Genomic DNA, 72,089 nt, shown 5'->3' on the forward strand with positions numbered 1-72,089 from the left:
ATATACACATTTATAAAGATATATGGATATATAGATATCTTATTGGTTCTATTCCTCTGGATAACCTTGACTAATACAGACATTAAGTATTAAGCATCTTTTCTCTCCTAGAGTAGCCTGTGCTTTTAACCAAAAAGGTTCCCCAGCAGCTAGTATTAAACACTCAGCTTCTGACAATTCAGTAAAAATATAATACATTGAAATTGCAATTGAAAATACTGCCATTAGGCAAGGCATGGTGGCTCATGCCTATAATCCCAGCACTTTGGGAGGCCAAGGTGGGAGGATTACTTGGGACCAGGAGTTTGGGACCCGCCTGGACAACAAAGCAAGACCCTACCTCTATTAAAAAAAATTTTTTTATATTTTTTAATTAGCCAGGCATGGTGGCACGCACTTCTGGTCCCACCTGCTCGGTAGGCTGAGGTGGGTGGATCATTTGAGCCCAGAAGCCCGAAACTATAGTGAGCTGTGATCATACCACTGCACTCTAGCCTAAAAAAAGAAATACTGCCATTTATAATAGCAACAAAAAGTGTAAAATACATGAGGATAATCTGTCCACATGTGTGCAAGGCCTATACATTGAACACCACAAAACATTGCTGAGAGAAGTTAAAGAAGACCTAAATAAATGGAGAGAAATGCCATCATCATGAGTCAGAACACTCAGTATTGGTAAGATATCTACTCTCCTCAAACTGATGTATAGATTCTATGCAACTCCAATAGAAATGTTAGCATATATTTTTAAGAAGAAATCAATAAACTTATTCCAGAAATCATGTGGAAATGCAAATGACCCTAAACTATGAAAAACAACATTGTAAAAGAACGAAGTTGGAGGAAAAATACTACCTAATTTAAGCTTCATTATAAACTTACATTAACCAAAACAGTGCATTATTGCCTTCAAGGAAGAAATGTATATCACAAGAACAAACTATAGAGTCCAGAAATAGACCCACAAATATAAAGACAACTGATTTTTGACAACAATGCAAAGACAATTCAGTGCAGAAAGATCATCCTTTCAACAACTTGTGCTGGAACAGGTAGATAACAAAAATAAGCTTTTATCTATATATCACATCATAAAAAAACTCAAAGTGGATCTTAAAAGATTTAAATTTAAAAGCTAGAACTATAAATTTTCAAGAAGAAAACACAAGAGAAAATTGTTGCGGTCTTGGCTTCAGAGAAGATTTCTTAGATATGACACAAAGAGCAACATCCAAAGCATAAATGAACAAATTTGGAACTATTCATATATATAACAATATGGAAAAATCTAAAAATAATTAGGTCAAATATGTAAAGTAACATGAAATCTCAGGATTCCCAAATTCATCACACCAAGGGAAAAGTTAAGCCTGGGAAATGAATTGTGCAACATTACCAACCTTTGTCCCCACATAACTGTAATTTCACAACCCTGTGTCATAGCATAATACATAATCCAGATTCCCACAACAGTAAAAGGCGTTATACCTTCCCAGATGAACATCCTCAAATATTGCTCACAAGGAAATTCCTTGCTAGCCCCTAAATCTTTCAGGATACATATCCCCCAATAAAACCAACACATGCCAATTGTAACCTTAAGTCTGCAACCTAAGTTTGACTCCTAAAACTGAGTTCTTCTGTTAAATCTTACACTGACAGTGTCAGTTACAAGCTTATCTTTCCAGAACACAGACAAGATCAATCACTCTTCCACCTACCCTGAAACGAATACATAATTGACTCTTTCCTCTCTTTTCAAATCTTATCTTATGTAAAATTCAGATTTACTGAGTGCTAATTAGAGCCTTACAAGAATGTAACCATTTGCCTCACTGCCTACCCTCTCTCCTTTTTCCCTCTTGCTTGCTCTCTGCCCTTAAATACTGAGTTCCCAAAGCCCTCTTTGTAAAGCACAAGTCAGAGATGCTCCTGTGACTTGCAATTTCCCCAGGCATGTCCTCAAACTTTGGCTCAATAAACCTCTAGTGATTGAGACACTTGCTTCAGTCACTTTTTTGGGGGTTAACAAATGAATTAGGTCAGACAAAAGAGAATAAGCATCCTATGATTCCATTTACTTAAAAGGGCAAGAAACAAAAACTAATCTATGGTAAGAGGAGACCAGTGATTGTCCGGGAATGGGACAGGTTGGCATGGAGAGGGAAGCTAGAGACAGATGGAGAGGATTACAAAGGGGCATAAGGAAGCTTTCTGAGGTGATGAATATGTTCATTATCTTGACTATAATACTGGATTCACCAGAGTATACATAGGTTAAAACTTATTAAACTATATATTTTAAACATGTACAGTATATAGTATGTCAACATGGCTCAAAGAAAGTATTTGAAATACATTTGTATAATAATAAGTTTTTGATGCAATTAAGTCATCCAAAAGATTCCAACTACTACACTCTTGTTATATTACCAGATCCTTACTATGTCTGATCAAATTATTCTACACTACATATAACCATAATAATCACTTGCAGTGTTTAAACATTTTTGGAAAAGTGGATGCTCATTTCTTTTTGAAGTACAAAAATAAAAATATTACATTCTAAGAAAATGATGATGATACTTAAGACTAACTGTTTAGGGAACATGGCTTAGTATCATTATAATAGAGCGAATTCTAGGGTAATTCTTATTTCTGAAACTATTAAGGTATAGTAACTGACATTTTAACTAACACTTGCAAAATTTCTGGCTTAAAAAATCCTTATAGGATGGAAAAATACCATGGTCACCAGGAGATAATTTATATAATTTATATTACAATCTCAAAATGCTAGAAAGACCTAACGACTGCATATTTCCACATCCATTTGAGAGATACATAGGAATCACTGATGATTATTTACATAGGCAGAAAAATATATGTAAATGTATTGCAAATGCATGTTAAACATCCAGTTGCTTCCCCAAATGAACTATTCATTGCTTTGTGATAATGAAAGGCATCTTTAACATGGGCCTCAAAAGCTACCACAAAGCACATAGCTGCTGATGGAAGGAAATTCTACCTGCTAAACCTCTTCTCCAGTGATGAGATCAAAGGAATTTCTCTGCTTGTAGGCTATTTTATAAACCTCACAGAGCTATTCCACAACATGCTTCTGTCCAGATCTATGAGCTCACTTGAGCCAGGTGTCATATCCCACCAGGGATGGAAGTGTTGGGGGGTCTCCTTAGTACTGCTGCCCTTCAAATCTGGAGTAGAAGCTTCAGCAGCCATCATGACCCTGATCCTCAAAACCTACCTTCTTCAGATACCTGATATGAGCTCAATCACCTGATGAAGAGCTGCACAGGGACAGAGAGAATCCAGCAATCACTGTGCTTTCTTGCAGTAACTATGTGCCAGGCATTAAGCTAGGCACTGAGTCAGTGACCAGTGACAATGATACAATTGGGTAGTGATCATAACAACCAGAGATACAATGGGTTTCTCACCAGGGCCTTTTTCTTCTCCTTTTCCCATCTGTCTCCCAACAACAAATTTGAAAAGGAATAAGAGGCCTGAATTCATACAGACATTCACCATCCTGCAATAATCACAGGGCTACCTACCAGCTTGCACCTGTATCACTGAAGGTTCCAGCAATCCTATGAGTGAGCATTTTTATCCCCATTTCACAGAGGAAGACGCTAGGCTCAGAGAGAGTGTTTACCTGTCTCATTTTTTGGCACCTTGCCTTTACTTGGAAAGTAGCTCCGGGACACCCCTGGAGCAGGACACCACATTCATTGGGGCCAAGAGAGTCCTACTTCTCCCTGCCTCATCAGACTGCGAGGGCAACTTGTCCCAAAGCGGGAACAAGGCAACTTGGATATGGGATCTCTTCCTCTCTCTACATCACAGAGTACCCGCAGCCACACTTAAGTCTAAACACCTGAAGACGAAACCCTGCTCTCTTCACCAGGCCAAGTCGGTCTCCATTAAAAAGTCATCATGGTTGTCACAGTCGCCAAAATGACATCAGGTTACTATGATAACTACGATGCGCAGGCTTGTCCTCCACACCGAAAATGCTTCTGCACGACCCTCCCCTTCAAGCCTTCGCCTTTCCCTGGAAGCGAAACACCTTCACTCTTCAGGCCACCACCTGAGAAAACTTAATAGTAATAATTAGAGGAACTAGGCTGGGACCCAGGCAATTGGAAGAATTTTGCAGGTTGTGGAAACAAAGCATGTCTCTGTTGTCAGGAATTTTATTTGCTTAAAAGTGACAGTAGAGGAGTATCATCAGTACACAGAGCCCAGGGAGCTATCCTAAGGCTCTTGGTGATGAGATAGCCCTCTGAGGGGGAACATGTACAACTCACAGATCATGCTAAGCAGACATCTGTGGCAGAAAACTAAGAGACTGCCTATAATCATGTGACTGAATGACCTAGAGACACCAAAATATGTCATTTAAGAAATCTCAGAGTTATTTCAAGGAATCAGGACAAGAATATTATACTTACTTAGTAGGCAGAAACTTATTCAATTGAATCATATACAGATGCTCTTCAACTTAGGATGGGGCTATATCCTGACAATCCTTTCTTTAGGTTGAAAATATTGTAACTCAAAAATGCATTTAATACATCACTAAACCTATTATAAAGTGGAAAAATCGTAAGTTGAACCATCATAAGTCAGGGACCATTGCTATTGAGTTATCCTGGGGGATTCTTATCCTCCATTTCTGATATTTTCATCCATGTGGTGGGGCATCCATGACAAAAACAATTCCATCCTCTCTGCACACTCACTCCCTCTCTATCACAGGAATCAGTTACCTGATTAGCAAGTTGAGAAGGAGAACCATGGGTTTCACAGCCAAGGCCCTTTCCCTTTAAAACTCTTGGTAAGAAAGAAATAAGTTCTAATGTTCTATAGCAGAGAAGGGTGACTATAGTTAACAACAATGTATTATATATTTCGAAATAGCTAGAAGAAAGGACTTGAAATGTTCCCAACATATAGAAATGATAAATACTCGAGGTGATGGATACCCTAAATACCCTGACTTGATCATTACATATTCTATGCATGTAACAAAATATCACATGTACCCCATAAACATGTACAATATTATGTATTAACTTTTTGAAAATGTGTTCTGCTCTGCCCTCAGGAGTTTGTCTTCCAATAGGCTCAAAGCTCTCCTTCCATTTTCTGGACTTCACTGGCTTCCCAACTGTTTCTATGATCTTGCTCCAAAATGCTTGGGTCTTTAAGCGGCCTCCAAAATAACTCCCACTCCAAGTTTGAGCTCTAAACCAACTAAGAGTTATGGCAAAAGCATAAGGAGAATAGTACATCAACTTTATTCCCTGTAAAGGTGAGATTGGAGAATGTGTCTTAGATGTGCTGGCATGTGGGCTTCATATTAATGAGCTACAGAATTGGACAGACTTATCCACCTAGCAGGGCTACGCTGAGACAGCCACAAACGTCAAGAACTAAAATGCATATTCCATCTGCTATCTGCTGAAGGAGTCCTGCCTTTGTGTGCCCAAGGAAAGTGACTTCCTTGCTAAAGGCTATCTCTATAGGAGGAGAAAATATTCCAGGACACCTTCTTTGAGGAATATTTCTCAAAGTGAATAAACACCTCTTTGGTCTGATTGTATACTCAGCAAGCAAACTTCTGAGGATATGGTTTTCCATGTGGCCTGCAGAGCTATTTATGACAACACTTTCTTACTCCCTTAACAAGCATGATTATAGTGGAGGCTCACCTTATGGAAAAGGATTAGAATTGATTTCTAAATTCCAAGAGTAGAATGAAAATCATACATCAGAAAAATTTATCTTGGAAATCCCTTCAAGAAGGAATTGATGGAATGTTCAGAAGTTTATACTCACACATTAACCCACAGACAGACTATATCTAAAATTATAACAAAGTCCTACCAAGGCTTCTAGAATAAGGGAATACCTGTATTATCCAATGATAGAAAGAGTACACTCAAATGGCATGTTTTGAATATCCATTTCTGCTTAACCAAACACCCCAAAACAATAGCTACTTATTATCTCTCAGGATCCTGTGTGTTGACTGAGCTCTGCTGGTTGTTTTTTGCTCCATGTGGTGTCTGTCACCTGGGCTGTGGCCATGGAGGCTACACTTGGCTGGGATATCTGAGAGTGCTGACTCACATGAATGACAACTGGCGCAGGTGTGTGCTGGGAGCTCAGTGGGGACTGTTGACTGGAGCCCTTTGGTTCTACTTCAGAGTCCTCCATGTGTACAGTTGCCAGATTGAATTTATTATAAGCCAGTTAAATTTGAATTTCAGATAAACAACAAATAATTTTTAGTCTGATGCAATATTGTTTTGTTTATCTGAAATTCAAATACAACTGGGTGTCCTGGATGTATGCTTATTTGTTAAATCTGGCAGCCCTAGGGGAGGAGAATGTTAATCTATAAGCTTAACGACCCTCTGGGATGACTCATGCAATGGGGCAGATCTGGAAAAAATGAGCAGATTACATTGGCAATAAAGAAAATACCTGGTGCTGATGGTATGAAGGGGAAACAATCACATACAGTGTTGGTATCAAATGGGCATATCAGTTTTCTGAGGCCCATATTATTATGGATTAATAACTTGAATGCCTTTTGATACAGAAGTCCTGTTTCCACCAACAAGTGACATTCAACTGAGGGTTTAGAAAAGGATACCATTGGGATTCTGACCTACGATCTAGTTAAGGAGTCCTGGCTGAGGGGGCAGTTCAGGAGCCACATGAGTTCCCTGTTCCAGGGAGGAAAGACAGATACTTATGGAGAAGAGTGTTTAGAGGATCCAGCTTTAGGTTCTTCATGTTAGTGTCTGGATTTAATCTCATGACAGCCCTGCTAGTGAGGTGTCAGTATCCTCTCTTCATGGATGTCTGTGACTCCAAAGCATATGCTCCTAACCACAGAGCTAGATGGCAAAGAGGTTTCTCATCAGGCCTCTGCCAGAGCCAGAGATAGAACCTGGCAGCCTGAACCCCTTTATTGGCTAATTGCATAGCTTTAGCAAATATATCAGGACACGTATTGTTGAGGTGGTTAATCTCTATTCTCCCTGTGTGTATCCTCCTTGCATCAGGGAGTGCCCCTTCCCCTTGCCTCAAGAGAAGTTTATGGCAGAGATGGAAGCAGAAGCTATTTGAAATCAGTGTTTCTTCCATCCTTTATGAAAACTTAAATTTATAGAAATGATTGGGCTGTTTTTACCTGGTAGGGAAGAGAGAACCTCTGAAGACACAGTGAGGGCAAGGAAGGGAAATTTCTTCCAGACAGGGATGAGGTTAGAGGTCTACAGTCTCCTCCAGGAGAAGGGACCTGAGCACTGCTCCATATCAACACTTGAGGTAGCTCTGTGGATGGTCTATTGAGGCTGAGCATCTGGTCATGATATATTTTCTAGTATGGACCAAGAGATGGATGGAGGAGGAATAGGTTCCAAATTTTGTCCTAATCACAATATACCATGCATTCTCAATATATGTGGCATTATGCCCAAGGGGCCAAAAATTAGATTTTGAGGGTAGGATTTTCATAGATATTACAATAATCTTTGACCCTCCAAAGGACCACAGTACATAAACATATATACACTACATCTGTGGTACTAAAAATCTCACCTTCTGCAGTTGAGAGGGGGTGATTAGAAAAAAAAATGTTTGAAAAGTCTCCTGGAGTTAGGGGGAAGTAAGAATGAAAGAACATTGCCAAACACTTCACATACATAGCAACCTCTTATGTAGATGATGGGCTACAGGAACTTAGGGACTGATTATTTTATACTTCCTCATGGAAACACACTCAGCAACCTCTTTTGGGGGTTGATGGTGGTGGTCGTGATGATGATGATGATGACAATATAAATGAAATCCTGCCCCTGGAGCTAAGAGAACTGGATATGGTGACTATTTGAATTGACTGGTTTTTAAGGCGGTAGACAGAAAGTGCTCAGTCACAAAAACTGATATTTCCTCTGAGAAAAATGATCTTGATAGTAGAAAATTAATGTTTACAAAAGTAATGTAAATAAGTGGTACTCTAAATTTTATAAATTATAAAATTTATATATATTCTTTAATCTTAACACTTATTCAAGTTACCTATTTAATTCTATAATTCAGATCAGGGTATAGAAAGTTAGGGCAGGTTAAGTACTTCAGGGAAACTGCTTTAAATGCCTGCTCAGTCGTGGAACCTTGAATTATTCTAAAGCTTTTCCCATTGTGTCCTGAAATTGCCAGGGCTCTGAATACTCTAATCTTTCTGGGCACTGGCATTTGGTGCTGCCCAGGATACTGCTTAAATTTCTATTAATGACTTATATTGCTTTTAAATTATAATATTATTGACAATTTTTAAACACTGAATGGCAAATTTCTCATTCTTGCTAATTTCTGCCCCAATTTGGGACTCTAAGGAATTCTAAGGAGGAAGTAAATATGAAGATATAGCTGAGTAGGTTTCCAAAAGCATGAGAAATGTTGGAAAACCATAGCAAAATATAATATTGACTGATGGGGTTCTAAATAATTTATATATAATAGATATTTATGTATGTTTCAACATAGATATAATATATAAGGAAACTATAGCATGAAGCAGGGAGCGTAAGGGGACTTTTCAAGGTGAGGTTTCTACATATTGAAGTGGTAAAACAATAATTCTAAATAGGCTGTAAAAAGTTAAGTAGGTAGATTGTAATTTATAGAGTAACCACAAAAATGTTATGCAAAGAGATATATTCAAAATCACAATAGAAAAATTAAAATTGGGTACTAAAAAGTGTCCAAATAAACCAAAGGAATGCAAGAAAGAGGAAACAAGGTAATGAAAATCAGACGGCGTATAAAGTAGTAGACCAAAATGGAAACATATCAATAATTACATTAAATGTTAATGGTAAAACACATATTAGATGAGGTTATCAGAATGGATTTTTTAAAAACAACAAAAATAAAAACAGCCCAACTATACACTGTCTACAAGAAACTCACTTCAAATATAAATGATATAGATAGTTTAAAAGTAATAGAATGATTGAAGAAATACCATGCAAACATTGATCAAAAAGAAGCTGGTGCATCTATATTCTCAAACAAAGTAGACTTGAAAATAAACAAAATTACTAGGAATAAAAAAGGCCAATTAAGCAAGAAGATATAACAATTCTAAGTGCATATATATAGATATCATCAGAGCCTCAAAATACATGAAGCAAGAGCTGACAGAACTGAAAGATAAATAGATAAATTATAATGGGGGGTCTTCAACACTCTTCTCTCAGTAATAGATAGAATTAGTAAACCAAAAATCAGTAAAGTTATAGATGAACTGAACAACACCATCAACCAACTGCATCTAATTAACATTTACTGGACACTCTACCCCAAAACAGCAGAACACACACTCTTTCCAAGTGCACACGAAACACTCAGCAAGACAAACTACATCCTAGATCATAAAACCAACTTTTAACAAATTGAAACTGAATAGAATGTGTTATCTCACAATAGCGAATAAAACTAGAAATCAACAACAAAAGACAACAGAAAAGTCTCCAAGAACTTGGAAATTAAACACATATCTAGTTAATTCATGAGTCAATGAGGAAGCCTCAAGGGAAATAAAAAATACATAGAACAGAATTAAAATGAAAATGCAAAATGAAAACCTACAGCTATCAAAATTGGAGGGTCAGAAAACAAATAGTTCATTGCCAGGGTTGGGGTGTGGAGAACAGGCTGATTGCAAAGGGGCACAGGATGCCCCTTTTTGGAGTGATGCAACTGTTGTATAGCTTGATTTTGGTAATACTTGCACAACTGTATGCACTTTTCAAGACTTGAAGAACTGTACATTAAAGAGAGTGAATTTTACTTTATCTAAATAATAGCTTAATGAAAATGATTTTTTAAAATGTGCACCTTGTTATGTGAAGAACACAACTAGCACATCAGTGTTATTCTGTGATTGCAATTTGGTATCTTAAAAATAAATAAGTTAGTGTAGCAGTGGTTACCTTTAGAGAGTAAGATGGGGGAACGTTGGTCAGGAAACAGAATTTCACTTTGTCTAGCTGTGGGGACATTTTAAGCCACATGTAAATTATTTATAATCTATTACAAACCAGTATCTATGGAAGATATTCTGATAAGCAGTAAGGGTACAGAGGAGAATAAAAGTGATTTTCAATATACACTTAAAACACCCTTGTCTCTTTGTTCCATTAAAATTAATTTAGGAATGATAAGTAGTTCCATATGATTTATGATGTAAAAACGTAAAAATAAATTATGTTCAGTAGGATACAGCTAAAAGTTTAAATAAATGTGATCTATGCTCCTTCTGAATTATAATTCATTAAGGGAAATGGTTATGCTCTGGTGAATAATAATATCTTTTAAACAATATCAGAATGATCAAGAATTATGGCTGGAAATGATTATAATAGGGAAAATGTAATGGAAGAATATGGGCCCTTTTGTCACAAACAGAAGAATTTCTAAAATCCTATATGAGGGGCCAGGTGTGGTGGCTTCAAGCCTGTAATCCCAGCACTTGGGGAGGCCGGGGCAGGAGAATCACTTTAGCCCAGGAGTTCAAGACCAGCCAGGGCAACAGAGTAAGACCTTCTCTCTACAAAAAATAAAAAGGAAATTAGCTGGGCATGGTGGCATGCACTTGTGGTCCCAGCTACACCGGAGGCTGAGGTGGGAGGATTGCTCAAGTCTAGGAGCTGGAGCTATGATCGTCACTGTACTCCAGCCTGGGGGACAGAGTGAGACCCTGTCTCAAAATATATATATATATAAAATACATAATATTATATATATTATATATATAATATACATTTATATATTTATATATTTAATTTATATATTTATATATAATATTTATATATTACATATAATAATTATATATTATATATAATATTTATATATAATTTATATATATTTATATAATTATAATATATTTATATATAATATATATTATATATATAAATATAATATATATTATATTACATATATATTATATTTATTTTTATTTTATTTATTTTTATTTTATTTATATTTATTATATTTATTATATAATATATATTACATATATATTATATTTATATAATTATAATATATTTATATATAATATATATTATATATAAATATAATATATATTATATTACATATATATTATATATATGTAATTATATATATATATAATTACATATATATAATATAATTATATATTATATATTATATAATATATTATATATAATATAATACATAATATATAATATATGTTATATTTATATATAATATATATTATATTATATATAAATATATGTTATGTTATATATAAATATATAATATATGTTATGTTATATAACTATATAATATATATTATGTTATATAACTATATAATATATGTTATGTTATATAAATATATAATATATATTATGTTATATAAATATATAATATATATTATGTTATATAAATATATAATATATATTATGTTATATAAATATGTAATATATTGTTATATAAATATATAATATATATATTATATATAATATAATATATTATATATAATATATTATATATATACATATATAATATATATTATATTATATATGTATAATATATATATTATTATATATATATTATAATATATATTATATTATATACAAATATATGTAATATATATAAACATTTTTAAAGACCTATATGAAGGAAGTGGGACCATGTATCTCAGTGACCTTTGTCCTCTCTTAATATGGTTAGAGCCAGACCTAAATTCTGTGAGGGATCAACTGTCCTCCAACCCTCTTCACCTCGGGCAACACACTCACTGGAGTAGAGGAATGAGGAGAGTCCCACCGGCCAGCCCCACGTCTTGTCACATGTCCTCATTACCACTGTCACCAGCCCAATGTTAGGTTTCCACAGTAAACAGGACAGACTTCTGTCACTTCAGCAGCAGAGGCTCCATCCACAGGGTTACTCCTCATGGCTGCTCTGCTTCATTCAATTCTGAGAGCAGTATTTTTACCCTCAGCGTCCAACACCTTCCAGGCTGCCAAAAGCAAATGGGATCACGTGTTTACAACTCTCCAGTGCCTTGCCAGAACTCAGCAGGTAAAATGCAGACTCTGTATTATATACCCTGCAGAGACCTGTTCACTCTGCCCAGTGTTCCTTACTACCCTCATCTAAGTCCACTCTCCTCTCACACTCTGCTACACAGGCCTCCCCACAGCCCAAATGGGCCACACTACTTCCCACCTCAGGGCCTTTGCACATGCTGCTCCCAGTGCCTGGGAGTCTCTCCCACCCTAGCTTTCTCCTATTCACACTTCAGGCTGCCATTTAAAGGTAATTTCTCACAAGGGATTTCTGTGCCCCCTCGCATCTAAATTATATTCCCAATGTTGTTCTCCGAGATGCTGGACTTTGCTTCATGAAGGCCACTTGAGTAAAAGTACTTGACTAAAAGAGAGAAACGCAAATAGTGCAAATGGTACAGTGCTTGGAACATAGTAAATCCTCAATCTAGGTACCAGACTCCTATTAACTTGGCTCCCTGGTGTTATCCTCTTTGGTAGCTGAGGAGAGGAGAGAGGAAATGACTCACCTGACTTCCTGTCAACAGTGAAGGCTCGGGCACTGAAATTCAGGCAGAGCTCCTGATTCTTGTCCCAGTGTCCCTCCCTGCAGATCCACAGTCACCAAATGCCTAGTGTTTCTGGAGCTCCAAGAAGATCCCAGACTCTTAAATCATGGGAACACGTGAATTGAAACTAATTGGACCCACAAAGTCACAAAGACCACAGGGAAGGTACAACCATTCAGTAGGAAAGTGTGCACTTTTTTCCTACCTGTTTTTATCAGACAACTCATTCTATAACATTGTGTCTCACAGAAATGGCCTTGAATCTGTTACATAAGTACATGAGCGTGTTTATTTTTTCTTCTCCTTTTAACATTCCCAAAATGCTAAGACATAGCGATGATCTTGAGGTTAAAAATAAAATCTCTCTTTAAAAAAGATAGAATGGGAAGGAAACAGACAAATGCTGTCTTTCTATATGTTCTAGATATTCTATTTGGTATCAGGATTTCCTTTTACAGATTATAAGACTGAGTTTCAGAGAGGTTAAGTACAGGTTCCAGGGTAACACAGCTTCTAAGAGAAACAGCTGCTATCTCAATCCCCATGTGCTTGACTAAAAGGCCTGTGTTTGGAACCAGGCACTCAACCTCCTCTTTAGATGAACAAGGTAGACCAATGAGACCTTCCATACACAATTGGTTAGGTTGTGACCTGGCATACATATAGACTTTGCAGAACATTTTGGTCATATCTAGCAGACTGTACCTATTTGATAACACCTCAAATGGACCCACAGATATATATATATGGCAGATGTATACAAGGAGATTTGTACAAAATGACCTCTGTACCACTCTTTTTTAAAAACCTTTTTATTATGGAAAATTTCAAATATATACAAAAGCAGAGAAAATAGTCTATTAAATACCCATTTCTCATCACCTAATTCCAAGAATTATCAATTCATAGTCATATACTCCACGTTTTCCCACCTCCACCATTTTGAAGCAAATAATATATTTTCATCCATAAGTATTTCAGTATGAATCTCTAAAAGATGAGAGCTCTTTTTAACATAAGCACAATACGATTGTCACACCTAGAAAAAATTTGATAGTAACTCATTAATATCAAATATCAATATTGATTGTTGCACAAATGCTTTTTGTACAGTTGTTTGTTCCAATTATGGTCCAAACAAGGTCCCCATATTGCACTTGGTTGATATGTTTCTTAAGTGTCACAGACATGTTGAGCAAAAGAAAGTTGAACTCACGGAAATAGAGAGTAGAAGGATGGTTACCAGAGGCTGGAGAAGGTAGTAGAAGGATGAAGGGGAAGGAGGGATTGTTAACGGGCACAAAAAGTAGTCAGAATGAATAAGACCTAGTATTTGATAGCACAACAGGGAGATTATAGTCAATAGTAATTTTATTATACATTTTAAAATAACTAAGAGTATAATTGGATTGTTTGTAACACAAGGGATAAATGCTTGAGGGAATGGATACTTCATGTTCTGTGATGTGATTATTTCACATTGCGTAACTGTACCAAAACATCTCATGTACTCCATAAATATATACACCTACTAGGCACCCGCAGAAATTAAAAATTTTAAATTAAAAAAAACACAAAAGAAGACAAGCACAAAAAAGGGAATATTGTATAATCCCACTGGTATGTTTAAAAACAGGTAAAATTAATATTTGTGCACCACTCTTTTTAATAGCACAAATCTGAAAACAATTGAAATGTCCATCAACAGATTATTCTGGATAAATCATACTACAATCATACAATGGAATACAATATACCAGTAAAAATGAATGGACTAAAGCTGCAGCAATTAGAATGTAGATAAATTTCAGAAACAATATTTGGTGAAAATTGCAAGTTACACAATGATACCTAGTTAAACCTGTGTACATATACCTGTAAAATATTTCCTATGAGGCTTTATTAAATTATAGATGTTTAGGATCTACTCTGGACTTACTGAATCTCAACTTGATATTTTATCGGTATATATTACTACTGAATTCTTAATATACTCATGGTATATTATGTACATTGTGTGTTCCTGAATTATTAAATCCAAATATTTTTCCTTTATAAAAATTATGTTCATCTGTTTTTTTGTAAATCAGATGTAATATTCACTGTCTTCATTGAAAATCTGTATAATGACTATCTTTATATACATTGTGTTTAAAACTTTGTGGATTAACTTTATTACCTTTGTGTCACAGAAATAACCAAATTTTCTGTCAATTGCATTATTCTTGTTATAGACACATCAGTTCTTTCACTTCAGAAAATTACCGTCAATAAATTAACCACAGCCCCATTTTAAGCCTGTCAACCACAAATAGTTTATGTTTTATTCTGAAGCTTGCCAGAAGACTCTGCAATCAGTCACAGGCTGGAGTTTGCTCAAGAAAGGAGGACTGTCTCAGAGCCCTGCGGAAATGGATGTCAACACTAAGCAGGGTGATAGATTTGCTCAGTGAAAAAACAATTAGCCCTTATCCGATTCAGAGAGTTTATTACTTACATACATATTTTTTTAATGAGTAGCAAATTGTCTCCTGCATTGGGCAAAATAAAAGGGGCCAAATGACTGCAACATGCGTGAGAGGACATCCTGTTCCTAAGAAGTCAGTGCTGTACTACAGCCACAGTTTTTTAAATTTAATTTTTATTTATAATTGGCACATGATAATTGTATATATTTATGGGCTACAATGTGATGTTTCGATGCATGTATAAATAGTATAATGATCAAATTGGGGTAGTCAGTTACAGTTAGGCAGGAAGAATAAGCTTGGTGTTCTATTAGACAGTAGGATGACTTGTAGCAAATAACAATGTATTGCATAGTTCAAGATTACTAACAGAGTAGGTTGTGAATGTTGCCACCACAAAAAAAAAATGATAAATGCAGCTAAAAAGTTTTACAGCCTGCAGCTGTAACCCAAAGGAGTAGGGCAGAATGACTCACACCTCATCAGAATCCAAGAGGCAATAAGAAACTCTCATGATAGTCTCCTGCTAGATAGGGAGGCAAGTGAGAAATGGTGTGGTTAACAGCTGCCCAGAGACTTGCCATGCTGTCATGCTCAAGCAAGACCAAAAAGGTATTATTCCAAGATTTAGATGAGCAGGGGTTCAAATTTTGCCTACATGGCCTATGTCAATACATGCAAAGATGTTAGGGTGCTGGAAAGGAGCTGTATCCCTCCCCCCAAAACTATGCTATGTATTTTAGTCTTTTGACACATGAAAGGTACTGGCTGCTTCTTCTTCTTCTTTTTTTTTTTTTTTTGAGATGGGGGTCTTGCTCTGTCACCCAGGCTGGAGTGCAGTGTTGTGATCATAGCTCACTGCAGCCTCTAATTCCTGGGCTCAAGCAATCCTCCTGCCTCAGGCTCCCAAGTAGCTGGAACTGCAGGTGTGCACCACAATGCCGGGCTGAGGTGTTTTTGTTGTTCTTGTTGTTGTTGTTGGTTGGTTGGTTGTTTTTTGCAGAGATGGAGGTCTATTTTGGCCAGGCTGGTCTCTAATTCCTGGCCCCAAGCAATCCTCTCACCTGAGCCTCCCTAACTGCTGGGATTACAGGCATGAGCCACTGCGCCTGGCTAACTTCTGAAGTCACTGCTTCAGCAACTTAAAAACCATACCAATAGACTGAGGATTTCCAGAATTTTTTTAATTGAGAAGCAGATGGATTCATGAGACTGCTAACCCCAAATCCATCAGAACAAGAGTTTGTCATATATGACTGAATTATCTGATGAGGGATTATTGTAGTTTTTTTTAATATTGCCGATGTTGTTCTATGTTCTGGATATATAATGCAGCCTTGTCTTTCTTACATATCTGTAACCCATAACAATTTAGTTGACTTGGCATTTGTAAACTGAAACAAAATATTTGCAAATTATCTTTTTCTCTCTGATACCCCCACCCTCTGTAGAATTTGCAAATTCAAATTAGGTATTCTACTTTTCATGGTAATATAGTGATCTATACAGGTTCAATAAGAACTTGTCCTCCTTTAACCAGGATATATTAATAATTGGCAAATTTGGTTATGCAAATAAGGCCTTGTCCGAAATATCATATTTGAGAATGATGCTCACTTAATCAAGTATAACCAGCTACAGTTAGAGAATTAAGATTTAAACTAGAGAGCCCACTGAGGAAAACCAACTTAGTACCTGGCTTTCAGGGTCCCAGCCTTATAGGTGAGAAACGAAGGCCAGGACCTCTGAGATAGTTTGATAACCTCAAGAAGAAAGAATTGGCCCAAATTATATATAGTGCAGGTGAAATCCTGTGAGAAAAGTTTCTTGAGTTTCCTTCACAGCCTCAGGATGAGCAAATAATAAGAGGCTTTTAAAAATCCAATGTGAAAAGCCCACAGCTAACATCAAATTCAATGGTGAAAGCCTGAAAGCTTTTCCTTTAAGATCAGGAACAAGACACCTGCATTCAAAATGATATTGGAAGTTCTAGACAAAGCAATTACATGAAGAAAAAGAAGCATTCAAATTATAAAGAAAGTAAAATTATTTCTGTTCACAGGTGACATTACCTAGTTTGTAGAAAAATTTAAGGATTCCACAAAAGAACTGTTCAAACTAATAAATTCAGCAATGTTGTAGGATACAAAACCAACATATAAAAATCAGTTGCATTTTTACACACTGACAGTGAACAACCCAAAAAGAAAATTAAGAAAACAATTCCATTTGCAATAGCATTAAAAAAGAATATAATAATTAGGAATAAACTTAACTAAGGAGGCAAAAGACATCTGCACTGAGAACTACAAAATGTTGATGAAAGAAAATTTAAAAGACAGAAATAAATGGAAACGCATTCTGTGTTCATGGATTGAAAGACTTAGTATTGTTAAGATGTCAATACTAACCAAAGTGATCTATAGATTCAATCCCTATCAAAATCCCAATGACGCAATGATGTTTTTTGCAGGAATAGAAAAATGCATCCTAAAATTCATATAGAATCTCAAGGGATACTGAATAACTAAAACAATCTTGAGAAAGAACAAAGTTGGAGGTCTCACACTACCAGATTTTAAAACTTACCAAAAATCTACAGTAATCAAAATAGTATGGTACTGGCATTAAAGACAGATAAATAAACTAATGAGATAGAATAGACAGCCTAGAAATAAACTCTCACTTATATGATAATTGATTTTTGACAAGGGTGCCAAGACCATTCCATGAGGGAAAGGACAGTCTTTTTAATGAATATGTGAGGAAAACTGAATATCCACATGCCAAAGAATGAAGTTAGATACTTCCCTTACACCATATACAAAAATAAACTCAAAATAGATCAAAGCCCTAAATGTAAATCTAAAACTATCAAACTCTTAGAAGAAAACATACAGGGGAACCTTCACGACATTAGTTTGGGCAATGATTTCTTGGATAACAAAAGCACAGGCAACAAAAAATAGATAAATTGGATTTTATCAAAATAAACTTCTGTGCATCAAAGGACACTAACAACATGGTGAAAATGCAATCCATGCAATGGGAGAAAATATTTGCAAATCATATATCTCATAAGGGACTAAAATTTAGAATATATAAATAACTCCTACAACTCAACAATAAAAAAAATCGAATTAAAAACTTGGCAAAGGACCTGAATGATTATTACTCCAAAGGAGATATATAGATTGCCAATAAGTACACGAAAAGATGCTCAACATCACTAATTAGTAAGGAAATGCAAATCAAACCACACAATGAGATACCACTTCACATCCATTAGGATGGCTATTATACAAGAAAAAAAACCAGAAAATAAGAAGTATTGGCAAGGATGCAGAGAAACTGGAACCCTTGTGCATTGTTGATGGAAATGTAAAATGGTACAGCCACTGTGGAAAACAGCATGGCAATTCCTCAAAAAATTAAACATACAATTAATATATGATCCATCAATTCCACTTGTAGTACATACCCAAAAGAACTGAAAGCAGGAGCTTGAATAGATATTGTATGCCAGTGGTCAATAACAGCATTATTCACAATAGCCAATAGATGGAAACAACCCAAGTGTCCACCAAGGGATGAATAAATAAATAAAATGTGATACAGACATACAATGGAATATTATTCAGCCTTAGAAAGGAATAAAATTCTGATACATGCTATAACATGGATGAACCTTGAAGACATTATGCTAAGTGATATAAGTCAGACACAAAAAACAAATATTGTATGATTCCATTTATATGGGGTACCTAGAGTAGTCAAATTCATAGAGACAGAAAGTAGAATGGTGGTTACCAGGGACTGGGTTTTGGGGGGAATGGGAAGTTGTCGTTTAATGGGTAGAGCTTCAGTTTGGGAAGATGAAAAAGTCTGGAGACAGATGGTGACAATGGTTGCACAACAATGTGAATATATTTCATGTCACTAAACTATACATCAAAAATGATTTATGCAGTAAATTTTATGTTTTTTATATATATATATAAATACAGTAAAAAAGTCCAATGGGATCATTATGAAAACTCTTAGCAATGAATACTAAAGAAGGACTATATAGTAAATTAGGATTTCTGCTGTACCTGTGTAAATAAACAAGCCAAATCTAATGAGTTCAGCCTCATTTTGTGGTCAAGAATAACCATACTTTGAAATTAATGTTTATCAAAAATAGAAAAACTATAGGAAAAATGTTCTTCAAAGGAAAATTGTGTGTTATTTATAGTACACCCTTCTGGGTTGTTTGATTCTGATTCTATGGGAGCAATTTTATAGCTCTGTACGTTTTTAGTTACTTAAAGAAATGGAAATAATTCCAGTCTATAAATATGCAAATGAATTTTATATGGTGAGGGTGTGGAAAAGAATGGCCTTCCTCTCTTGCGGCAAAACCTCTGAGAAAGAGGCTATTTTCAGTTTAAAAATAATGAAGCTTTAAAATTTCATGTAGTCATATCTGTTAATATTTATTATATTAAATAGTAAAACAGAAATTGTTAATATATTTATATTAATTCATTTTAAACTTACAATAAAATATCCATTACACTCTGTAAACCTACATTGTAAATTTATATGAAAAATATGTTTTCTAAAACAAGTCATAAGGAGATGGACTTTTTATTTGAAAATCTCTTTAATATTTATTCTAACAGAAGTCTGTTGAATTCTTATATATGTTCCTGCAATTAATCTGTTGGATATAATATTTAAGGTATCTCTGGAAAATTTCAGCATATATTTGTGAGGGAATGAGAACGAAAAATATAGATAACATCTTACAGGTCCCGTGAATGGCTGACCTACAAAAATAACTAAAAGAAATGATTCGTTGGTAAAGTGGTATAATGCAACATTATTAAGTATAACCCACTATTTTATTTTTTAAACAAATTGGACCATAGATACGTTAAACTAAAATTGATAATATCTAGTTTGTTGTAAAAAAAAGTTTTAAAATTAGCAGGACATCACACTTCAAGAACTAAAGTAGATTCAATGTTACTGGAACATGGTTCTTACCTTTGGTTTTGAATACAGTGTGCTTGTGTATATTCCCAGACAGCATCAGGCTCGGGTGGTCTGGATCTCTCTGGAGGTGATAGTGGAGCACTCAGTGTAGCAACCAGGCAGCCAGCCTTGGTGGTGATGTGCTCAAAGATGTCGATAAGAAAATGATTCATTATGCCCAAGGAATTTAATGTAGTGCTGATATCAGGATGAAATTGCTTCAGAACCCTGTAAACACAGATGTAAATATAGACAGTTACTCAACTGTCTCCATAGCATCTCTTTTCACATCTTCCCCTTCTGTGTTTTGGAAATGACTTTCTTAAAGCCCTTTTTGTTAAAGTCAGATTTAGAAGAATGCTCAGCCATGACAGACATTGTTTTCAGTACCTTGAAATGAAAAAGATAGTGGTTGGTGACAGGGCGGTGCCCATGTATAGGCCCTGTATTCAAATGAAGTACTGGGTACACACACAATTTCTAATTAGATGAAATGTAATTCGAGGAAACCCTGCCAATAAACCACACAATGGCAAATGTGATTGGATAGTTCTATGTGGCACAGTCCAATGAGAAGGCATGAAACGGTCAGGCTGACTGAAAGCTTCCTGTAGGCTCCACCAAGAGCACTTTGAAGACACCATCTACAGCAGCTAAATTGTAGCAATTTCAGCTTCAACTTGTTGAGTGATTCTGATCTCCATAACCCGGTCCGTGATGCCAGAGGAATGATGCTGGCCACGTTCAGGCCGTTTCTCCACCAACCCAGAATCTAATGTCACCTTGGGCTAAGCCACTATGGCTTGAGCAGGAATCCTCCCACATGGGAGGGGAGCTCGTGGAAAACAAGAGACCTGGCTAACAAACCACTGCCTCCAATTCTTATCAAAAACCTCAGTGACTCAAGGAAAGATGACAAAACTATGGTCTCCAAACAACACACACAAAAAACAGGAATATTTATTAAAATGTAAAATATTCATGAGCAATAAACAATTTAAAAATAGTTTTCTTGACAATATTTAGGTCCTAGAAACATACTTTAAACTGTATAATTTGTGGATAAATATCAGGGTTCTTGGCTGAAAAAAGTTACTAAACTAAACATCTAACTAAACTCCTTAGGGAGAAAAGGGAAATAATGTAGGAAATATTATTCAATGGAAAGGATATCTCTTTCAGATATCTATGATAATACAACTGAAAATATTGAATGAATGTATAAATTTGTGGAAAATATAAATGACAGAAACTAAACCCACTCTCCTCCCCACAAAAGAGATTTAAGGACTAAGAAGAATGGAAGAAATCGAGGTCACCAGTGAGCTACCATCCCAAAAGGCCAGGCTTCCAAAAGTATTTCATGTCAAACCACTAAGGAACAGGTGTTTTTTTCTCTTAATGGAACGGTGTCAGATTATGAAGGGAAAAAATATCATTTTGATGTAAAGAAAATAGGCTAAAAAGAGTTCTGACCAGTGACATTTATAAACAAGAATATAAAATCCTACATAAAATATTAGCAATTACATCTGGCATCATAGTTAATGATGAACAAAAAGGGACAAAGCAGGATTCATCCAAAAATACAAAGATGTTCCAGTAAAATACAAGTATGATTCACTTTATGATGTTAAAGGAAAAAAGGGTAATCTTCAGTTAATCTTAGTACATGATTTAACTTCCTTTGCTAATATAATGAGTTATACAATGTTTGTTTCATGGTAAAATACTAGCATTACCATCATTAGAGTCAGGATTCAGAAAAATTGAGCCCTCTCATCAAGACTATTATTTATCATGATCTGGTGTATTTAAAAAAATCTTATAAAAGGACTTGAAAAAGGATTTTACTGCAGAGGAGACCTGGAAAAACTACAACAAAATCATCTGCAAGTAAACTGCCCAAAGAGGTACCACATGATTGACTTACACATTTGGGACAACATTTTGGGAAACCAAGGCTCTTTTCAGAGCCATGTGTGGCTTGAAAAAAAGGCTTTCTCTTTCAGAGAAAGAGCTGTGGACATATTTGTAAAAAAACATTTCATTAAGTCACTTAATTTATATCATGCTGCTTCAAAATGCCAATGTCCATCAGTATGCCATACAAATGTTTTACCAAAATTATTCTAGCATATTGGTCTCATACACATTGTATTATGGAAAAAGACATTTTTAATATATCAAATCCATGAGGACAGTTACGGCGTTTTTGCCATTTTCCTCTTGTAAATTCAGAAAGTAAATAGAAACATTAGTGAAAGAACATTAAAAATGCATTATAATTTGGCTGAGAGTGCGGGAGTGATTGAGACAGATGAATCTGGTAAGTAGAGAAAAAAAAACAGGGCTTGATGCCGAAAGGTTAGATGGGGCAATGAGTACATCTGATTATTAACCTGGTGGGTGCATGACGAACAAGGAGACTGGGCAAGAGTGCTCTAATTCTGTGTTAAAAAAAAAAAAAAAAAAGACTAAGGGAAACAGCTTTAACTGCTGTAAATAACGTACTATAAGCAGGACTCCTGGGGAAACAGTGTTACTGGAATGAAAATATCACAAGCTTTTTTTGAATTCATGTTAATACATAATGAAAACAAACAAAAAGCACAGAAATATATATCAAAAATTTCAAGAAACAATCCAATCCCCTTACCAAGCTCTCTGGACTCTGAAATTTGTATTCTATTTCGGTGAGGTTTATTCAATTCTGTTCTTTCCCAGTCAAAAGTCTTTTTAAAAATCATAAATCCTAATGAGCTGCAATTATGCATGACTCGGATGATGTGAGCATTCAGTGAGTACAGCTCATATCCCACTCTCTGCTGGGTCAGCCAATGTAGGACCTGCAGCCCCTGAGCTATTGGCCCAGAGTGTGGGGAGGTGACCCTGCTGAACCAATAAGAGCCTTCCTGGGATGTTCAGCCTTGGATGTTGAAGAGGAAACTGGTGTGGCTCTTTGCTTAGGTTTGGTAGCTTTATTGTCTAATCTTTTGCTTCCAATCATGGAGATTTAAGGATATAAATTCAGGGCTAGTAGTCGTGGACATAATTCCTGCCTCATACATCATGTTAGTCCATCTGTGCTGCTAAATACCTGAGACTGGGTAATTTATAAGGAACAGAAAGTTATTTCTCACAATTCAGGAGGCACCAGCAAGTTTGATATCCGGTTGAAGGATCAGGTTCTGCTTCCAAGAAAGCATCTTGTTGCTGCATCCTCATTTGAAGGAAAGTGTAGGGACAAAAGGGGCCTAGGCAGTTCCCTCCAGCCCTTTTATAAAGTCGTTTATCCTGTTCATGAGGGCAGAGCCCTCATAGCCTAATCACCTGCTAGGGCCCCCACCTCTTAATACCATTACATTGGATATTAAGTTTCAACATGAATTTTAGAGTAGACACAAACATTCAAACCATAGCACATGGCAACTGATTAAGAAAAATAATGTGACACACACGCACACACACACACACACAAGCTAAATGAATGTTATCTTATTTTTTTAACTTTCAAGCACATATGCCTGAAAATAAAACCCACCACGTCAACTTGGAAGGATGAAATCCCAGCTCCCAGTGCAGTCACCAATACAATGGGTTTGGTCCTTATTCCTGGCCCCTTACTGCCCATCTCCTCTTTGATCCTGGCCTGTTACTACTGGATAAGAGGAGAATAAGGATGGTGTGAGGAGGAGAAAGTTTGAAAAAGTAGCCACTCTTTCCCCTTATTTTGAGGGACTTTAAAAACAAATCTAGGGTCACAGGCAGGTTTTGCCCAGTCCCTGAGGAGGACGTTAGGGGAACATGAGAGCACTCAGACTTCTCTTTAGTGGGTCATCAGTCCAGTCCTTGCATGCTGACCTGTGGTCCATCTGAGAGATGTGATAGGCCAGCCCTGCCCCTCATGGCTTCTACTATTACTAAGTAATACCAAAACCCATCCATAATTTAACTACCTCTGCTTCCAAGATCTTCCCACACAGAGGTGTGAACAACATCAGCCTTTGGAGGTTGAAACTAGGCAGGGACCATATGGCTTTGGGTGGACCTGATGCTTGATCAGATATTTTGTCATGCACTATAAGGAATCTTGTTTTAAGAATAAATAATATGCATAGTCATTGCACTTGTTAAAATAATTGTTAATAGTGAATTCTGTCCCTTCTAGTAACTGAGAGTCCTTTCCCAGATGGAATCTTCTCACAGAACTGAAGGACCTTACCCATGGCCAGGTAAGTTTTGGGTTAGGTCTGACACCAGAACCCAGGACGATCTCCTGAATTTCACTCCAGCATCTGCTCTATCAGACATGGCATTAGACTGAGTGTTTGAGCCTGTCAGAGACTCATAGAAACTGTTCCTCTCTGCATTAACCTGCTTGCCAAGAAATACGTTAAAATAAAATCTGAATGCTATGTTGATTTGCTTGATCTCCCTCAATATTCACTTGGGTAATTAATTCAAATTAAAATGTGTAAGCACATTTTTCTCTTAACAAACTCCAACAACTGGGGATATCAGCAATCATGCTGAATTCCAGGGGCTGCTTCTGCTTTTCACTGTCTTTGAATTTCTTCTTGTGGCCTCAAAACTGAACCCATTTTCAACTGCACAGGTATGTGGTTTTGTAGACAGGAGGGTGACAGAGGGATTACAATGGAAGTATCAGTGCTATATTTGTGTTTTTATCCCATGTTGTTTGAAGCTGTAATTTGTTCATTTTCATTTCTGTGTTGTAATGCATTATAGGACTATTAACACTATTCTTCTGTTGATGAACATTTGCTTTGCTTTATGTTTTGTACTTAATGATCAATCTTGTTCACATCTTTTGGTGGACATAAAAACTCATTTCTGTTGCATATATACCAGGAGTGCAACTGCTGAGTCAGAGCATACATGAATGTTTAACCTTAGTAAATACTGACAGTTTTCCAAAGTGCTTTTTCAATTCATAGTTCCAGCCAGAATGTATATGTGAGTTCTAGTTACTCTGTATCCTTAGCAACTCTCCACATTATTTGTCTTTTAACTATTATACGCCCATTTCACAGATGGGCTAACCCCTGGGCCTAGAAGAGGTTACTTTTCTAAAGTAAATACCAAGTCTGAATTCTAGATTCTTTCCACTATGCCAGGTTATCAACTTTTAGATTATGAGTTTCCAGTGCTCAAGTATTGGTTGTTCCAAAATTACACAGGATAATACTTTTGTAACTTTAAAATTATATGTATTTTGGCTGGGTGCGGTGGCTCATACCTGTAATCCCAGCACTTTGGGAGGTCGAGGCAGGTGGATCACTTGAAGTCAAGTGTTCAAGACCAGCCTGTCCAACATAGGAAACCCCATCTGTATTAAAATACAAAAATTAGCCGGGTGTGGTGGCACACGCCTGTGATCCCAGCTATTCAGGAGGCTGAGGCACAAGAATTGCTTGAACCCAGGAGGCAGAGGTTGCAGTGAGCCGAGATGGTGCCACCGCACTCCAGCCTGGGTGACAGAGTGAGACTCTGTCTCAAAAATAAAAAATCAAAAAATTACATGCATTTTGAGTTACCCCCACAAATGAATAGAATGATACCCGTACCCTGATATGCATCTATATTAGTAGTCACTCAATGTCACATCTCAATGATGACGATTGTTGTGGTGGTTAAGGTTAAATTGTTTCCTTTGGTCTAAGACATGGGCTGACAAACTTTTTCCATAAAGGGCCAGATAGTAAATATTTTAGGCTTTGTGAGGTATCTATTTATGATTTATTTTACTCCTAGTATTATTTCATCTTTTATACAGGTTATTAAGGTTAGTATTGCTGCATAACAAATTACTCCAAAATTTAACCATTGATATTCAAGAAGTGTTCAGCTGCTAGGTTCTTATTCTGGGACTCTCATGATATTGAGGTCAAGATGTCAGCTGGACGCCAGGCGCCGTGGCTCACGCCTGTAATCCCAGCGTTTTGGGAGGCCAGGGTGAGTAGATCACCTGAGGTCAGGAGTTTGAGACCAGCCTGGCCAACATGGTGAAACCCCGTCTCTACTAAAAATACAAAAATTAGCCTGGTGTGGTGGCACGCACCTATAATCCCAGCTACTCAGGAGGCTGAGGCAGGAGAATTGTTTGAACCCAGGAGGCGGAGGTTGCAGTGAGCTGATATTGCACCACTGCACTCCAGCCTAGGTGACAGAGCGAGACTCTGTCTCAATCAATCAATCAATCAATAAAATATGTCAGCTAGGACAGCAATCATCTTAAAGTTGGACTGGGATGGAAATCCAAGAGGGCTCACTAACAGGGATGGCAGTTATTGCTGGCTTTTGGATTACAACACAGCTGGAGCTGTCAATCAAAGAGCATATATATGGCCTTTTCAGCATGGTGGTTTCAGGGTAGGAAGAATTGTTACATGGCAGCTGCTTCTCCAAGAGTGAATATTCCAAAAATGCCAGGCAGATAACCTTGTGAAGTGTTTTGACCTAACCTCAAAAGTCACACAAAGTGATTTACACTGTATTATACTGATCAAAATAGTCGCAGGGCCTCCCAAATTCAAAAGGAAGAGTCAAAGTCCACATCTGTCAATGGGAAGAATGGAAAGGTCACATATCATATGTGGAATGGGACATAACAACTTTGGAAATTAAATCTCTTCCCCAGGTAAATAAATGGATGCAATATGCATATAGATATTCAATAGATCAATGTTGTTAATAGTAAAAGTACGGAACATTTCTAATGCTAATCAATGGGGAATTGATTAAATAAACTTTGGTAACTCTAAAGAGTAGAATATTACGCAACCATTAAAAGGTATAAGGTAGTCCTATGTAGACTGACATGGGAATGTTCTGAAGATATAGCTTTAAGTGAAAGAATCAAGTAGCAGAACAGTATATACAATTTCATTAAATATACAAATTTTATATGAAATAAGCATAGAAAAATTTAATAAAATATAGCATACAACCCCACCCTCTACATTATATATATGTTTGATTTTCTGTAATTTTTATAATTAACAACATAGTAAACATTTAGCCACATATATCAATAAATCTTAAAATTCTCATAACTTTTGATCCATTAATTCAAGTTCTTAGAATAAATCCAAGTAAAATAATCAAGGCAATGTACTAACATATAAATATTAAAACATGCATAATAGAGAAAAATTATGTGACTTTAATTCAGTCCATTATAGTGAAAATCTGCATATATAATACTTTGAAATAATCAATATTATGACAGATTTTTATCACAGCTTTATTGAGATATAATTCTCATGCCATATAATTCGCCTATTTAGGGTAATAATCCAATGGTTTTTTAGTACACTCACAGAGTTGTGCAACCATCATCACAATCAACCTTAGAACATTTTCATCACCTCAAAAAGAAATCTCATGCTCATTAGCAGTCACTACCATTTTCCCTTCAATTTCCCACCCCTAGCCCTATGCTACCACTAATTTGCCTTCTGTCTCTATGGATACACCAATTCTAAATGTTGCATATTAATGGACTAATACAATATGTAATAATTTGTGACTGGATTATTTCACTTGGCACAAGGTTTTCAAGGTTCATTCATGTTTTAGCATGTATCAGCACTTTGTTCCATTTTTTTGCCAAATAATAGTCCATTGTATAGACATACCATATTTTATATATTGAGTGATAGGTATTTAAGATATTTCTACTTTCTAACTATAATGAATAATGCTGCCAGGAACATACACATTCAAGTTTTGTGTAGGCATATTGTTTCATTTGCCTTGGGGATATACTTAGGAGTGGAATTGTTGAGTCATAAGGTAACGCCATGTTTAACATTTTGAGGAACTGCCCAACTGTTTTCCACAGTAGTGTGCCATTTGATGTTCCCACCTATAGTATGTGATGTTTCCAATTTCTCTACATTTTTGCAAACACCTGTCATTATATTTCTTGTTTATTATATCCATCCTAGTGGGTATAAAGTGGTATCTCATTATGGCTTTGATTTGCATTTTCCTGATGGCTAATGATGTTGGGCACATTTTCATGTATTTATTGGCCATTTGTATATTTTCTTTGGAGAAATATCTATTCAGATCCTTTGCTCATTTTAAAATTGGGTTTTTAAAATTATTTAGTTGTAAGTATTCTCTATGTATTATAGATACAAGTCCCTTATCAGATACATTACTCGCAAAAATTTTTCCTATTCTGTTAGTTGTCTTCTCACTTTCCTGATGATGTCCTTTGAATCATAAGAATTGTGCATTTTGATGAAGTCTCATTTATCTATATTTCTTTTGTTTCTTGAGCTTTTGTTGTCATATCTAAAAAACCATTGCCTAATCCAAGGTCATAAAGAATTACACCTAAGTTTTCTTCTAAGAATTTGATAGTTTTAGCTCTTACAATTAGGACTTTAATCTATTTTGAATTGTTTTGTAGATGGTGTGAGAAAGAGGCCCAAATTCATTTTTCTTGCAGGTAGATATCCATTTGTCTCAGCACCATTTTAAAAAGACTATTCTTTCATAGTTGAATTTTCTTGGCACAACTGTAGGTATGAGGGTTTATTTCTGGACTCTCAATTATATTCCATTGATCTATATGTCCTTATGCCAGCACCACACTGCCTTGATAGAAATCTGGAAGTGTGAGACCTCCAATGTTTTCCTTCTTTTTAAATATTGTTTTGTATATTCTGGGTTTCCTGCATTTTCATGTGGATTTTGGGATCAGCTTACCAATTTCTGCAAAGAAGCCAGATAAGATTTTGATAGAGATTACATTGATTCTATGGATCAATTTTGGAAATACTAAGTCTTCCGATCTATGAATATAGAATGTTTTTCCATTTATTTAGGTATTCTTTTATTTCTTTCCACAATGTTTTTTTAGTTTTTGGTGTACAAGTCTTGGACCTTTTATTGAATTTATTTCTAAGTGTTTTATTATCTTCATGCTATTTTAAGTGGAATTGTTTTCTTACTTTCCTCTTTGAATAGTTCATTGCTAGCACATAAAATACAATTAATTTTTGTATATCAATCATATATTCAGCCACATCGCTAAACTCATTTGTTAGTTCTTACAGTTCTTTAGTGAATTATTTGGGATGTTCTATATACAAGATCACATCACCTGCAAATAGATACTTTTACTTCTTTCCTTTCAACCTGGATGCCTTTTATTTCATGTCTCTTGCCTACCCTGAAGATATCTGAATGTCAGAAAATAAAGCTCTTCATTTTCCCTCAAATATTTAACTAATTATACAAATATAGTTTCTATAATAGCCTATTTTTTACTACTGATCAGAAATGTTTCCCTATCACACACTAAAAACTTGTATACTTGGGTGTGTTAGTGGGCTTTCTTGTTTTATTTCTCTTACTGTGCTTATTTCAGTACTATATTGGTTACAATTGTAGCCTTATAAGTCATTCTGCTTCCTTGAAGTGTGAATTGCCCCACCAGGGATAAATGAAATAGCACGCCAGATAAGACAAGGTAGCTAGCACAGTGCTGCTAACATAAGTGGCATCTCTAGAGGGCAATATCACATACTTGTGGCTGTCCTTTGTGTCCCACCACACATAGTAGTGTCACTATCAATTGGGATGATGAACAGTTAATAAAGAATTATTTTTACTGTGTATTAAGTGCCCAATATATAAGGATTAATTATTTTTATAAACCAAACACCCAAAGATAACCAGATTAAGCAGGTATACTAATACTATGTAACTAAATCTGTAATGATGGACATTTGTGCTGTTCTATTTTTTTTAGATTATAAACTAAGCCAATGGAATCACTACTGTAGTTATAATACAAACAAAGAATAAGTTTTCAATAAATAATTGCTATGGGAATCTTTTTAACATAAATTTTTTGAGACAGGGTCTGGCTCTTTCACCGAGGCTGGAGTGCAGTGGCACAGTCACAGCTCACTGCAGCCTCTACCTCCCGAGAGCAATCAATCAATTCTCCCACCTCAGCCTCCCAAGTAGCTGGGACTACCAGTGTGCGCCACCACACTGGGCTAAATTTTGTAATTTTTGCAGAAACAGGGTTTTGCCATGTTGCCCAGGCTGGTCTCAAACTCCTGGGCTCAAGCAATCCACCTACCTTGGCTTCCCAAAGTGCAAATTTTAAATATAAGACTATTTTAGCACTGTATTAATTATCTCTGTGGGTACATCAAAAAGCTAGAAAGATATCAAGTTAACAACCTAACATCACAACTAAAAGAGCTAGAGAACCAAGAGCAAACAAACCCTAAAGCTAGCAGAAGAGAAGAAATAGTCAAAATGATAGCTGAACTGAAGAAGATAGAGATATGAAAAACCCTTCAAAAAATCAATGAATCCAGGAGCTGGTTTTTGGAAAAAATCAAATAGATAGACTGCTAGCCACACTAATGAAGAAAAGAGAAAAAATCAAATAAACACAATCAGAAATGACAGGGGGATATCACCACTGACCTCACAGAAATATAAAAACCATCAGATAATACTACAAACACCTTTATGCACGTAAACTGGAAAACCTAAAAGAAATGGATAAATTCCTGGACACATACAGCCTCCCAAGACTGAACTAGGAAGAAATTGAATCCCTGAATAGGCCAATAACAAGTTCTGAAATTGAGGCAATAATAAATAGCTTACTAACAACAACAACAACAAAAAAGCCCGGGACCAGACATATTCACAGCTGAATTTTACCAGAGGCACAAAGAACAGCTGGAATAGTTTCTATTGAAACTATTCCAAAAAAATTGAAAAGGAAAGACTCCTCCCTAATTCATATTAAGAGGCCAGCATCATCCTAATACCAAAACCTGGCAGAGATACAACAAAAAAAGAAAACTTCAGGCAAATATCCTTGAAGAACATTGATGCAAAAATCCTCTATAAAATACTGGCAAACCAAATCCAGCAGCACATCAAAAAGCTTATCCATCACGATCAAGTTGGCTTCATCCCCGAGATGCAAGGTTGGTTAAACATATGTAAATCAATAAATGTGATTAATCATATAAACAGCACTAAAGACAAAAACCATATGATTATCACAATAGATGTAGAAAAGCCCTTTGATAAAATTCAATATCCCTTTATGTTAAAAACTCTCAATAAACTACATACTGAAGGAACATACCTCAAAATAATAACATCCATATATGACAAACCCACAGTCAATATTAGACTGAATGGGCAAAATCTGGAGGCATTCCCTTTGAAAATCAGCACAAGACAAGGATGCTCTCTCTCACCACTCCTATTCAACATAGTATTGGAAGTTCTGGCCAGGACAATCAGGCAAAAGAAAGAAATAAAGGATATTCAAATAGGAAGAGAAGTAGTCAAATTATTTTTGTTTGCGGATGAAATTCTCCTATATCTAGAAAACGCCATTGTCTAAGCCCAAAAGCTTCTTAAGCTGATAAGCAACTTCAACAAAGTCTCAGGATATAAAATCAATGTGCAAATATCGCTAGCATTCCTATATACCAACAACAGGCAAGCTGAGAGCCGAATAATAAATGAACTTCCATTCACAATTGCTACAAAAAGAATAAAATTCCTAGGAATATAGCTAACAAGGGAAGTGAAGGACCTCTTCAAGGAGAACAACAAACCACTACTAAAAGAAATCAGAGAGGATTTCAGTGAGGACCCAAACAAATGGAAAACATTCCATTCTCATGGATAGGAAGAATCAGTATCATGAAAATGGCCATACTGCCCAAAGAAATGTATAGATTCAATGCTATTTCCATTAAACTACCATTGACATTCTTCACAGAATTGAAAAACACTATTTTAAAACTCATATGGAACCAAAAAAGAGCCCAAATAGCCAAGACAATCCTAAGCAAATAGAACAAAATTGGAGGCATCACACTACCTGACTTCTAACTATACTACAAGGCTACAGTAAACAAAACAGCATGGTACTGGTACAAGAACAGACACATAGACTAACGGAACATAATAGAGAACTCATAAATAAGACCACACACCTACAACTATCTGATCTTCAATAAATCTGACAAAAACTAGCAATGGGGAAAGGATTCCCTATTTAATAAATAGTGCTGGGAGAAATGGCCAGCCATATGCAGAGAATTGAAACTGGACCCCTTCCTTATACCATATACAAATATTAACTCAAGATGGATTAAAGACTTAAATGTAAAACTCAAAACTACAAAAACCCTATTAGAAAATCTAGGCAATACCATTCAGGACATAGGCACAGGCAATTGCAACAAAAGCAAAAATTGACAAATGAGATCTAATTAAACTAACGAGCTTCTGCACAGCAAACAAAACTCATCAGAGTGAACAGACAACCTACAGAATGGGATAAAATTTTTGCAATTTATCCATCTGACAAAGGTCTAATATCCAGAGTCTCCAAGAAGCTTAAACAAATTTACAAGAAAAAACAACCCATTAAAAAGTAGGCAAAGGACATGAACAGACACTTCTCAAAAGAAGACATACATGAGGCCAAAAAACATATGAAAAAAAGCCCAACATCACTGATCAAGAAATGCAAATCATAACCACAATGAGATACCAACTTAAGCCAGTCAGAATGGCTATTATTAAAAAGTCAAAAAAAAAAAACAGATGCTGGCGAGGCTGCAGAGAAAAAGAAACACTTTTACACTGTTGGTGGAAGTATAAATCAGCAACCACTGTGGAAGACTGTGGTGATTCCTCAAAGACCTAGAACCAGAAATACCATCTGACTGAGCAATCTCATTACTGGATATATACCCAAAGGAATATAAATCATTCTGTTATAAGGATACATGCACCCGTATGTTCATTGCAGCACTATTCACAATAGCAAAGATATGGAATCAACTGAAATGCCCATCAATGATAGACTAGATAAATAAAATGTGGTACATATACACCATGGAATACTATGCAGCCATAAAAAGGAACGAGATCATGTCTTTTGCAGGCACATGGATGGAGCTAGAAGCCATTATTCTCAGCAAACTAATGCAGGAACAGAAAACCGAACACTGTATGTTCTCACTGGGAGCTGAATGATGAGAACACATGGACACATGTCAGGGAACAACACACACAGGGGCCTGCTGGGGGCAGGGAGGGAGAGCATAAGGAAGAATAGCTAGTGGCTGCCAGGCTTAATACCTGGGTGATGGGATGATCTATACAGCAAACCACCATGGCACATGTTTATCTACATAACAAACCTTCACATCCTGCACATGTGCCCCTGAGCTTAAAATAAAAGTTGAAGAAAGAAAATTATCGTTGTGGGTAACTATTAGAAGTGAAATTACTGGCACAAAAGATCAAATATTAATTTTTTTTTTGAGACGAAGTCTCACTCTGTCGCCCAGGCTGGAGTGCAATGGTGTGATCTCAGCTCACTGCAACCTCTGCCTCTCGGGTTCAAGCAATTCTCCTGCCTCAGCCTACCGAGTAGCTGGGATTACAGGCGCCTGCCACCATGCCCAGCTAGTTTTGGTATTTTTAGTAGAGATGGGGTTTCACCATCCTGGTCAGGCTGGTCTTGAACTCCTGACCTCAGGTGATCCACCCGCCTCAGCCTCCCAAAGCGCTGGGATTACAGGTGTGAGCCACTGTGCCTGGCCGATATTTTTATTTTTAAATAATTTACTAAGTTGATCTTCAGAAAAATTTCACCAATATATTCAATAAGAGCAGGGGAGAGTGCATGTGTCCCCAGTCCTTCAACAAATCTGTTAAAAATTTTCATGTAATCTAATCTATCAGCATTTGTCTCTGTTATATAGTCACACTGCATATCGATTGGTCAACGACAAGGGACAGCATAGAATACGATAGGCTATAGTATGTAGCCTAGGAGTGTAATAGGCTATACCATATAGATTTGTATAACTACACTCTACGATGTTCGCACCACCACGAAATTGCCTGATGCAATTCTCAGAACATATCCCCGTCATTAAGTGGCACGTGACTATATTTAAAGGCCTTCCACACCAAAAGCTTATGTGGAGATAAACGGAGACTACCCATAAGAGAACAAACAAGCGCTACTTATTCACAGCTTTTTTATAGCAAGGAAGTCAAGCCACCATCATTTGAGTCTGGCAGAGATTCAAAGGCAGGCAGGGGAGTGGGAAAGCTTTACAGTGGAAAACAAAAACACAAAGACTTCAAGTATGCTCTGATTGGATGTTGTTGACGTGAGGAAGCTAGAGGCAGGCCAGCTAGAGGCAAGCATCCTATGTGATTGAGTATGGGTTCATATTTGGGTTTTTCTTGTTTGTCATCAGGTTAAAAAAATTAAAAAGGCCAGAAAGGCTAGCAAATTGATTAAAGTCCTGAACATTTCTGCAGATGCTATACTTTGGCTTTTTGAGCTGCTTGCAGCAAAGGTTGTGGGTCACAGTTCAATTTTCCTATGTGGTCTGGTCATTGTCTCTGCATATTCAGTTTCTCACTTAAGATAAATTAATCGTTCTTTTATTTTGCTTCAAATATAACTTTATTTTTTATTCATTTGAAAATTTATGTTTGTACATGTCAGGAAAAAGGGACAATTTCATTTATTTTGGAAAATTTTTCTTAAGTTTTTTCTAAAGTGCAATATTCTATTCTTTATACAGTACTTAAGTTCACATTCATACGATTTTATCGGGTGGGTCTACGTTATTTCAGTGGAATTTAAGAGCAACATTATCAAGACTCCTCCTCTGGACCGCCCAACTCATTAAAAAAAAAACAACTTTGTGATTTTCATTAAAATTCCTTCTTTGATTAATTTCTTAACAAGAAGAAAAGGACAAAAGGGCCCAGGGAGGTGAGAGGGTACCTGCTGGAGAGAGGTGGTGGGTGGCTGGAAGCGGCTGGCTAGGAGGCGGGGCGTGGGGCGGTGGAACTCCTGTTCTGCGGCATTCACGTGATCTGCCCCGGCGCAGATGTGGGCACCGGTCCGAGTGCCTGCCCTCTGTCCCCGCGGCTGGGTCTCGTCTGCTCCGGTTCCTGGGCTCCTAATTCTTGGTCCAGCTTCTTCCAGGTCAGTGTGCGGGCCTTCCACGCTGCCAGCGGAACACTGGAATGGCGGAAGGGGAACGAGTACGGTAGGGGGAAAGGCTGGGGGTGGGGTCGGGTCGAGTCGAGGGAAGCTGGCCCGAGTGTGGACAGAGATGGCGGTGGGAAAACTACTAGGGGTGGCTGAGGGGGAGCACGTAGGCAGTGGGCAGAGGGTGAGGAAGGCGAGCACCCCCAAGTATCCATGCTCGCTTTCCAGGCACATCCTCTTCTCTGCCCTCCGTCCATTTTGGAGCCGGAGATGGTGGGCTGGGTACGCCCCAGTAGTGAGACAGTGGAAGTAAACCCCCTCTGCCGTTCCCGTACGTAGAGAAAAACGTTGACCGCGAGGCTGGGGAGGAGAGTTGCCTCTGAGGAAGAAGGGCACAGAGACCCAAAATTAGTTCGGAAAGCATCCTGGTTTGGTGCCCGAGGCCTGGAAAGAAATGGCGGCTGGGGTGCGGGGGAGGTAGGGGAGGAAAACGTTGGATGAGAAGGGCCTGGACTCAGGAAAGGGAACCGCGTCCGTGTGAGCCCGCTGAGCGCGCAGACCCTGCCCCTGTCTCCTGTCTGTCTGCAGGTCTGCGCGTCTGTTGTTCCCAGCGCTCTGCGAAGCCTGAAAAGGAGGAGCAACCTGTCCAGAATCCCCGCAGGTCCGTGAAAGTACGGGGCTGCATGGACAGGGGCCCACAAGGGTTGAGAGTGTGGAGGGCCCGGCCAGGGCCGAATTGGGGCCCCTGCCCATCCCCCACCCACATGAACACACACCTTACCAGGCTGAACCAGTGCACGGAAAGTGGCAGGGCCTGCCAGGTAATGGCTGGCTCACGTGTGTGGGAGGAGTGGCGGGCTACGTGGTGGGCAGAAGGCCCTCTTGGAGGACCGGCCAGCTTAGGGGAACCCTCATCAGGGGTGAGATGCAAGTACTATCCAGACCTGCCTTCCACCCTATGCACTCAGTCTCCCATGTCTCCTCTTTGTTTCCTCTTTCCTCCACCCCCATCCCCCAGGACAGGAAAAGGAGGGGGAAATCTCGACATGGAAAAACTCTACAATGAAAATGAAGGAATGGCTTCAAACCAAGGCAAGATGGAAAATGAAGAACAGCCACAGGACGAGAGAAAGCCAGAAGTAGCTTGTACTCTGGAAGACAAGAAGTTAGAAAACGAGGGAAAGACAGAAAACAAGGGCAAAACAGGAGATGAGGAAATGTTAAAGGATAAAGGAAAGCCAGAGAGTGAGGGAAAGGCAAAAGAAGGAAAGTCAGAGAGGGAGGGAGAGTCAGAGATGGAGGGAGGATTAGAGAGAGAGGGAAAACCAGAGATAGAGGGAAAGCCAGAGAGTGAAGGAGAGCCAGGGAGTGAAACAAGGGCTGCAGGAAAGCGCCCAGCTGAGGATGATGTACCCAGGAAAGCCAAAAGAAAAACTAATAAGGGGCTGGCTCATTACCTCAAGGAGTATAAAGAGGCCATACACGATATGAATTTCAGCAATGAGGACATGATAAGAGAATTTGACAATATGGCTAAGGTGCAGGATGAGAAGAGAAAAAGCAAACAGAAATTGGGGGCGTTTTTGTGGATGCAAAGAAACTTACAGGACCCCTTCTACCCTAGAGGTCCAAGGGAATTCAGGGGTGGCTGCAGGGCCCCACGAAGGGACATTGAAGACATTCCTTATGTGTAGTGTCCCTGGCAGGCATTTACCAGGCCATGTGCTTTAACCTTACGGTAATACTTTACTTTAGGCATCCCTCCTGTTACTAGCAGCCTTTTGACCTGTCTGCAACACAGTGTTCTCATTAGCAAATGTTCATCTGTTACATGGAAAAAATGTTGATGGTGCATTGTAAAATTAAAAAACACAACTTGCATAACCAAATATATGGCATCAGTACATTTTTGTAAAGCTACAAAGATACTTACCTAGTAATATAGTATAGAAAACAATTCTGAAAGCTGTGTCCACTAAAAGATTAACAGTGGTTATCTGTGGGTGATTTTTTCTGTCCTTTTTTGTTCATCTGTCCATTTTTCTCCTTAAAACAGATTTCTTTAGTCATAAAAATAATAAAAGATAAAATATTGGAAAACAGTGAATATTTGAATTTCATTCATTTGAATAAGCATTCAAATGAACTTCCCAGTGAACTTATAAAGACAGTGGATATACTTAAAATTCTTGTTGTCAGGACATAAAATGATAGGTAAAAGTTGCATTACCTCTGGGACTGGAAGCTGGAGGAGTCAACTCGATGGTTATTACAGCTCCATTGCTGTAAGGGACAGCCTTGACATCTGTGAAACTGGGATAAAATTAGCCTAGACATGTGGAGAAGATCAAGTGAAGTATTGAGTGTGTGAGCTGTGTTAGGCTGGCTCCTACTCTCTGCCCTTGCACTAGCAGAACCAGTACCCAGTCAGGTGCTTGGGGAGGGCTGAAGGAGGGTCTCACCTGTGCCCAGAAATAAGTCCAGACAGCTGAGAGATGGGTGCCACTCTTCCTGGGTAATGCCATACTTGAAAGGTAGTGTGCCCCTTCTCATGGATCCTGCACCCTCCTAAGGCCCCAGCTGCTGCTGGTGGGCTGGAGACCATGATGGACTAAGCAACACTGTCCCAACAGAAAAGTGGAGAATTCCCTCTCTACCTGCAATAGAATTATCCTAACTCAGGTTGTTAGTACCCAATTGTCACTTGGGCCTTGATATTTTATAAAGTTTTTACAAAACACTGCTTTCCATGTTTTTTGTTGATTTGTGTATATTTTTGCATATAGCCGTTTCCACCAGATTTAGATAGTGGAGATTGAGCCAGGAGAAAAAGCTGGGTGACAAGATGCTGTGCTGTTCTCATTTGTTAATCTCTAGTCTGCTAACACTTTTTTCTTAGGAATTGTCTCCCAGGAAATTTCTGCTAAGCCCTGCTTTACTATTTCAACAGACCCATCTACCTATGTGATTTTTTCCCCCTGGCTCTTGAGTAGCTTTTTATTTCCTTGCAGTATTTTTTTAATAAACTTTTAGTATGGTTTTAGATCTACAGAATTATTACAAAGATAGTACAGAGTATCCCATATGCACTGTCCCCTATTATTAACATCTTATATTAGTATGGTGCATTTGTCACTGTTAACCAATATTGATACATTATTATTAACTAAAGTATGTACTTGATTTGGATTTCCCCTAATGTCCTTTTTCTGTTCCAGGATCCCATTCAGGTTACATTTAGTCATCATGTCTCCATAGGCTCCACTTAGCTGTGAGAGTTTTTCAGACTTTGCCTGTTTTTGATGACCTTGACACTTTTGAGAAGTATTGGTCAGGTATTTTGTATAATGTCCCAAAACTTGGGTTTGCTTGTCTTGTGATTACACAGGCGTTATGTGTTTTGGGAAGAAGACCAGAGGTAAAATGCCATTCTCATATAAAGGGGACATACCATCAATATATTTACTACTGTTCTTATCCGTGGTAACCTGACTGAAGTAGTGTTTGTCAGGTTTCTCCAAGGTTAAGTTTTATTTTTCCCTTTCCATATTGTAGTCTTTGGAATAAAGTCACTATTGGCAGCCCACACTTAAGGAGTAGGGCATTATTACCTCCTTGAAGGCAGAGTATTGACAAAAATTATTTGGAATCCTTCTGAAGAGGATATTTGACTCTTATTCCCCACTTATTTATATATTCAGTTTATTTGTGTCAATGTAGACTCATGACTATTTTATACTTTGGATTAACACAATACTACTTTACATGTTTTTGCTCAAAGTGTTCCAGCTTTGGTCATTGGGAGCTTTCAGTTGGCTCCTGTATTCATTTGACACGCTTCCATTGTTATGTTGTAGAGGGTTTTTTTTTTTTTTTTTTTAGTATTTACTTATATTCTGGCACTACAAGATGCTATAGCTTTATCTTTCATATTGCCCAAGTCCTAGAATCAGCCATTTCTCCAAGTAGCCCTGGTATCTTATGTTGGAGAATGGTGTTAGAAAAACAAGATCTGGGTGCTAGACATACTCATTGCTGCTGAAATATAATTGCTTCTAGGCCCTCTCAGTTGACATAGCAAAAAGATATGTGTATATAATACCCATACATATATAAAGTATTTATGGAAATACAAATATTTCTGTATATAACCATCTGTATTTATATAAGGCTAAACATGAATTTATACTAGTGTCTCCAACTACAGTCTATTACTGCATGGATCATTCTAGCCTCCCCTTGCTTATTTGTAACCTTCTACTCCAACTGTGAGAAACCTGTCTCCTACCATCTGCCATCCATTTTACTAATTGTTTATTAATTATATAAATATATGGAGCTTCAAAATTGTAAACTTGTGCCCCTGTGGAAAACAACTTTATCAACTGGAGTAGAGTGCTATGTACAGTTCCTTTTGCCTCTAGTCTTACAGACTCCACTCATTTCCAAATTTACCTATGTCAGTACCTTATTCCCCCATCCCTTTCAGTGAGGTTGTTTCATACATTTGTGATACATTAAAATTCTTTTGTCACATTCTGCATTTGGGGACTGCTATTGTAAATGGTACTTTTACATTTCAAGTTCTAATTGTTCATTGCTAGTATATAGGAAAGCAACTGACTTTTGTATATTAATCTTGTATGCTGGGACTTTGCACCAGGCATTTGTCAGTTCTTTGGCAGCCATGTCAACTGCAGATAAGGACAGTTTATTTCTTCCTTTCCAATCTGTATATGTTTTATTTCCCTTAAAAAATTTTATTTTGTAGAATTGGTACATTTCATCTATATTAACAAATTTGTAGGCATAGAGTTGTTCATATTAACTTCTTAATGTCCATGGGATCAATAATGATAACTCCACCTTCATTTCTTTTTTTAAATTTTTTGTAGAGCTATGTTGCCCAGGCTGGTCTCAAACACCTGAGCCAAAGCGATCCTCCGGCCTCAGCCTTCCAAAGTGCTGAGATTAGAGGTATGAGCCACAACGCTTGGCCTCATTTCTGATACTGTTAATTTGTCTTCTTTCTTTTTTCTTGGTTAGCTTGGCAAGTAATACGTCAATTTTATTTACGCTTTTAAAAGAACCAGCTTGTGGTTTCATTGATTTCCTCTGTTGTTTTCCTCTTTTCAGGTTCATTTATTTCTTCTCTAATTTTTATTATATCTTTTGTTTGCTCTAGGCTTAAATTACTCCTCTTTCTCTAGTTTCCTAATTTGAAAGCTTAGATTATTGATTGTAGATTTTTCCTTTCTCATATATGCGTTTAAGCTAGAAATTTTCCCCTAAGCACTGCTTTGGGGAATCCCACAAATTTGGTATGTTGTATTTTCATTTATATTTCTCTTGAGGATTCTTCTTTGAATTGTGTTATTTAGAAGTATGTTTAACTTCCAGGCCGGGCGCGGTGGCTCACGCCTGTAATCCCAGCACTTTGGGAGGCCGAGGCTGGCAGATCACGAGGTCAGGAGATCGAGACCATCCTGGCTAACACGGTGAAACCTCGTCTCTACTAAAAATATAAAAAATTAGCCAGGTGTGGTGGCGGGCGCCTGTAGTCCCAGCTACTCGGGAGGCTGAGGCAGGAGAATGGCATGAACCCAAGAGGTGGAGCTTGCAGTGAGCTGAGATTGTGCCACTGCACTCCAGCCTGGGCAACAGAGCCAGACTCTGTCTCAAAAAAAAAAAAAAAAAGAAGTATGTTTAATTTCCAGATATTTGAGTTTTCCATCTACCTGTTACTGATTTCTAGTTTAATTTTATTGAGAGCATACTTGTGATTTCTATCATTTGCTATATCATATTTTTCCACAAATTTGATATGTTATATTTTCATTTAGTTCAAAATATTTTTTCAAAGTAATTAAATGTTTATTAATAACAACTAGGTACAGATGAACCTATACTGAATCATAGCTTCCCTGTGGATTTTTTTTTATGATTCTACAAAAAGAACATTTATATACTACAGCAAATTCTCCATTTCTCTCCTTTACACCTTTCTTGCACATTGTGGGTGCTTTTTCACTTCTCTAATTCTAAATTCTTAAAAAATTCCTTCTCTAATCTGCTCTCATGGTTTTAACTCATTCTATGTTTTCCTCCTCAGTATTAATAAACAGACTGGCAAATTATTTTGCTAAGTCACCCCCTTTCTCTATTACCGATCTGGTCCTGTTTTCCACCCATAATCATCGATTTTTCATTAGCCCAAAAGAACAAATCTGTCCAGAAAGGACCATCTTTGAAGAATGGGTAAGGGGAAGAAAATAAAGTAGCAAAGTAACAAGTCTCTTTAATGTTGGAGGGTAAGGTAAAAATTGGCAAAAATCCATACATTAACCATACCAGTCTGTTCAGGTTGCTATAATAAAATATCATAGTCTGGGTGGCTTATAAACAACAGCAATGTTTTTTTCCTCACAGTTCTGGAAGTCTGGAAGTCCAAGATCAGGTACCAGCATGGTTGGGTTCTTGTGAGGGTCCTCTTCCAAGTTGCAGACTGTGAGCTTCTTGCTGTGTCTTTTTTTTTTTTTTTTTTTTTTACTACTTTAAGTTCTGGGGTACATATGCAGAACGTGCAGGTTTGTTACATAGGTATACACGTTCCATGGTGGTTTGCCGCACCCATCAACCCGTTACTTATATTAGGTATTTCTCGAAATGCTATCCCTCCCTTACCCCCCTACCTCCTGACAGGCCCTGGTGTGTGATTCTCCCCTCCCTGTGTCCACGTGTTCTCATTGATCAACTCCCACTTATGAGTGAGAACATACAGTATTTGGTTTTCTGTTCTTGTGTTAGTTTGCTGAGAATGATGGTTTCAGGCATCATCCATGTCCCTGCAAAGGACATGAACTCATCCTTTTTATGGGTGCATAGTATTCCATGGTGTATATGTGTCACATTTTCTTAATACAGTCTATCATTGATGGGCATTTGGGTTGGTTCATTTCTTTTGAGAGCTCTTTTTGAGCTGTGTTATTTAGAAGTATGTTTAATTTCCAGATATTTGTTTTCCATCTATCTTTTTACTGATTTTTAGTTTAATTTTATTGAGAGCATACTTATGATTTCTCTTATTTTTAGTTTGTCACGGTATCTTTTATGGACCAGAATATGTTCTCTCTTGGTGAATTTTCTATGTGAGCTTGAAAAAAATGGTGTTCTGCTGTTGGGGTGTTCTGTAAATTAGATGAAGTGTCATTTAGCTAAAGTTGATTAGTATGCCTTTTGGATCAACTATATCCATATTGATTTTCTGCCTGCTTAATCTATCAATTACTGACTAGCAGGAGGGGTTATTGAAGTCTGCAACTCTAATAATGGATTTTTATCTATTTCTCCTTTCATTTCTATTAGTGTTTGCCTCACATATGTTGACACTCTATTGTTAGGTACATAACTAATTATAATTATTATGTGTTGGAGAATTGTTCCCTTTATTATTATTATGTGTTGGAGAATTGTTCCCTTTATTATTATGTAATGCCCCTTTTTATCTCTGATAATTGTCTTTGTTCTGAAGTCAGCTCTGTCTAAAATTATATAGCTACTCCAGCTTTCTTTTCATTAGTGTAGTATGATATATCTTTCTCCATTGCTTTATGTTTAACCTCTCAGTCTTATGTTTAAAGTGGGCTTCTTGTAGACAACATGTAATTGGGTTTTTTCTTTTTTTTGAGATAGGGTCTCATTCTGTCACCTAGGCTGCAGTGCAGTGGCATGATCATGGCTCACTGCAGCTTTGGCCTCCTGGGCTCAATCAAGCCTCCTACCCCAGCCTCCTGAGTAGCTGTGACCATAGACACATGCCACCACACCTGGAAAATTTTTGCATTTTTTGTAGAGATGGGGTTTTGCCATGTTTCCTAGGCTGGTCTCAAACTCCTGGGCTCAAGTGATCTGCTCACCTCGGCCTCCCAAAGTGCTAGGATTATGGGCATGAGCCACTGCGCTTGGCCTAGTTGGTTTTTTTTAAAATTCACTCTGACAAATTCTGTCTTCAATTGGTGTATTTTGACCACTCACATTTAGAGTGTTTCTTGATATATTTGGATTAATATCAACCATGTTTGTAACAGTTTTCTCTTTGTTGTCCAAGGTTTCTTTTTCTGCCTCCTCTGGTTTTAATTATTTTACATGGTTTCATTTTGTCTCCTCTCTTAGAGTATCAGTTATACTTTTTTAAACAACTTTTAGTGATTTCTCTTGAGTTTACTACATATTTTAACCCATCTAAGTCCACTTTCTTTCTTTCTTTTTTTTTTTTTGAGACAGAGTCTCGCTCTGTTGCCCAGGCTGGAGGGTAATGGTGCGATCTTGGCTCACTGCAACCTCTGCCTCCCGGGTTCATGTGATTCTCCTGCTTCAGCCTCCCGAGTAGCTGGGACTACAGGCATGTGCCACCACACTGGCTAATTTTTTTTTTTGAGACAGAGTCTCGCTCTGTCACCCAGGCTGGAGTGCAGGGGCGCGATCTCGGCTCACTGCAAGCTCTGCCTCCTGGGTTCATGCCATTCTCCTGCCTCAGCCTCCTGAGTAGCCGGGACTACAGGCGCCCACCACCTTGCCCGGCTAATTTTTTTTTGTATATTTAGTAGAGACAGGGTTTCACTGTGTTAGCCAGGATGGTCTTGATCTCCTGACCTCGTGATCCGCCCACCTCGGCCTCCCAAAGTGCTGGGATTATAGGCGTGAGCCACCGCGCCTGGCCAAGTCAACTTTCAAATAACACTCTTATGCTTAACTTGTATGTAGTGCACATACCTTAATGCAGAGCATGTGTCATTCATTTCAATTACTCATACACTATAATCACTCAATATATTGTTGCTATTATTTCTTCAGTTATCTTTTAGATCAATTAAGAATAAGAAAAATAAATATTTTTCTTTACTTTCATTTATTTCATTTCTAATCCTCTTTCATTCTTTATGTAGATCTCAGTTGCCTGAAGAAAATCTTTTAACATTTCTTAAAGTGCAGGTTTGCTGGTGCTGAATTCCATCAGTTTTTGTTTGTCTGAGAAAGTATTTATTTTATTTCTCCTTCACTTTTGAAGGATAATTTTGCTGGATATAGAATTTTAGGCTGCACACAGTGGCGCACAACTGTAATCCCAGCACTATGGGAGGCCAAGGCGGGTGGATCACTTAGCTCAGCAGTTTGAGACCAGCCTGGGCAAAATGTAGAAACTCTGTCTTTACAAAAAGATACAAAAATTAGCCTGGCATGGTGACATGTGCCTGTAGTCCCAGCTACTCAGGAGGCCGAGGTGGGAGGATAGCTTGAGCCCAGGAGGTCGAGGCTGCAGGGGGCCATGATTGCACCACTGCACTCTAGCCCAAGCCAGGGTGAGACCCTGTCTCAAAAAAAAAAAAAAAAGAATTTTAGGTTGGTTGTTTTTTCTTTCAACAGTTTAAATATTTCACTTCACTCTCTTCTTGCTTGCATGGTTTCTGGTGACAATTCCACTGCAGTTCTTATCCTTGTTCTTCCACAGGTAAGGTGTTTTTTTCCCCTCTGGTTTCTTTCATTATTTCCTGCTGGGGATAGGCCCCCAAATCTGGCCATAAACTGGCCATAAACAAAATCTCTGCAGCAGTGTGACATGTTTGTGATGGCCATGATGCCCACGCTGAAGGTTGTGGGCTTACCGGAATGAGGGCAAGGAACACCTTGCCCACCCAGGGCGGAAAACCGCTTAAAGGCGTTCCTAAGCCACAAACAACAGCATGAGCGATCTGTGCCTTAAGAACATGTTCCTGCTGCAGATAACTAGCCAGAGCCCATCCCTTTGTTTCCCGTAAGGAATACTTTTAGTTAATCTATAATCTATAGAAAAATGCTTGTCACTGGCTTGCTGTCAATAAATATGTGGGTAAATCTCTGTTTGGAGCTCTCAGCTCTGAAGGCTGTGAGACCCCTGATTTCCTACTCCACATGCCATATTTCTGTGTGTGTGTCTTTATTTCTTCTAGTGCTGCTGGGCTAGGGTCTCCACGACTGAGCTGGTCTCGGCAGTTTCCTCTTTGTTTTTGGTTTTATGCAGTTTGAATATTATATGCCTAGGTGTAGTGGTGTTTTCTTTTGGTATTTATTCTGCCCATTGTCCACTGAACTTCTTGGATGTATTGTTTGGTGTCTATTAATTTTGGAAAGTTATCTGCCATTATTACTTCAAATATTTCTTCTGCTTCATTCTCTATTCCTTCTTCTGGTATTCCAATTTAGCATATGTTACTCGTGTTGAAATTGTCCCATAGTTCTTGGATATTCTGTTCTGTTTTATTTTTTACTCTTTTTTTTCTATTTGCATTTCAGTTTGAGAGGTTTCTACTGACATATCTTTAGCTCATTGATCTTTTTCCTCAGCTGTGTTCAGTCCATTGATGAACCTATCAAAGGCATTCCTTGTTTCTGTTAGTTTTCTTTTTAATTTCTAGTATTTTCTTTTGAGTCTTTATGGGCATTTCCTTCTCTCTAGCTTCATTATCCATCTATTCTGGCATGTTGTCTACTTTTTCCATTAGTGCCCTTAATGTATTGGTCATAGTTATTTTATTATTATTTTTATTTTTTTAGAGAGAAGATATTGCTCTGCTGCCCAGGCTGGCATGTGGTGGCATGATCACAGCTCACTGTAGCCTCAAACTCCTGCGCTCAAGCAATCCTTCTGCCTCAGCATCCCAAGTAGCTAGGACTACAGGCAGGCACCACCACGCCCAGCTAATTTTTTTTTTTTAAGAGATGAAGTCTTGCTCTGTTGCCCAGACTGGTCTTGAACTCCTGGCCTCAAGCGATCCTCCTACCTTGGCCTTCCAAAGTGCTAGAATTACAGGCATGAGCCACCACACCTGTTGTGATCATAGTTATTTTAAATTCCTTGTCTTACAATTTCAAAAACTGTATCATATCTGAGTCTGGTTCTGAAGCTTGCTTTGTTTCTTCAGAACTTTTTTTCCCCTTGCCTTTTGCTGTCTTGTAATTTTTTGTTAAAAACCACACATGCTATATCAGGTATATAGGAACTGAGGTAAATAAGGTAAATGAGCCTCTAGTGTAAGGAGCTATGTTAATCTGGCTAGAAGTTGTGATTTGATTAATGTTTGCTCTATTGCTATAGGTGCTAGAGGCATCAGATTTCTCAGTGTTCCTGTTTTTGTCTCCCCTCTTGACTTTGGGCTTCCCAAACAGAGAGACTCTGGTTTTTGCACCTCTTTCCATTGTAATTTACTATTATACTAGAGCCCTGATGGTGTAGTGATAAGACATTGGAGATAGGGAGTATTCTATAATCTTCCAATTAAATCTCCATCTTTTAGTGGACCTATGTCTCTGGCCTGTGACCTTCGCAAGTGTTTCTTTTTGTATAGCGTTGATCCTCCCCTTAGATGACACAAGCAGTGTAGAGGGTGATGGAGCTAGGTAATCACTGTTACCCCACAGCTCTGAGACAGAGCTCTGGTAAAATCTTTCCCCCTAGAGAGTAGACATTTGTTATGAAAAAAGCTCTGAGATGTAGAGAGCAGGGCCTTCTTAAATTACACAGGCCAGTCGTTGAATTTACTGAGAATAGAGTCCACAGACTTAGGTTCCAAGACCAGCTGTCTTTTTGTCTTCAAAATGGAGCACAAAGTAGCAGACTCCTGCCCATCACCACACATACAACTCACAGGATATGAGAGATGCAGTCTAGCAGAGTATCTTAGATCATGGACTATTGGGGTCATGAGTTCCAGTTACTACTGGAACTTACTATCAGCTCTTTGATCTTGGAACCATTTTTTGACCACTCCAAATATCAATTATCCCATATTTACAGTAGATTTGATGACTCTCCTTTCACTTGTAACCCCCACTAGTTATATTGGGCCAAAAAGTATGCCCCTCATAGAGCTTGAATTCTCTAACACCAAATCAAATTCTCTTAGTACAAAATGCCAGGAGGAATGATGTGAGAAAAGGGCAAAAATATTCCCAAATATGGAAATTTTCTAGTTTTCTTTTTGCTATTGATTATTGATTTCTGTATAAGTGTATTGAGGGTCAGAGAACATGTGTATAACTGCAATCCTTTTGTATTTATTGAGACATCTTTATGATCTAATAGTCAATTTTTGTAAAAATGTTTCATGCCTACATTTACTGGGTTCAGAGTTCTGTGTATGTCCTTTAGAAAAGTTTGTCAAATTGTTCCAAGCTTCTTTATCATTTCTGAATTTTTGTCTGCTTGCTCTATCAGTTATTGATAACTTAACAATTGAAACTTAACATATTAAGTTTCTCATTATGGTTGTGAATTTGTTTCTCTTGTGGTTCTGCCATTTTAACATTTGATCATGAAAGATAGCACACATATAGAGTCACACACATACACAAGATGTAGAGCTAAATTATTTATTACAAAATGAAAAACTGGGTAATCACCACTCATGTCAAGAAGTAGAATACTGTTAGCAGTCCAGAAATGCCATTGATGTCCCCTTCAGTCATCCCCCTTCCTTACCACTAGAGCTAATAATAATCCTGAAATTTATGGTAACCATTTCCTTGTTTTTCTTGATATTTTACATCCTAAGCAGTATAGTTTAGGATATTGCCTGTTTTGTGAACTGTATATAAATGGAACTATACAGCATGTATTTTTTATGGCTGGCATATTTTATTCAATACTATATACAATGAAACTGAATGTTTATGTCCCTCCCCCAAAAAATTATATGTTGAAATCCAAACTTCCAAGGTGATGGTATTAGGAGTTGGGGCCAGTGGGAGGGATTAGTGCCCTTATGAAAGAGACCCCAGAGAGCTCCCTCACTCTTCTACCATGTGAGGTTACAGTGAAAAACAGCCATCTGTGAGGAAGACAGCCCTCACCAGACACTGAATCTATCACCTTGATCCTGTACTTCCCAGCCTCCAGAACTATGAGAAATAAATTTGTTTTTTTATAAGCCATAGTATTTTGTTATAGCAGCCTGAGCTAAAACGTTATGTTTATGGTATGAATCCATGTTTTTATGTTTAGATTTAATTAATTTATTTGCATTGATGTGTAGTACACTATTATTGAACATATCACAGTTTATGCTGTTGTTTTGTTCTTTATATAAATTTAGGTTATTTCCAGCTTTTAAATATTATATATAATGCAGCTATGAAAATTCTTATATATACCTCTCAGTATACACGTACACAAATTTCTGTTGGGTAGCTATCTATAAGGAGAATTGCATGTTCAACTGTAATATATGATGCCAAACTTCCAAACTGGTTGTATCAGTTTACACTTCCATCAGTAGTGATAAGAGTTCTTGGTGCTCTACATCACCACCATTGCTTGTTATTATCTGCCTTTTTCATTTCATTGATAACTAATGAAGCTGAGCACACTTTCATTTTTTTGGACAATTTAGATGTCCTCTTTTACGAAGTGGTTGTATTATTCCCATTCTACTATTGGCTTATGTGTCTTTTTCGCATTAATTTGTAGGATTTTAAAAATATATTCTGCATCTGAGCTCTTTGTCAGTGAAATGTATTGCAAATAGCTCACCAACTCTGTGGCATGTCTTTTTACTCTCTTTGTGGTGTCATTTGACTAATGGAATGTCTTAATTTCAATGGAATTATAGTTATGATAAGTACTCTTGTGTCCAGTTTAAAAAGTCTGTGCCTACATCATAGTTATAAAGATATTCTATATTATTTTCTAGAAGACAGATGTATAATTGACCACAAATTAGTTTTTGTGTATTGCATTAGGGTTTTTCAGAGAAACAGAACCAATCTATAGCAAATATATATAGCACATATATATATATATACACAGAGAGAGAGAGAGAGAGAGAGAGATTACAAGGAATTGGCTCATGTGATTATGGAGGCCGAGAAGTCCCAAGATCTATAGTCAGCAAGTTCGAGACAGGCTCAAGACCCAAGGACAGTTGATTTTTCTGTTCAAGTTTGAAGTCAAGAAAAGACCAATGTCCCAGTTCAAACAGTCAGACAGAAGTTCCCTCTTACTCAGCCTTTGTATTCTATTCAGGTCTTCAATTGGTTGGATGAGGCCCACCCATGTTAGGAAGGGCAATTTGTTTTATTCTGTCTACCAATTCAAATGTTAATCTCATCCAGAAATACCCCAGGATAACATTTAAACAAATGTCTGGGCATTCTGTGGCCCAGTTAAGTTAACAAATAAAATTAACCATCACATGTTTGATGTGAGGTAGGGGTCAAGATTTACATTTTCCGTATTATATATTGCAGTTCATTCAGTGTCATTTGATAAAAGTTATCCTTTCCTCCAGTGCTTAACAATGCACGTTTATTGTAAATCAGCAATCCGTAATGCATGGGTCTGTTTCTGGGATCTCTCTTTGATTCCATTGGTCTCTTTGGCTATCCTTGGATTAGTATCACACTAAATTACTATGATTTTATAACATGTGTCAATATTTAGATTTTATAAGTTTTGGTATTTAGTAGACAGAGCAAAGTCCTCCAGATTCGTATTTTTTCAATAATGTGTAAGTTATTCTTGACTTTTTGTGTTTGTATATAATCTTTAGAATCAGCTTGTCAAGTTCCATGAAAGGAAGGAAGAAGGGAAGGAGAGAAAGAAGGAGGAGTTTTGTTTAGGATTGCATTGTAATTATAGGTCAGTTAGAAGAGAATTGACATCTTCCTAACACTGAGTCTTCCAACCCATGACCATGATATATATTCCATTTATTTATTTAAAGATCTCAGTAACATTCATCATGTATTGGATTTAAAACTTCCATTTTGTAACTGTTTTTTTGCTGATTAAGAAATGCAACTGAATTTTGTATATTGTCATTTCCAGAACACTTGATGAACTCATTTATTCATTCCAAAATTTTTATATATGGACTCTTAGATTTCCTAAATTACAGTCATGTTGTCTGTGCATGACAGTTTCATTTCTTCCTTTCCAATTCTCTACCTTTTCTTTCTTCTTCCCTTCCTTCCTTCCTTTTGCCTTCCTGCCTTCATCTTCTTTTTTTTCACTGGCCTGGGACCTACAGTCAAATTTTAAAAAGATCTGGGGCTTCCTAATCTCAGCTTCAGCTTCAAAGAGAAAGCTTTCTATATTCATCATTATATTTTATGTTTGCTATATGTTTTTTATAAACATATTCTAACAAATCAAGGAAGTCCCCTTCTGTCTCTTCCCATTTAATAAGGGCTTCTATTATAAATACTTTTTTCTTCATCTATTAAAATAATCATATGATTGTTAGACTTTATTCTCTTAATGTGGTAAATTACATTAATTGATTTTCAAATATTATACCAATCTTTCATTTCTGGAATACCTTAACTTATATGTAGTATATTATTATTCTCATATATGGTCAGGTTCTTTCTTCTTTAAATTTTTTTTCAGTTATGTCAATGAGTTACATTGACCTATATTTTTCTTTTCCCATAATGACCTTGTCGGGTTTTGATATTAAGGTTATACCAAATCTTAAAATGACTTGCAGAGTATTCTCTGTTTTTTAATTCTCTGGAAGACTGTGTTGGATGGATATTATTTTCTTCACTAGTGAAGTTATCTGGGCCTAAAATTTTCTTGGTCAGAAACATTTTGGAAGATTTTAAATATGAATTTTATTTACTTATTTCTTATTTATTTATATTGAAATCTTCAAGATGAGGTTTTATTTATCTGAATACAGTAAGTATTGTGGTTTAATAATCTGTACCTGATCAATCAAATAATTCAAATCATATTGATCTATTTGTGTTGCCTGTTGTTTCTATTTCTTACTCATAACGTATTTTTTTCGTACACCTGGTTATCTTTGTGTGTGGATATTGTATTTCAGCAATTGTTGTAATAATCTAAGGCCTAAGATGATAAAAATCTTACTCCAGAGAAGATTTTATTTGCATTGGTCAGGCCCATAAGAGTGCCTCCTGGCCAGGTGCGGTGGCTCACGCCTGTAATCCCAGCACTTTGGGAGGCCAAGGCGGGTGGATCACGAGGTCAGGAGTTTGACACCAGCCTGAACAACATGGTGAAACCCTGTCTCTACTAAAAATACAAAAATATTAGCCGGGCATGGTGGTGCATGCCTGTAATCCCAGCTACTCAGGAGGCTGAAGCATGAGAATCGCTTGAACCTGGGAAATGGAGGTTGCAGTGAGCTGAGATTGCGCCATTGCACTCCAGCCTGGGCAACAGAGTGAGACTCTGTCTCAAAAAAAAAAAAAAGTGCTTCCTGTCTGTTACCACCATAATATTTGTTCAGAGCTTACAGTTCACTAGTCCACCCAGATGATGCAAAGCCAAGCTACAAGACTTTGTAAGGGCTAGTATATTTTTCTATTACAATTACCCTGAAGGTATAAACATTTGAGGTTCCCAGCATACTATGGGTGATGGTTTGTCACGAAACACTCCACCCCTTTTGATGGGCCTTGGGCTCTGATTTCTGTTACTATAGTGCCTTGAATGTGCCATAAGTTCCACGCAGTTTAGCACAGGCTTATTACTCAATCACAGATGCCTTCAGTAAAAATATAGTTCTAAGTCCCAGGCTTACCTCTCTGGATGCTTCTGTTCTCTTGTAGTATAACCTAGTAATTCCTCACAATTGTATTAACTTTGTAGCCTTTTAGAGATCTGACTGTTTGTAGTTCTTTTCAATGGGTAGGTTGCTCTAAATCATCTAGTCCGCCATTACCAGAAGCAGATATATATATATATACACACACATACACACACACACACACACATATATATATACATATATATACACACACACACATATATATACCTGTCTTCATCAATGGGATATTTGAATAATCATGCAAGAGGATGCAAAGATGAATATGGCACAGTCTCCATCTTTAGGGGGCTTGTAGGGGGATACAGAAATGGAAAGAGCCAATTACAAAGCCTAATGAGTATTAACAATGGGGAAATAACGGTGCTAAAAGAACAGATAAGGGATCTAGACTTGAGAGTTCAGGGATGGCTCTTCTTTCAGAATATGATTAATTTCTTTTTATATCAATAGCCCATTAAACAGAAGAGGAGTTAAACCTCTATTCCAACCTTTGTGAACACAGAAAGCAGGTTCAGCTATGAGCCAATTGGAAAACAGCTTCTTCGGAGACTGAGATTTTCTGAGCAAATCACCATGTATCAGCATAGGGACCATAGAAGACAAGATCATATCTGATCTCCACATCTGACCACCTCCCTGATGAGCTACCACTACTCTCTCCCAGTGCATGCATGCGCGCGCACGCACACACACACACACACACACACACACACACACACACACACACACAGAGACATGGAAAGGTACAAGGATATATGGCACAAAAACCTTTGCTAAGGGCAACATGAAGGGTAGAGACCCTGTGTGTAGCTGCAACAGGGGAGGGAAAGACTAGCTAGGGTGGCTTCAGAGGCTGAGTGATGAGGGTTGGCATCTAAGAATGAGCAGGACTAGGACCTCTAGGGGGAATAAGAAGGCAGTTGGCAGGAAGTAAATGACACATAAGGACAATGAGAGGGAAGAATAAGGCATACTTGGGGCACACTGAGGGCAGAGAAGTGCATGACTAGGTTGGGAATGTGTGTCCTGGGGCTGAATTCTGATGGATGCTGAATGTCAGGATGAAGAGTGCAGGATTTACTCTGTGGGTGGTGTGCCTTCAGGCAGGAGAATGGCAGTTAAAAGCAGGGAAGTTAAAAGCAGGAGAATGGCAGTTAAAAGCAGGGAAGAGTAAAGTTTAATTTGATGGTAATGTACAAGATTTATCTGAAGGAAGGGGCAGGGCTGGAAGCAGGAAAACTAGAGAAGAGATTATTCTAAGAGTTCAAATGAGAAATGGTGAAGCTCCAAGGTAGTGACAGATTCAGGAGATACAGTGAAGCAAGAAGGAGAGCTTTGTCTGTGGGAGAGGGAGAAATCAGATGAGACCTTGATTTCAAGTTGGGGCAACCTGACCATTTAATAAAGATAGGCCAGTATAATTAATGTAAGACCAGGAACTATAGACAAACAGCTGAGTTTTCCCTCCCTACCTCCTTCTAGGTCCCGCCCATCATCTGAGGCCCAAGTCAAGGTCCTTTTCCTCCTTGAAGCTTTCTCTGTTTATTTCCAGCAAACCTGGCCATTGCCTTCGCTGAGCTCCTATTGGCCCATTGACAGTGGCCCAAAGTCACTGGCCTAGTGACTTTTCCTTTAGCTCTTTCTCCAAGCGGCCTCATGTGAAGATGCTCTCTGCCTACCCAGAGAGCATATCATTCACCAAGGTGAAAGATCTTCCTCCTCTGATACCTAGCCCTTTTCTCTTAAAGAACACAGTAAAGTGCTAGACATTGGTAGGTCCCTGAGAAATAATTATTGACTCATCAGTGATCACAGGGAAGGAAGTTGAGTAGAGAAAATGGGAGATAACATAGGGACACATTGAGATAGTAGTCCTCATTCTAAGACCTAGGTTGGTTCTCAGGCTTGGCACTAACCAGCTTGTGTAACCTTGAACAGTTTCTGAGCCTTGGGTTTCTCATTCATCTAATGGGGCAAAGACTCTTTACTCACAGGCTGTTGAGAGGGTACTTGGGATATCCCACTCTACTACATAAAGCAGCTATCCCCATGTAGGGCACATGGCAGGCACTCAGTTAATAGTGAGGTTCCCAAAGGCCTCTAGAGGAAAGTATTGTTTCCTTGTGGTTGGCCTTTGTCTCCCTCATCCTGACATACCCCAGTATGTATACAAGAAATAATTATGATTGCCTTTTATTGAGTGCCGAAGACGTGAAGATCTTTGTGTGTTACAGAGGTGATGTCAGCACATTAGGAGTGACTTACCCAAGGACACACAGTAGTGATGATTCTGTCTCTGGGGACTCAGAGAGGTCTCCTGACTCCAGTTTTCTGTCCAGACAGAAGAGGCATCCACAGTGCCTTGTGTTTCTGTGTCTCATATACCTGCACTTCCCAGATGTTTATCTAGAAGTTAAAATAATGGGGCAGAAGAGCAACTGATAGTGCAGTGTTTTTTTCCATCTCGTAATCTATTGATCTAGTATCACTGAAGCTCATATAGTATATATAGTTCCTCTTATATTTCCAAATGATGCCTTGATAGCTATGCAATTTTTTTTTTTTTTTGAGACGGAGTCTCGCTCTGTCACCCAGGCTGGAGTGCAGTGATGCGATCTCAGTTCACTGCAAGCTCCACCTCCTAAGTTCACACCATTCTCCTGTCTCAGCCTCCCGAGTAGCTGGGACTACAGGCACCCACCACCATGCCCAGCTAATTTTTTGTATTTTTAGTAGAGATGGGGTTTCACCATGTTAGCCAGGATGGTCTCGATCTCCTGACCTCGTGATCTACCCACCTTGGCCTCCCAAAGTGCTGGGATTACAGGCGTGAGCCACCGTGCCCAGCCAGCTATGCAAATTTTTATTGCAAAATCATGTCTTTTATGGGAGGTTGAAGGAACTATTTGTTGAAGGTCTACTATGTGCTAAACACTTTATATAGCAATTGTTATTTATAATTCACAATAATCGTGATACAGAAAATCTTACTCCCATTTTCTAGAAGAGAAAACTAAAGCTCACAGAATTTTAGTAACTTTTCTAGGTTGACACAACTAAGAAGTGGCAAAGCTGGTATTTTAGCTCTTGATCTCCACAGTAAATAATTAGACTGGTTGCTATAGTATATGTTATATGGTGACCATGTGATGTCATGCACATAAAGGAATTCAATAACACCCATTGATGAGGATGATAATAAACATGAAATAATCTCTCTTGGGTTTAGACACCTGGGTTGTGGTGTTCATATGAATTTAGTTAGAGCAAAAATTCAATGTATTGTACTCACTAAAGCCTAGCCCAGCTTTCGCACTAGGTTGAAATGCCACCTAATCTGTATATTAAAAGCTCATTAAAACCTAGGTGTGTAGAAGACCACTCTTGTCTTTTCTTCACTAAATTTCTATTTTTGGACCTGTGCCATACTGCTTGGATTATTACGAGCTTCCATATGTTAAACAACTAGAACTCCTTTATGGTGACTTTTATTAATTTCTTGCCTATCCTTTTCCATTTGATTTTTTTCAAGAGACCTTTGAAGGAAAATCTACCAAACTTCCAAATGCCGGCGGGGTTGGGGACAGGAGTGAGAAAATTCACAGCTTTACAAGACTGAATCATCCCATCCAGGAATCTGGCATCCTAATTGTCTAATTATCCAACAGGCACATTTCTTTTTAATTATTTCAAAATTCAGAATTTACTTTAGATCCTCAATAACTGCTAAAAGATGATCTGAAAATAATCAGGCTAAAGACCAAGGCCCTTTTTAACCTGGCCTGTGGAGTGGTTTCTATATAAGAGGTAATTAGTGACCTACCTACTTCAAGTACTGTAATGAAGATGAAACAGAAAAAGGCAGTGGGACAATATGATATATATTAAGGAGAGCAAGACTTGAGGTAGCAAAACCAGAAAGGGATCTTCCACCATAGACCAGGAGTGGGGAGTTGTTTGCCTAAAAAAAAGTAGCAAGAGTGGAGATGGAAGAAAAGTGGGAAAACCCAGAGATATTTGGAAGAGGTTAAGATTACTTGGTGGCAGGGAGGAAGAGGGAATGAGGGATGATTCCCAGATTTCTTGCTTGGGCAACAGTGTGGGTTCTGGAGCCATCTATTAAGATAAGAGAAATGAAGAGGAGGGAGTTTTGTGTGTGGAAAAGATCAAGGAAGGATGGTAAAATCACTTGGGACATATTGCATTTGAGGTCCTTCAGGGACATTCAGGTGGAGATATCTAATCGTTAATTAAAACAGATCTGAATCAAATTTATACTGAAGTTCATGTAGAAAAATAAACATACAAGAATGTGTTGGAAAAAAGAGAATCTACTGAGGGGGCCTAGCTCTACCAGATATATGAAATTATATATCCTCTATAATTCAACTGGTATATGGATAGCAAACAGACCAATGAAATAGAATAGAAAGCCCAGAAAGTTTTCCAAGTACATATGGAAATTTGATATGTAATAAAGGTGGCATCTCAAATCCCTAAAGCAAAGATGGACTTTCTGATGCCAGAACAACTGAGAAACCAATTGGAAAAAGAAAACAAAAGATCCATCAATACTTTTTGCCATACACAAATATAAACTCTAAATGTAAAGAAAACCATATGAATACTAGAAGAAAACATGGGTGAATGCTTCTTGGACCTTATGTAGGAAAAGATTTCTTAACTATGAATCGAAATCTAGAGGCAATAAAAGTTAAATAAATTTGACTACTTTTTTTAATGCATGGCAGAAAAACACCATAAACAAAGCCAAAAAGCAACTGACAAACTGGAGAGAAAATTGCAACATATATAACAGTTAATGTATTAAGAAAACTTGAAAATTGAGATGAGAAGGACCAACAACCCACTAGAAAAATGTGGAAAAGACATGAACCGACAATTCACAAAGAAAGATATTTAAGTTGTCCTTAAACAGAGATAAGGCAAAATAAAATGCCATTGAGATATTAATTCTCAACTATCATATTAGTGCACATTTAAAAGTATGTCATAGGTTATGTTGGGAAGGGCGTTGGGAAACAAAACACTCCCCTATATTTCTGATGGGAATGCAAAAATAGGTCTGAGATTCTGGGGTGGGAATAGCCTGGAGATGTAGATCTGGAAGTCATTGGTCTTTACTGGAAATGAATGAGATCAAACAGGGAGACAGAACTTGAGGACTGAGGAGAGAGGAGGCCCAGGACAGAACCCTAGGAACACCGCCACTCAAGGTGGCAGCTCAGCTTCCTGGCAGGCACCACCACCCTGGGCTCTGGAGGCAGGCAGAGACGGTCTTGAAAGCGGGCTCTGGAGTTCTGGGGCTGAGCGTTCTTGGCAAAGTCGGGTACCCTCTTTGATCAACTGTCACACCTGGCGATAATGGACATCAGAGAGAGATACCCTGCGAGGATGCTGTGAGATGCGCCAGGTAAAGCACCTGGGGTCAGAAAGCCACCCCCCTCCTCTCTTCTCAGTGACCCCCATTTGCTACACAAACACACCCCGACCCCGACCGTCCCCAGCCTCCCGGTCCCTCGGGGATGGATGGTGAGGTGGGTCAGGCAAGGGGGGCCGAGCTCGGGTGACGCGACGCTCACGTGACCCGCCGGGCGCCTACGTGGGCACCAGCCCCCGCACCCGCCCGCCCGCCCTGCGGTCCGGTCCCGGCGCCCGCGCAGAACCAGCTGTCTGAGCTGCCCGGGCAGCGGGGGAGAAGCGAGCGGGCTTCCGCAAGCCAGAGGAGGCACAGGCCTGTCCCGGGTCCCGGCAGGTCAGTGTGAAGGTGGGCGCTGCGGGCGAACCCAGGGAAGGGGTGGAGGTGGCTGGCAGTAGGAGTAGGGAGGGGGCGGAGAAAGGATCCGGGAGACTGGTGAGGAGGGGGAAGCGGAGCGGGCGGAGGCAAGAGCCGGGGAGCCTGGCCCGCCTTCTCGACGACCCCCTGCACTGAGCCCTCCATCCATTTTACTACTGGAAATGGGGTATGGGGGAGCAACCCCGCAGTGCAACAGTGAAACGTAGACATATTCTGGAAATAACCCCTTCTCACAATCTGCTCCCATGGAAACATCTGACCTCCGCAAAAACGGGGTGGCACTGGGACAGGTTGCCTCCAGGGGAAGGGGACACAGAGACAAACGCAGTTTGGAAAGCATCCTGGTTTGGTGCCCGAGGCCTGGAAAGAAATGGCGGCTGGGGTGCGGGGGATGTAGGGGAGGAAAACGTTGGGCGAGCAGGGCCTGGACTCAGGAAAGGGAACCGAGTACCTGCGAGACCGCTGACTGCGCAGCCCCTACCCCTGTCTCCTGTCTGTCCGCAGGTCTGCGCGTCTGTTCCCAGCGCTCTGCGAGGCCTAAAAAGCAGGAGCAACCTGTCCAGAATCCCCGCAGGTCTGTGAAGGTGGTTGTGGGGGAGCTCAATGGACAGGGCCCTATGAGGGTTGAGAGTGTGGAGGGCCCGGCCAGGGCCGAATTGGGGCCCCTGCCCATCCCCCACTCACATGAACACACACATTACGAGGCTGAACCAGTGCAGAGAAGGTGGCAGGGACTGCCAGGGAATGGCTGGCTCACGTGTGTGGGAGGAGTGGCAGGCTACGTGGTGGGCAGAAGGCCCTCTTGGAGGCCTGGCCAGCTTAGGGGAACCCTCACCGGGGGTGAGATGCAAGTACTATCCAGACCTGCATTCCACCCCATGCCCTCAGTCTCCCATGTCTCTTATTTGTCTCCTCTTCCCTCCATTCCCATCCCCCAGGACAGGAAAAGGAGGGGAAATCTCGACATGGAAAAACCCTACAACAAAAATGAAGGAAACCTGGAAAACGAGGGAAAGCCAGAAGATGAAGTAGAGCCTGATGATGAAGGAAAGTCAGACGAGGAAGAAAAGCCAGACGTGGAGGGGAAGACAGAATTCGAGGGAAAGAGAGAGGATGAGGGAGAGCCAGGTGATGAGGGACAACTGGAAGATGAGGGAAGCCAGGAAAAGCAGGGCAGGTCCGAAGGTGAGGGCAAGCCACAAGGCGAGGGCAAGCCAGCCTCCCAGGCAAAGCCAGAGAGCCAGCCGCGGGCCGCCGAAAAGCGCCCAGCTGAAGATTATGTGCCCCGGAAAGCAAAAAGAAAAACGGACAGGGGGACGGACGATTCCCCCAAGGACTCTCAGGAGGACTTACAGGAAAGGCATCTGAGCAGTGAGGAGATGATGAGAGAATGTGGAGATGTGTCAAGGGCTCAAGAGGAGCTAAGGAAAAAACAGAAAATGGGTGGTTTTCATTGGATGCAAAGAGATGTACAGGATCCATTCGCCCCAAGGGGACAACGGGGTGTCAGGGGAGTGAGGGGCGGAGGTAGGGGCCAGAGGGGCTTACACGATATCCCATACCTTTAATGTCTTTGGCCTTCCATTCTGACTTCTCTGATGAGAATATTGCTGGCCCTGCTTTCCCTGGTAGGTATTTGACAGGCCCAATGCTTTAACCTTAAGCTGATACTTTGCTTTAGATGTCAGTCTCGTTACCAGCAGCCTTTTGACCCAACTACAGCGCTCTATATTTTAGTAGAGGATTTTCACCCATGTGCGTGAAAAAGATGTTCATGGTACATTGTAAAAAAAAAAATAAATAAAAATAAAAAAACAGTTTGCAGAACCGCATATACAGTATCAGCCCGTTTTTATAAAAATGTAAATGTTTGCATAATGCATTTGTGCACAAAGAAAACTCTGAAAGCATGTACACTAAAAAGTAGCCAATTGTTATTCCTGAAGGGTACCCAAAAATGAGTTCAATCACCTGCTGGGTAGGTACCTCCATGTCATTCTGCTGTTGTTGTGCCCATCCTCATGTCTTCCCTAGGTGTAACTAGGTGAGTGGGCACTGCTACCCCTTCTCCTGGGTCCTTTACCATCCTATGGCTCCCCCATAGGATGTGATTCTTTTTCTTTTCTTTGCTCTCACTCATCTCTACCTTTTCTTAAAGGATATGTCCTTTTGTCATAACAATAATTTTAAAAACTAAACAAGAAAACAATACATAAACAATTGAACTGTTCAGTGAGCTTATGAGGGTAATAAAGACACTTAAAATTTCTGTTGCCAGAACATAAAATGATAAGTAAAATTCATATTACCTCTGAGACTAACAGCTAGAGGTATCAACCTGGCAGTTATAACAAATTCATTGCTGTAAGGGTCAGTCTTGCCATCTGTGAAATGGGGATAATACTTATCTCCCAGGACTGCCCAGTGGATCAGATGAAGTATTGAACATGTGAGCTGTCCTTACAGGAGCAGGACCCAGCACCCTGTCAGACACTTAAAAGAAGAGCTGAAGGTAGGTTTCACCTGTCCCCAGGAACAACTCCAAGCAGCTGAGTAGAGGGCGCCATCCTTCTCTGGATACTATCATATCTGCTGGGCACTTCTGTTCTGCTATGCCCTGTATATGCACTGTCTGCTGACAGCTACTGATATAATGGAGTACTCATGGTGACAAAGCCCTTCTGATTCCCTACAGTCCCCAAAGGGCCACAGTCCCAATTGCAGGTGGTTCTACTCTAGGGCTTCTTGGAGCCCACTGTATTACACAGTTCTTAGCAAAGTAGCCATTAACATTTTTAGTTCATTTTATATTTGCTTACAGCTTAATTTCTCTTCTTAGGACTTGAGACATTTTGGGTCTACTCGGGACTGTGTCCTGAGTCTAACCTGTTGACTAGATAATGAGCTGTGTTTGAACCAAACACCCTACCCCAGTACCACAGGTGAACCCTATCTAAATTTTTGTACCTTTCTAAGTGTGAGTTTTCTCTAAAAAGCCTCGTTGGCTGGCCTACTATACAAAATCAAGGAACTTATCCGTACATAATCACAGAGATAACCCTGTGTGAAACATCCCTTCCCATTCTAAACCACTTGCAACTGAAAGAGGTACAGTGTTCTTAAAAATATTAAAAACTCTCAGGCATTTTTATTTAGCCCACCAGTATATTCCCTTATCAAAATAGACTTTTAAAAAATTCATCCTGATATCCGTTGCACTGTACTTGACACATGTATTTAACAATTACTTGATTATGACTGAGTCAGGAGCCCTGAGTTTTTGGCCCAGTGTATCCTTGGGCAAGTAATTTCACTTGTCAAAAATACAACTTGAAATTCAAAAATAAATAATACAGGAGAAGTGATAATTCTAAATCCAGCTCATAAACCATTTTAGCAATGTATAAAAATGATTTTTTTCAAAATACGTTCAAAATATGTTAAACGACTCCCTGGGAACCTCCCTGGTCCCTGGCACAAACCCAGAATTTCTAGGAATATGGCTTTAGAACCTGCAATTTCCACAAACTCCCCAGGTGATTCTGATGTACACTAAAGTTTTACACGTTGCGTGACCTCAATTACATTAAATATAAACCATAAAAAAGTAGGAGGAAGTATAAGGAAATGTTTATCTGAATTCAGTAGGCACAAAGCACATACGTACCAACATCTTTTAAAAAATCAAACTATGTGCTAGATTTGTACATTGACAACTACAAAACATTGATGAGAGAAATTAAGATTTAAATAAATGGAAAGATACATTGTTCACGGATTAGAATGGCTGCAAAGAAACAGTGGCACAGGACTCCCTCAAAGTGGATGCCCTAACCAAGGTTCTGCCTGTTTTTACCTTTTGGGAGGGTCTTGAAATCTAAAGACTACCAGGCCACATTCCCTTCTAAATAGTCCATATCTGTTTATTCAGGTAGTGAGTATACCCGCTGGGGGCATCCACTGCAGAGGAAACTATCAATAATTGCGAGGAAAAAATGACCATTTCTGTAGATATCATTCAGCCTCCCCATTCCTCTGCCACTGCTATCCCAATGTTTGCTCAATGGGCCCTTGTACAAAGTGGCCACAGAAACAGAAATAGAACTATGTGAGAGCTCAACAATATTGACTTCCCATACCAACCTGATCTGATTGCTCTCATAGCTGAGTATGAAACCTGCCAACAGCAGAGGCCATTGCTGAGACCCTAATATGGTATCATTTCCAGAGGGAATGTTGATTACATTACTTTGTGCCCTATAAATAGATACAATTATAAATTGTCAATTAACAATAATTATTTAAACTATGAGAAATACTACACAAGTACAATGTAGCAAGATATAATATCAATATACAAAATCAATTGTATTTCTTTATAGTAGAAATTAACAATCTGAAATGAACTTAAGAAAATGATTCCATTTACAATGGTATCAAAAAGAAAAACAATCCTGGGAATAAATTTAACAAAACAAATGCCAGACTTGTATATGGAAAAGTACAAAATGTTGTCAAAAGAAATTAGACAACCTAAATAAATGGAAATAAATTCAATGTTCATTGATTGAAAGACTTAATATTGTTCAGATGGCAATATTCCCTAATTGATCTACAGACTTAAGGCAATCGCTATCAAAATCTCACCTGGCTTCCTTGCAGATAATAACAAAGTGATCCTAAATTATAATGACCCAAAACAGACAAAACAATCTTGAAAAACAATAACAAACGGAGTTCGTACACTTTCTAACTTCAAAACTTACCACAAAGCAATAGTAATCAAGACAGGGTGGTCCTACCATAAGGATAGATATATAAATATATGGAATAGAATTGAGAATCCAGAAGTAAACTCTCACTTTTATGCTCAATGGATTTTCAACAAGTCTGCCAAGACAATTCAAAGGGAAGATAATAGTTTTTAAACGAATTGTGATGAAACAATTCGATATCCACACGCCAAAGAATGAATTTAGAACATTATGTCACACCCTACATCAAAGTGAAGTCAACACAGATCATAAATATAAATGAAAGAGCTGAAACTATACAGCTCTTAGAAGAAAACATATGCATAAATATTCATGACCTTGAGTTAGGCAATTTTACTTAGATACGACAACAAAATCATATATGACAAAAGATACATTCCACTTCATGAAAATGGAAACGTTTTGTGCTTCAAATGATAACATTGAGAAAATGAAAAGATGATCCACCAGATGGGAGAAAATAACTGCAAATAATCATCTGATAAGGAGCTAATTTCCAGAATATATAAAGAACTCTTACAACTCCACCATTAAAAAAAAGAGAACCCAATTTTAAAATGGGCAAATGATTTGAATAGATATTTCTCCCAAGAAGATATACAAATGTCCAATAGGCATATGAAAAGAAGCTCAACTTTATTAGTCACTAGGGAATGTAAACCGGAACGACAAAGTGATACCACTTCACACACAGTAGGATGGCTAAAACGAAAGAGATAGAAAATAAGTTTTGGTGAGGATGGAGAGAAACAAGCCCTCATACATTGCTGATGGGAATGCACTCGCTTGGGATAACAAATTGGCAATTCTTTAAAATGTTAAACATAATGTGTCATATGACCCATAAATTCCATTCCTAGGTATATACACAAGAGAAATGAAAACATACAATCATGCAAAATGTATACACAAATGTTCATAGCAGTATTGTTCATAATAGCCAAAATATAGAAAAAAAAATCCCTGAACTGGTGAATAAACAAATATGGTATATTATACAATGTATTTGGCAATAAAAAGGAAAAAGTACTGATACATGGTATAGCATGGATGAACCTTGAAAACATTATGCTAAGTGAAAGTAGGCAGTCACAAAAGACAGCATAGTTTATTATTCAATTTATAATAAATGGCCATATCAACAAATCTATAGAGAAAGTAGATTCGTGGTTGCATGGGGCTTGCAGAAGGGCAAGAATGAAAAATGGTAATAGGAAGAAGGTTTTCTTTAGGGGTGATGAAAATGTAAAATTGGATAGTGGTGATGGTTGCCCACCTCCATAAATATTCTAAAAACCATTGAATTGTGCACTTTACATGGGTGAATTATAAGGCATATGAATTATATCTCAATAAAGCTGTTAAAAAGAAATAATTATCTACAATAAAAATAAGAACAATGTGCTACATGGCTTGTAACATACGTAGAAGTAAAATGTACAATGTGGTGGTTAATATTGAGTGTCAACTTGATTGGATTGAAGGATGCAAAATATTGTTCCTGGGTGTGTCTGTGAGGGTATTGCCTAAGGAGATTAACATTTGAGTCACCGAACTGGGAGACCCAGACCTACCCTCAATCTGGGTAGGCACCATCTAATCAGCTGCTAGCATGACTAGGATAAAAGTAGGCAGAGGAACGTGGAAAGACTAGAATGGCTTAGTCTTCCAGCCTACATCTTTCTCCCGTGGTAGATGCTTCCTGCCCTCGAACATCAGACTCCAAGTTCTTCAGTTTTTGGACTCTTGGACCTTTGACCACAGACTAAAGGCTACACTGTCAGCTTCCCTACTTTTGAGGTTTTGGGACTCAGACTGGCTTCCTTGCTCTTCAACTTGCAGACGGCCTATTGTGGGACTTCACCTGGTGACTGTGTGAGTCAATACTCCTTAATAAATTCCCCTTTATATATACATCTATCCTATTAGTTCCGTCCCTCTAGAGAACCCTGACTAATACGTATAACAATAGAAAAAAAGATGGGAGGGGGAACGCACATTTGTAGGGTTCTTCCATTATCCATGAAATCATTTACAGTTGACCCTTGAACAACGCAGGTTTGACCTGTGTTTTTTCATGTGGATTTTTCCAACCAAATTGAGATGGAAAATACTGTACTTGTGGGATGTGAAGCCTGCATATAGTGAGGGCTGACTTTTCACATAGGTGGGTTCTGCAGAGCCAACTCCAGGACTTGAGTATACATAGATTTGTGTATCCTGGGGAGTGGGGGTCCTGGAACCAATCCCCTGAGTATACTGAGAGATAGCTGTAATGTTATTTGAAGGTAGACTGTGATAACCTATGATACATATTACAAATACCAGAGCCACGGCTCAGAGATTTTGCCTGAGGGAAGGGAGGGAAGCAGGATGTAAAATGGAGAGTTCTAAATTTTTTCCCAAAGGAAAGGAATTCATTTGCAACAGAATATGGAGAAGTCCAAGTTCAAGGGAGCTCTCAAAAACAGTGGAGGCTGTGGTGCATATTAAAAATATATAATACAGTATATATTTGGTCAATGTCCCCAGTTCCTGGCACAGAGCTCCTAAAACCTTTGGGATTTCCTGAATGACAGGAGTGTCTTTTGTTATTCATAATGAGCCCCTTTTGACTACTCCTGAATTTATGCTAATGAGGTGACTTAGGGTAAGACCCCTAGATAGCTTCAGGATGGGGACTGGACACCAGAAAGACCAAATACATGATCAGAGGATGGGAACTTTCTGCCTTGCTCCTGACCTCCAGGGATTAGAGAGGGGATAAAAATTGAGTTCAATTACCAGTGGCCAATGATTACATAAATCATTCCTATACGATAAAACCTCCGTTAAAATCCCTAAATGATGGTGCTCAGGAGCTTCTGGGTTGGGAATACATTGATGTACTGATCAGATGGAGCACCCAGAAAGGGCATGGAAGTACTGTGCCAAATATACCCCATATCTTACCCTATGCATGTCTTCCATTAGGCTCTTCCTGAGTTGTATCCTTTATAATAAACTGGTAATAGTAAGCAAAGCACTTTTCTAAGTTCTGTGAGTCATTCCAGTAAATTACTGAACTCAAGAAGGGAGTCATGAGAACTGTGAATAAAAAATAGACTCTCAGGACCCCAAACTCACTATGGCAAAAGGGAAATTAAGCTTGGGAACTGAGTCATCCAAAAACTGTCTTCCTTTTGTTCCCAAAGAGCTGTAATTTCACATGCTTACTTTATCTTATGTAAAATGTAGACTTACTGAGCATGAGACGAATGCATAATTGACTTTTCCTCTACTCCCTTCTTTTTACGTGTAAAATGTAGATTCACTGAGTGCTAATCAGAGCCTCACAAGAATATAACCACTTGCCTCATTGCCTACCCAACCTCCTTTTTTTTCTTCCCCTCTTGCTTGCTCTTTCTCCTTTAAATACTGAAGTTCCCAAAGCCCTCTTTGGGAAAACCACAGGTCACCAATCCTACTGTGACTTGTGTTTCATTTTCCTAGGTGTGTCCTCAACCTTGGCAAAATAAACCTCTACCAATTGAGATCTGCCTCAGTCACTTTTTGGTTTACAGAACTCTCAAATTTGTACTAGCCCAGGCTGAAGTGTGGGTAGGTTGGGCACCCCATTTGCAGCTGTCATCTGAAGTGGAGGGCAGGCTTATACTTAAAAGCCCTTAAACTGTAGGGTCTGCACTAACTCTGAGGAATTAATATCAGAATTAAATTGAATTGTAGGACACCCAGTTGGTGCCAGAGAATCAGAGAATTGGTAGGTGTTAAAAAACACCACATATTTGATGTCAGAAATAGTGCCAGAAAACACCACATGTGGTGAAAGGCAATTGAGAGGACATTGGTAGATTCATTGGAGATGCAGACTAAGCTGTAGGCCCACTAGTTTGCTGGAGACAACCTGGGACAGAGAAAGCTGGGAGGAGACCTACTGGGATTAGAACAAATCTGTCTGTGGAATCATTTATGCCCCAGGGCATTGTTGAAAACAATAGGGCAATCAGCAGGCAATTAGTGGAGCTAAACAGCTGGGTATGGTCAGGGAAAAAAACAGTCAAGGAAAGCCCTGCCAAAGGTGACTGTGGGCACAACCAAGGCTGAGCCTTCTGGTGAGCAACATAAGAGGCTTCACATTGTGCGAGCACAGACTTTACTAAAATAATCTAGCTAATCACTAAATAAATAAATACACAAATATCAGTAAAAAGCTCCAGATGGGGAAGAGGGAAATAGTACCCAGAGGTGCTACAATATATTATCGAAAATGCTCAGTTTCCAGCAAAAAATTATGAGATTTGCAGGGAAACAGGAAAGTATAACCCATATACCAGAAAAAGGCAGACACTAGGAGCTCCTTATGAGAGTGGCCAGGTGTCAGTTTGAACAAAGACTTCAAAGTAGCTATTATTAATATGTTCACAGAACTACAAGAAACCATGATTAAAGAAGTAAAGAAAGATATGATGATGTTGCATCAAATATAAAATATCAATAAAGACATAGAAATTATTTTTAAAACAAATTGAAATTCTGGGATTCAAAAGTACAATAACTAAAATGAAAAATTCAGTATTACATTTGAACTGCCAAAAGAATCAATAAACTTGAAGGTAAATTGATAGAGATTATGCAATCTGAATAACCAAGAGAAGAAAAGACTAAATACAAATGTACAGTGCCTCAGAGAAATGTGGAACACCATTTAAGTTACATTAGCAAAGGAATTACTCCCAACAAGAAATCCACAGGAACCAACTGAAAATATCTAAAAATGATATCTAAGAAGGTCAAAAGCTATTAACATATACTCGTTCTCCTCTCTTCTCTCAGCTTCTTTAAAATACATAAGTTCATATAAAGCAATAATTATAATAATGTATTGTTGAGTTTGTCAGATGTATAGTTGTAACATACATAACAATAATATGACAAAAATGGAGAAGGAAATAGAACGATATAGAAATAACATTTCTATATCTCACTGGAATTAAGTTAGTATAAATCTGAAGCTGATTCTGATAAGCTAATATGTATATGGTAAGTCTAGAGCAACCACTAAGGAAATAACTAAAAAATATGGTTTAAAAATCATTTTAAAAATTAAAATGCTATATTAGAGAATACTCAGTTAATGAAAAGAAAGTGGTAAAGGAAGATTCGAGGAAGACAGGAGACCTACAGAAAACAAAAAGTAAAATGGCAGGTATAAATCCAACTAAATCAATAATAACATTAAGTCTGAATGGGTTAAACTATCCAATAAAAGGCAGTTGTTAAAATGGAAATTAAAAAACCAAGATCAAACCATTTGCTGTCTATAGCAGACAAACTTCAGATTCAAAGATACAAATAGACTGAAAGTAAAAGGATGAAAAAAGATACATCATTTTGTCTGATTTTACTATAGCCAGCTTTCTGGAGTGGCCACAGTAATATTAGACAAAACAGACTTTAAGAAAAAAAAAGTGTTAGTAGAGATAAAGAAGGACATTGTATAATGATAAAAGGGTTAATCCATCAGGCAGATATAACAATTATAAACCTATACGCATCTAACAAAAGAGCACCAGAGGGCTGGGTGCAGTGGCTCACACCTGTAATTCCAGCACTTTGGGAGGCTGAGGCGGGTGGATCACCTGAGGTCAGGAGTTTGAGACCAGCCTGACCAACATGGTGAAACCCCATCTCTACTAAAAATACAAAAATTAGCCAAGTGTGGTGGCACACACCTGTAATCCCAGCTACTTGGGAGGCTGAGGCAGGAGAATCACTCGAACCTGGGAGGTAGAGGTCGCAGTGAGCCAAGATTGTGCTGTTACACTCCAGCCTGGGCAATAAGAGCAAAACTCTGTCTAAAGAAAAAACAAAACAAAATAAAAACGAAGGAAAAAAAAAAACACACCAGAATACCTGAAGCAATTTACAGAAATGAAGAGATAAATAGACCACTCAACAATAATAGTTGGGATAGTTGGGGACTTTCAACTTTTAATAATGGATAGAAGAACTAGGCAGAAGATCAACAAGGAAATAGAAGACTTGAACAACACTATAAACCAACTAGACCAAACAGACATATATGGAACATTCCACCCAACAAAAGAATATATGTTCTTCTCAAATGCACATGGAACATACTCCAGAATAGACCATATGCTAGGCAATAAAACAAACCACAATAAATTTGAAAGATTAGAGATAATTCTAAGTATTTCCCCTAGCATAGAATGAAAGTAGAAAACAGTAACAGAAATAAATTTGAGAAACTCACAAATATGTGGAAATTGAACAACACACTCCTAAATCACTAACAGATCAAAAATAAAATAAAGAGGAAAATTAGAAAATATGTTAAGACTAATGAAAATGAAGATACAAAATACCAAACCTTACAGCATGCGTCTAAACCAATGCTTAGAAAGACATTTATAGCTGTAAATGCCTACAGTAAAAAAGAAGGCTGGGCACAGTGACATGTGTCAGTAGTCCCAGCTACTTGGGAGGCTGAGGTGAGAGGATAACCTGAGCCCAGGAGTTTGAGACCAGCCTGGGTAACATAACAAGACTCTATCTTCAAGAAAAAAAAGGAAGAAAGATCTCATATCGATAACCTAACCTTCCACCTTAAGACACTGAAAAAGAAGAGCAAACTAAACCTAAAGCAAGCAGAAGGAAGGGAATAATAAAAACTAGAGCGGAAATTAATAAAATAAAGAATAGAAAAATAATAGGAAAAGTCAATAAAAACAAAAGCTGGTTCTCTGTAAGGATCAACAAAATGAACAAACATTTAAATTGATTAGCCTGGGAAAAAAAAGAGAAGACTCAAACAACTAGAGTCAAAAACGAAAGAGGGTACATTACTATTGACTTTACAGAAATAAGAGGATTATGGAGGAACACTATGAATAACTGTATGCCAATAAATTACATAACTTAGATTAAATAAATGGATTCCTAGAAAGACACTACCAAAACTGACTCCTGGATAAATAGAAAATCTGAATAGACCTATAACAAATAAAGAGAATGAACTACCAATGAAGAAACATCCAGGCCAAGATGGCTTCATTGGTGAATTCTACCAAACATGTAAAGAAAAATTAATATTTGCTTTTCACAAACTTTTACAAAAAATAGAAGAGGAGAGAACGTTTCTCCACTCATTCTATGAGGCCAGTGTTACTCTGTTACTAAAACTATACAAAGATACAACATGAAAACTACAAGGCAATATCTCTTATGCTGTAGATTTTTTTGAGGATGCAAAAATCCTCAAAAAATATTTCAAACAAATCCAGCATCATATAGAAAGAATTATACAATATGACCAAGTGAGGTTTATCCCAGGAATGCAAAGTTGATTTAACATTCAAAAATCAATCAATGTAATACACCATATGAATAGAATAAAGCACAAAAACCACATGATCTCAAAAGATGCAGAAAAAAATGTTCAACAAAATTCAATACCATTTCATGATAAAAACACACAACAAATGAGGAATACAAGCAAAATTCCTTAACCTGACAAAGGGTATATATGAAAAAGACACAGTTAACAACATACTTAATGATGAAAGACTGGATGCTTTCCCCTTAAGATCAGGAACAAGACAAGAATGTCTGTTCTCTCCACTTCTATTCAACTTTGCACTAGAGGTTCTAGCCGCGGAGGTTAGACCAAAAAACAAAGAAAAGACACCCAGATTGGAAAGGAAGAAGTAAAACAACCTCTGTCTTAGTCCATTCAGGCTGCTATAACGAAATACCATACACTGGGTAGCTTATAAACAACAGAATTTTATTTCTCACAGCTCTGGAGGCTGGGAGTTCAAGATCATGGTGCCAGCAGATTTGGTGCCTGATTAGGGCTGAATCTCTGGTTCATAGATAGCACCTTCTAGCTGTGTACTCACATGGTAGAAGGGGCGAATAAGTTCCCTCAGGCCTCCTTATAAGAGCACTAATCCCTTATAATGCTCTGTCCTCACAGAGCACTTCATCAGACTTGTAATTTACCAGAAATGAACAATCCAAATAATAACAAGTATTGGTGAGGATGAGGAGAAATGGAAACCCTCATACGCTGCTGGTGGAAATGTAAAATGACAGTTCCTCAAAATGTTAAACACGGAGTAACCATATGACCCGGCAATTCCAGACCTAGTTACATACGCAAGAGAAAAAAAACCCACAAATATATGTCCACACAAAAACTTACATGAATGTTTATAGCAGCATTATTCATAATAGCCAAAAGGTGAAAAGAATCTAAATGTCTATCAACTGATGAATGCATAAACAAAATGTGGTATATTTAGATGATGGAAAACTATTTGGTCATTAAAAATAAAGTTTTGATACATGCTACAATATGGATGGGCCTTGAAAACATTATGCTAAGTGAAAGAAGCCAATCACAAAAGACCATATATTGCATGATTCCATTTATATGAAATACAGAGAATAGGCAATTCCATAGAGACAAGGAGTAGATTAATGGTTGGCTAGGGTTGGGAAGGAGGGAGGGTAGAGAGTCTTAACCATAGGGTATAAACTTTCTTTATGAGGTGATGAAAATGTTCTAAAATTGATTGTAGTGATAGTTACACATATCTCTTAATATACTAAAAGCCACTGAACTGTACACTTTCAGTGAGTGAACTCTATGTCATGTGAACAACAACTTAATAAAACTGTTTAAAAAAAAAGAATGAAAAGGGGTCATTATTACAGATCCTCTAAGCATGTAAAGGACAGTATGGTAATATTATGAATAACTTTATGCTAATAAATGCAATAGTGTAGATAAAATGGTCAAATTTCTTGAAAGATAAAAATTACCAAGCTCACTCAAAAAATAAATAGAAAACCTGAACAGAAGAGTGGTGTTTAACCACCAGGTCTCTGGAAGAAATTAAAAACCTGGATTCATAGAGTATCTGACTTCTAAAGTGTAAATTATGGCCAATTTTAATCAATCAATGTATCATCACTGAATGTAGATTTGATAAGAGATAGTGACAATCAGCTCTCAATAGCTGGCACAGGCCAGTTCCAGTATACAACTGTCTATATCTTTTTTTTTTTTTTTTTTTTTTGAGACGGAGTCTCACACTCTCGCCCAGGCTGGAGTGCAGTGGTGCGATCTCGGCTCACTGCAAGCTCCGCCTCCCGGGTTCACGTCATTCTCCTGCCTCAGCCTCCTGAGTAGCTGGGACTACAGGCGCCTGCCACCACGCCCCGCTAATTTTTTTGTATTTTTAGTAGAGACGGGGTTTCACCATGTTAGGCAGGATGGTCTCAATCTCCTGACCTCGTGATCCACCTGCCTCTGCCTCCCAGAGTGCCGGGATTACAGGCGTGAGCCACCGCACCCAGCCCTACCACTGTCTATATCTATAAAATAAAATTAATTTGTTATTAAAAACTTTCCAAGAAAACTCCAGGCCCAGATGTCTTCACTAGTGAATTCTATCAAACATTTAAGGCTGAAATAACACAAATGTTAAACAAACTCTCAGAAAGTAAAGGAAAAGGCCTCCTCTCTACATAATGAGGCCTGAATTACCCTGATGCCAATACAAAAACATTACAAGAAAACTATAGACATT

The 72,089-nt window shown here is 38.1% G+C and overlaps 2 protein-coding genes across 4 annotated transcripts; both read left to right on the top strand.

Moving 5' to 3' along the window:
• Positions 1–35,086: 35,086 nt before the first annotated feature.
• LOC100596735 (transcription elongation factor A protein-like 3) lies at positions 35,087–59,526 on the top strand. The gene is given in 4 exon segments (XM_030806684.1): positions 35,087–35,313; positions 35,849–35,921; positions 58,638–59,181; positions 59,183–59,526. Coding segments are annotated over 4 exon segments (804 nt in total). The 5' UTR covers positions 35,087–35,156; the 3' UTR covers positions 59,213–59,526.
• TCEAL4 (transcription elongation factor A like 4) lies at positions 35,120–37,362 on the top strand. 3 transcript variants are annotated; one of them, XM_012498898.2, is made up of 3 exons: positions 35,120–35,254; positions 35,849–35,921; positions 36,279–37,362. In XM_012498898.2, exon 3 carries the CDS (start codon positions 36,307–36,309, stop codon positions 36,952–36,954), a length of 648 nt encoding a protein of 215 aa, XP_012354352.1. In that variant the 5' UTR covers positions 35,120–35,254; positions 35,849–35,921; positions 36,279–36,306; the 3' UTR covers positions 36,955–37,362. The 3 variants fall into 3 exon arrangements, with proteins under 3 accessions (XP_012354352.1, XP_003262162.1, XP_030662546.1); XM_003262114.3 differs by having other exon boundaries at positions 36,284–37,360; XM_030806686.1 differs by lacking the exon at positions 35,120–35,254 and adding an exon at positions 35,301–35,318 and having other exon boundaries at positions 36,279–37,360.
• Positions 59,527–72,089: the final 12,563 nt, after the last annotated feature.

The sequence above is a fragment of the Nomascus leucogenys genome, chromosome X (assembly GCF_006542625.1).
Source record: "Nomascus leucogenys isolate Asia chromosome X, Asia_NLE_v1, whole genome shotgun sequence".
Classification (NCBI taxonomy): Eukaryota; Metazoa; Chordata; class Mammalia; order Primates; family Hylobatidae; genus Nomascus; species Nomascus leucogenys.

Coding starts and splice junctions, on each gene's coding strand:
- TCEAL4 (XM_012498898.2), top strand. CDS start 36,307: ATGGAAAAACTCTACAATGAAAATGAAGGAATGGCTTCAAACCAAGGC.